Source organism: Indicator indicator, chromosome 12, assembly GCF_027791375.1.
Source record: "Indicator indicator isolate 239-I01 chromosome 12, UM_Iind_1.1, whole genome shotgun sequence".
In the NCBI taxonomy this organism is placed as follows: domain Eukaryota; kingdom Metazoa; phylum Chordata; class Aves; order Piciformes; family Indicatoridae; genus Indicator; species Indicator indicator.
In genome coordinates this window covers 6,683,507-6,755,595 of record NC_072021.1, presented here as the reverse complement: position 1 = coordinate 6,755,595, position 72,089 = coordinate 6,683,507, and the positions used below count along the sequence as shown (strand labels likewise).

The 72,089-nt window shown below is 40.8% G+C and overlaps 1 protein-coding gene across 1 annotated transcript; it reads left to right on the top strand.

The window, feature by feature from the left end:
- Positions 1–15,309: 15,309 nt before the first annotated feature.
- On the top strand, positions 15,310–70,775 carry SLC26A7 (solute carrier family 26 member 7). The gene is made up of 18 exons (XM_054385401.1): positions 15,310–15,499; positions 28,006–28,116; positions 31,222–31,394; positions 33,650–33,814; positions 39,872–40,024; positions 41,323–41,405; positions 44,276–44,423; positions 45,903–46,016; positions 50,136–50,213; positions 51,697–51,792; positions 58,541–58,647; positions 59,678–59,744; positions 62,621–62,758; positions 64,458–64,506; positions 67,196–67,296; positions 68,372–68,426; positions 68,516–68,619; positions 70,740–70,775. Exons 1-18 carry the CDS (start codon positions 15,310–15,312, stop codon positions 70,773–70,775), a joined length of 1,968 nt encoding a protein of 655 aa, XP_054241376.1.
- The last annotated feature ends 1,314 nt before the right edge of the window (positions 70,776–72,089 follow it).

Here is a 72,089-nt window from a genome sequence, read left to right as displayed (position 1 = left end):
CATTGAAGGAGTGGGTGTGCAGAAAGAGACAGAACTAGTGTAACCTTGCTTCATTTTGATCTCCAAAGTTTGCTCAGTTAGCTGGAGCAGCTGAAAACATCCAGGGAGTGAGTAAAAAATAAAGCAATGTGGACACTGAAGGGTTCAATGCATAAGTGCATTTTCTGGCCCTCCTTTATTTATTGGTGTGGATATTTTCAGTGAATTCCTATCCCTGTGAGTCCTGTATCACAACACAAATAATAAATTAGCTTGTTCTTCCTAATTTAAAAAGAATCCAAGTCACTTTTGTGCTCTCAGACAACTTCTGTTTGCTGCGGCAACATTGCTGTCTACTCTTTGCTCAGTGTTGCATATGACACAGCAGATAAGTGGTCTCTGTCCTAAGGATTTAAATATTAGTCTTGAAGACAAAATCAGAGTTTTGGTTGTGCCCTTGTGAAGCCTTTCAGCCTTCTAGATGGTTTGAAAAAAAGCCTAGGACTCTACAGGGTATTTGACAGAATAAAAGTTCAGCAGGATTTGTGATACAGATTTGTGGAAAGTGATTTTGAAATACTGGTGTTACATGCTTCAGGAAAAAAAGCCTCTTATTTTTCAGGACAAAAAACCCAAAACAAACAAAACCCCCCAAATAAGCTGAAATGTACACCTGCTGCCCGCAGGGATGGTGCTGTACTTCAGCCCAGCATGGTCATGGACTGACTGCTGTTGCTGTGCCACAGAGCAAGCAAGCAATGCTTTCAGTAGGTCAATCAGATTGCTCTCTTTGGTATTGTTTACCATAATTGTTAATTAGTTTCCTAGGATTGTACTTCATTTGTGGTCAAAATAAAATGTACACCAGATGGAGAGAAAATGAGTTCCAAAGTAGGAATCTATCTGTACATGTAATTATTATTTGTAACTCTGTAATGGTGGTGGGTTTGGCTGTTAAAACTCCAGCCACAGAGAGATCAAGCAGATGACATTGCTAAAACATTATTCAGGGGTTTATTGAGTAAAACACAAGCAATTGATAAGTGAATGCTTTTTGACTGACTTTGCCATGTTTTGCAATTTGATATTGTGACTAGTGTTTTTGTTTAGAGAGACTGAATTAATCCAAGTTTATCCCTCTTGTTCTGGTAACTAGGCTGTCTGTACAAATTGTCCCAAGATGTGTATTAAAGCAAGATTTTTTAAATTTTTTTTTTTTTTTCATTCCCTCACTCCAATGAAATCCGGTTACAATTTCAGTTTTGGCAAAATTAACTCAAAGTAATTAGTGTTGGAAACCACAGATCTGTTCTATATATGCCTTTTTAATGCACTGTTCTGCCTACTGTCTATCTTAGAAACGTTGCAAATTTCTGAATGAAAGATTCATTTGAGGAAAGTAATTCCAAACTGGGAAAGTGCAAAACTGGTCTGTGGTAGAAAAAAAAAAAAATCAGTTAATAATTGCATCAGCACGTTATGAGCATATGGGACGGGTTTTAATGGGGTGAAAGGGGCATGTCTGTACGGAGTATGAGAGTCAGAATGGAGAGATCTTGCACAGGAGGAGGAAAATGAAATGTAAACCAGTGGAAGAGAAAGCAAAATCAGCACGAGCTAAAAAGTCTAAATTTGAAAAGTAGCGATAGAAAAGGAACTGTGAGGGGGAAAGGCACAAGAAAATGCTTTGTGTTATTTATGAAAATCAGACACTAACCAAAAAGCAACTGCTGAGCACCTGAGTCAGCGAACTACCCAGCCATACGCTCAAGTGCATTTTTATCTAACAAAGCAGTCCACAGTCAATTAAGCAATCACTGGGGGCAGGAGAAGTCTTTCCATAACTCCTGTGAGAATTTCATTGCTTAGATTTTTTTGGTTGGTTTGAATTCGGCAAGATGTAAGGCTGTGTACTCCCATTGCTCATGGGGTTGCAGGAAATGAGGCTGAGAAAAGGGTAACAAAAGATTTTTCAAATGTATATGTAACATTTTAAATTCCTATAGATGAAAAGCTCAGCCTTCCTGATTACTTTCTAAAATGTAGTTAAAAAAATACAAATTTAATTGATTGATGGTCTTCTGGTTTGGCAATGCATCTTAAAAACACAGGTTTTAAAGTGTTTAGGAGAGAGCAGTGGCCTGGAACAGGCTCAGTTGTCTCTGTTCCCTCACCATCTCAAGGGAGGATGACAGTTTCCTAGGATTTAGAGCTGTCTAGGGCAGATATTGCTTATTTTGGAAAATAAGTGGAGTTCTGTAGCAGCTGTCCAGTTGCAGTGGTATATTTCTCTTGCCCTGATGAGCACGTTGCAAACAGACTTTACAAACATCTCAAAAGCATGATTTAATTAAAGTGTGCATGGTTCAGTGATGATAATGAATTCACCATTTCTCGTTAGTGAGCCATAGTCTTCTTCCTTTCTGCTCCCTCAAGCAAGGTGTACATTGCAAGCATCTTGTACCATCTTCATCAGCTGTTCTTCACCCTCCATTCTCCTACTCATAGAGAAAATGAGACCTTGCTGTGTTGTGCAATGTAGGTCATGTCCCTAGAACCCCAGGAAAGGGGTCATGTTTCAAAGCTGTAAGGCCTTTACTGAGACTACCTAATTTGCTGCTATCTGATGTTAAATTGTCTGATCTGGGTAATAGCCAACACTTAAGAAAGCAGCAAAACAACAGCCCTCATCAATGAGGTCATTAGCAATCACATAAAGGAAAACAGAAGTATATCTTAATTAGCATGTGAAGCAGAGGTAGAAAGACAATACATTGCTCAAGATCACCTAGAAGAGATTTTCCTGCACTAATTATAGGCCAGTAACAATTAGGGCCAAAATGTCTGAATGATAGGCTGTGTCAGTCTGATTGATGGAATGATTTCCTTACATCATCAGTTGTATACAATGTGCAAGGAACTGCATTTGGCTGGGTTGTTGTCTCAATTATTCTGTATTTTTAATACAAAATTAAAGGGACTGTGGCTTGGGAATCAGGGAATATGGATCTACGTAGTTGGAAATTTGAATGAAGTATATGGAGTCAAATGACTTTGAGCAACCTCCTATTCTTTTATTTTTTTTATTTTAAATTTTTAAGTATTTCTTTCAATGGCTTCTTAAGGACTTGGCATGCGAGTCCCTGTGTTCTGAGTTACGGAACTTTGGGTTGTTTTTTTTCTCTGCTGCTTTGGATGACAGTGCTGGAGAAGGAGCAACAAGTTGCCTGATTTCAGAGAACTTGGTAATTATACAGGGGGATTTAATTTGACTTATTTCTAAACTGTTGGAATTTGGAACTGAAATATTATTTTTTTTTCCACAAGCTGTGGACACGTGTACAAGGTAGTTCTAAATATTTTCTTTCAGACTTATTTTTGTGTGTGTTTAGGGTTTTTTTGTATGTGTGTATTTAGTACACTAAACCCCAAGCAAGGATGAGACTTTTTATTGCAATAAACAGGTAGCTCAGTGCAACTTCTTGATGTGTCAGTTTTCTGAAGTCACTCTTCTTTTTTAGCAGTAAAGTTGTTTAAAAAACCAATGTTCTTCCCCTCTCTGTCTTTCAGGCTTGTTTCTAGAAGCAGTAAAAGCTGATGTTACAATTCAGGTTACTATTAGCAGAAAAAATTTTGTCTTTTTATTAACTTCTTAACCATGAGGGTAGCAGTGTGTACAATACATTGGATTTTCATGTGTGCTTGCTGAACATTATTAAGTAGGTTTGGCAAATAACAATTTTTGGGATGGGAAAAACACTGAAGTCTTTCTGGGTTCATGTTTGAAAAGTGACCATTTTTTAAATTTATTATGGACTGAACATTTTGTGTGGGAAACTCTTCATGTGACACGTGCAGAATGCAAGGTAGTAGTCTCATGAAATACCTTTTCAGATACTTCAAATTAAAGTTACAAAACAAAAGATGAAGTGAAATTTTTAATGCTTTAGATCAGGTTTTTCAAGAAATACTTTAGCTGTCTCAAAAACATGGAATTTCCTTGGCTGTGGCCCTGGAATTCCAGCAGTTTGCCATCTCTGAGGGCAGCATGATCCCAGCTATTGAAATGTTAAGCTTTAATTAATATAATTCATAGTTTGTTATTGTTGTTGTTTTTTTTTTTTTTTTAATGTTGTATGTTGTAAAATTCATTTCTACTGTGATTTATATTAGGACAGGCTACAGATCTAGATTAAGATGCTGCCTTGTAAATCCACTGTTCACTTAGGTTCCTCAGTGAGGTGATTAAGTGTCCAGCTGGCAGAAATTAAGCCAATGAGTTAAGTGTGGACACTCCAAAAGTGCAGGTTTTTCTCAATGACTCTTGCATGGAATGATCTGTCTCTGTACAATATCTAGCAACAGCACAGTGCACCAGAACAGTGAGCAGAAACAAGGCATTTGGAGGCATTTACACAGAGGAAAGAGAGTGTGGTAAGATTATAATGGGATGCAAAAGAAGAGGTTTTATCTGCTACAGGGATGATTAAGTGTGTGATGGTTTGAAACTGTCTTTTTAATTTTTCCTTGCAAAGTTCAGAACAGAGAAAGTGAAAGAGTATAAATAAGTCACTATTGGGTGTAAGAAAGCAAAATAGTGATTGTTCTAAACACTTCCATTGGATAGATAGAAATGTTTAAGAACTATTACCCAAAACAAAGTGGGCACTCTGCACATTCTGCATTCTGCAGTGGGGGCAGTTGCTGGGCTGTCTGGCTGCTGTTTTCTTCTTCTCTTCTGGCTGAAGATAACACGTACTGACCTTGGCAGCTAAGTTAACAACTTTCTGCTTAACTAACTCTGCTTCTCTGTCCAGGGGGGTCTGGGGGGAAGCTCCTGGGGGAGAGAGGCCCCTTTGGGAGGGTCCCCTTTGGGGGGAAGCAAAGGGAGGTCGGTTGTGCTTTTCTGTTGATTGCATATATTTGTAAATGTTGTGAACTTTGTATATTTGCACATATTCATTGCATTTCATCGTAGATTTTAGACTCTGCTTGTAAATACAGCCTTCATTTGCTTCCAGACTGGGCTAGCCTGGTTATTGTTGGTGGGGGGGGAATTTCAGCTCACACCGACACACTTTTTATTTTTGGCGCTCCAACTCGGGGCTCGATTGCTTGTTTGATTTATTTCTGCTCAGATTAGGAAGCAAAATGAAGCTGTTTTGGATTTTGAGTCATTCTATTTCATCTATTATCGGTGCAATTGTCTACAGATGGGCTGTTTCCTGCATGATAGACAAGATTGTGAGATATGTGGCATATAAGTCTTTTCTTTGGGTTAAGAACAAGTTACTGAATGTTGGTGAATTCTGTTGTGGTCTTATTGGGCTAAGAAGCTATGGTAACTCAACTATGGATGTGCTAGCAGACACATGTAAGTTTGTTAGTCCTCTTACAACCACAGAGGATCTTTGACCGTGGTACCTTAGATATCTTGTGCTAATCTTAATTTTGTTGCTTCTTGGAATAATCATATGGCTACTGATAGCACTGTGTCAAGAAAGACATAAGGCTACTTGCTCTTCCAACTCTGCTGTGAATGTGAAAACCAAGCCAGTAAATTTGGTGGCCACTGTAAGCAGAAAGCGTAAAGGAGCTGCAGGAGGAGATGCAGATGCTGCAGGAGATGGTGCAGATGGAGATGAGGGTCCTTCTACTCAGGGTCCCTCTGTTAAGAAAGATCCTTCTGGTGAGGAAGAGAGGGTTAGCCTTAAAACTCTGGCAGACCTCTTGAGACCCCACATGGATGATGGAGATGTAGGTCAGGATGTAGACCCTGGTAGATTAGCAACTGCTGGCAGAGCCTCTGAACTCAAGGAAATTCAACGGAGGATTACAATAGGATTATGGGGACAGCGACCTCAGGATGATGATGATGATGATGATGATGATGATGAGGATGACATACAGTCAGCTAATGCACCCAGACAGGAAATTAGACATGTGAGGAAGGATTACATCAGAGGAGATAATGAGCCAGTCCTGTCTTGGCTAGCCAGGTGTTTTGATATGGGAGCCCCAGCATTGGTGGTAGGCGACAAGTCGGCCTCTCAGTTGGGGATGCTCTCAAAGGATACAGGCATAGACAGGCACCTAGGCAAGTGCATTGGTAAAGTTTCTCTGTGGGCACGCCTCCTACTGGCAGTCTCGCTGAGGTACCCCAGCAGAGATGATTTACCATGGAACCCTAAGCCTTGGACCACAATAGCTGAGGGAATCAAGCGTCTGAGAGAGTTTGCTGTGAGAGAAGTAATGTATGGAGATCATAAGACTCTGAATCCTGATGAAATTCCTGTTGGAACAGGCCTTGCCAAAAAGCTCATTAAGCTTGCTCCTCCTAATTATGCTACTATTCTGGCAAGCAGGATTGTGGCAAGAAATTATGGTGGAGTGCCTCCCACTGTTGGCCATTTCACTGACCAAATGAGGCAATTGGAGGATAGTCTTGCACGTACTTCTTTGGTTTCAGCCATTGAAACTTTGTCTGGAGAAATAAAGAATTGCATGAAAGAGCTGAAGGAGGAACTTAAAACCTCCATATCCAACTTGATGAAGGGGGATGATTCTGATTCCTCTTCCTCCAGATGGATACAAGTTTCAGCTGTTAGGAACAGACGTGCTCCAAGAAGGCCATTCCAGAATAGGTCAAACCAAAACAGACAGCAGAGGCAATCACGTGGCAGTATCTGGATAACTCTGCGTGATCAGTTTGGTGAGAACATGAACAGATGGGATGGTCAACCAACTTCTGATCTTTTCAAGAGGTTACGGGAGCTGCAGAGGGGCAGATCCCGAGGTAGCAATACCAGGAGGGTAGCTGTCGCTTCCTCAGTTTCCCAGAACAACTCTGATAGCTCCAACAGTGATCCTAATTCTGGTGCTGGACGTTGTGCCAGCTGTACATGTGGAGGTAATCCCCACAATTAGGGGTGCCCTGCCTTCCGCCAGGGGGAGGTAAGGGATAATGGAGATAACAGAATCTATTGGGATGTGTACATCCAGTGGCCTGGCACTTCAAAATTTCAGAAGTACAGGGCCTTGGTTGACACAGGAGCTCAGTGCACCATATTACCATCAAATTATCAAGGGGGAGAATCTATAACTATTCAGGGAGTCACTGGTGGATCTCAAGAGTTGTTTAAGATAGAGGTTGATATAAGCTTAACTGGGAAGCAGTGGAAGAAACATACTATTGTAACAGGTCCTAATGCACCTTGTATTTTGGGAATTGATTTTCTGAGAGAAGGGCGTTTTAAAGACCTTAAGGGTTACAAATGGGCTTTTGGAATAGCAACTGTAGAAATTGATGGAGAAAAATTGAAGTTGTCCATTAGACCTGAGCTTTCAGATGAATCTGCAGTTGTGGGACAACATGAGATAGAGGATGTAAAGCTGCCGGTTGCTTCTCAAACTGTGCATCACAGACAATACAGAACCAACCGTGACTCTTTGGTGCCCATTCAAAACTTGATTCGTCAGTTGGAGAGTCAGAAGGTCATCAGCAAAACTCATTCACCTTTCAACAGTCCAATCTGGCCTGTGAGAAAGCAGAATGGAGAGTGGCGTCTGACAGTTGATTTCCGTGCCTTGAATGAAGTAACTCCACCCATGAGTGCAGCTGTACCAGACATGATGGAACTCCAATATGAGCTGGAATCCAAGCAGGCCAAATGGTATGCTACCATAGACATTGCTAATGCTTTCTTCTCTATTCCCATAGCAGAGGAATGCAGGCCTCAGTTTGCTTTCACCTGGAGAGGCATTCAGGACACATTCAATCGTTTGCCCCAGGGGTGGATTCACAGTTCAACCATCTGCCATGCAGTGATCCATGATGCTTTGGAGAAAGGTGGAGCTCCAGAACACATTCAGTTCATCGATGACATCATCGTCTGGGGTGAGACTGCTGAAGAAGTCTTCGAGAAAGGTAACAAAATCCTTGACATTCTCTTGCAAGCTGGTTTCGCTATCAAGCGAGACAAGGTGAAAGGACCTGCCAGAGAAATCCAGTTTCTGGGAGTGACGGTGGCAAGATGGTCGCCGTCACATCCCAATGGATGTGATAAACAGAGTCTCCACCATGGCAAATCCCATCAACAAGAAAGAAACTCTGCGTTTCTTAGGCATAGTGGGATTTTGGAGACTGCACATTCCTGGATACAGTCAGATTGTGAAACCTCTATATGATGTGACTCGAAAGAGAAACAGTTTCCAATGGGGTCCTGAGCAACAAGCAGCCTTTGACCAGATCAAGCGAGAGGTAGTCCAAGCAATGGGTCTGGGACCTGTCCGAACTGGTCCAGACATTAAGAACATTCTGTACACAGCCGTGAGTGACAATGGTCCAACCTGGTGCTTATGGCAAAGAGCTCCAGGGGAGACACGAGGACGTCCTCTTGGTTTCTGGGGTCGTGGCTACAGAGGCTCAGAGGCAAACTACACTCCAACAGAGAAAGAGATTTTAGCTGCTTATGAAGGAGTGAAAGCTGCTTCTGAAGTGATTGGAACTGAGTCACAACTTCTTCTAGCTCCTAGATTGCCAGTTCTGAATTGGATGTTCAAAGGCAAAGGTTCTTCACCACATCATGCAACAGATGCTACCTGGTCTAAGTGGATGGCTCTGATAACACAGAGAGCTCGAATGGGAAATCTCGAAAGGCCTGGTTTGGTGGAGGTGATCACAAACTGGCCAGAAGGCACAAGCTGTGCAAAACCTCCAGAGGAGAGAGTAGCTCGTGCTGAGGAAGCTCCTCCTTACAGTGATCTGTCTGATGATGACAAGAGATATGCTTTGTTCACAGACGGTTCCTGTCGTCTTGTTGGGAACAAGCGGAGATGGAAATCTGCAGTGTGGAGCCCAACGCGCAGAGTTGCAGAAGCGAGAGATGGAGAAGGAGAATCCAGTCAATTCGCAGAGGTAAAAGCTGTCCAGCTAGCTCTTAACATAGCTGAACGTGAGAGATGGCCAAAGCTTTATCTCTACACTGACTCGTGGATGGTAGCCAATGCCTTGTGGGGTTGGCTGAAAGACTGGAAGAAGAATGGCTGGCAGAGAAAAGGAAAGCCAATCTGGGCTGCAGATCTGTGGCAAGACATTGCTGCTCGCATTGAGAGAATCCCAGTGAAAGTGAGACACATCGATGCTCACATTCCTAAGAGCAAAGCTACTGAGGAACAACAACACAACCATCAGGCAGATCTAGCTGCAAGAGTTTCCCAGGTGGACACAAACTCTGATCCTGATCCTGATCTTGACTGGAAACACCGAGGTGAGCTGTTCTTAGCTCGGTGGGCCCATGACTCGTCAGGACATCAAGGCAGAGATGCAACCTACCGATGGGCTCGTGACAGATCCATTGACATTTCCATGGATGCTATCACACAAGTCATCCATGACTGTGACATTTGTGCTGCTATTAAGCAGGCAAAGCGGATCAAGCCCTTGTGGTACGGTGACCGATGGTCCAAGTACAAGTATGGTGAAGCCTGGCAGATTGACTACATCACTCTACCTCGTTCTCCATCTGGTAAGCAGTATGTGCTGACTATGGTAGAGGCGAGCACTGGATGGCTGGAAACTTATCCAGTTCCTCATGCAACTGCACGTAACACCATTCTTGGCCTGGAGAGACAAATCCTGTGGAGACACGGAACTCCAGAGAGGATTGAGTCAGACAACGGAACTCATTTCAAGAACAATCTTGTAAAAAACTGGGCCAAAGAGCACGGCATCGAGTGGATATTCCACATTCCCTACTATGCACCAGCTGCAGGGAAGATCGAACGCTACAACGGTTTGCTGAAAACCACTCTCAAAGCCATGGGGGGTGGATCTTTGAAAAACTGGGAGAAACATTTAGCACAAGCAACCTGGTTGGTGAATAGTAGAGGTTCAGTGAATCGAGCTGGACCTGCCCAATCAGATTTGTTGCGAAAGGAGGAAGGTGATAGAGTTCCTGTTATCAGAGAAAAGAATCTGTTAGGCAAAACTGTTTGGGTATTTTCTCCTTCAGGAGAGGCCAAACCTGTCCGAGGGGTGGTTTCTGCTGAAGGTCCTGGTCACACCTATTGGGTGATGCAAGAAAATGGTGAAATTCAGTGTATTCCACAAAGAAATCTAACTTTGGCTGAGAGAGGTTAAATTCAGAGTGTTGCGCAGATACAACATCGTGCCCGAGAGGAGAGTCCATGAGATCTACGGTGCACGAACCCTGAGAGCCCTGAGTCACCTGAGAGTCCCTGTTCCTTCCTTCGCTCCATCTGCAAGGAAACAAATTGTTTGCTGTTTTTCCTGTGATTTGACTCTTTTGAGTCATCTACATCTGAGATAGCCAGAATGGACTATGGTCTTTATTCACCTAGTGTTGTAGATATTATTTTAGATTAGATAAATGGTAGTAGCAGCCAATGGAATTGTTTAAAAGGGGTGGACTGTGATGGTTTGAAACTGTCTTTTTAATTTTTCCTTGCAAAGTTCAGAACAGAGAAAGTGAAAGAATGTAAATAAGTCACTATTGGGTGTAAGAAAGCAAAATAACGATTGTTCTAAACACTTCCATTGGATAGATAGAAATGTTTAAGAACTATTACCCAAAACAAAGTAGGCACTCTGCACATTCTGCGTTCGGCAGTGGGGGCAGTTGCTGGGCTGTCTGGCTGCTGTTTCTTCTTCTCTTCTGGCCGAAGATAACACGTACTGACCTTGGCAGCTAAGTTAACAACTTTCTGCTTAACTAACTCTGCTTCTCTGTCCAGGGGGGTCTGGGGGGAAGCTCCTGGGAGAGGGAGGCCCCTTTGGGAGGGTCCCCTTGGGGGGAAGCAAAGGGAAATTGGTTGTGCTTTTTCTGTTGATTGCATATATTTGTAAATGTTGTGAATTTTGTATATTTGTACATATTCATTGCATTTCATTGTAGATTTTAGACTCTGCTTGTAAATACAGCCTTCATTTGCTTCCAGACTGGGCTAGCCTGGTTATTGTCTGTGGGGGGGGGGAATTTCAGCTCACACCTACACAAAGTGGCTTGAACATTTCTATGAAGAAAGACTGAGAGAACTGGGACTGGTTAGTCTGGAGAAGAGAAGGCTGGGAGAGGATCTTATTAATGTCTATAAGTATCTGAGGGGTGGGTGTCAAGAGGAATGGGACAGGCTCTTTTCAGTGGCACCTGGTAATAGGACAAGGAATAATGGATACAAGCTAGAACACAGGAGGTTCCACTTCAACATGAGGAGAAAATTCTTCACTGTGAGGGTTATGGAGCCCTGGAACAGGCTTGCCCGGAGAGGTTGTGGAGTTTCCTTCTCTGAATACTTTCAAAACCAACCTGGACATGTTCCTGTGTGGCCTGCCATAGGGGACCCTGCTTTGGCAGGGCTGTTGGACCCAATGATCTCTGGAGGTCCCTTCCAACCCCTAACATTCTGTGATTCTGTGCTGGAGGGTCTGGAGGCAAGGCATCAGTGATTATTAAGACAGCAATATCTTCCCTCTGTAAGAGCCTCAGGACAGAAACCATTGAAGGCAGGCTGTGTAAACTGGGATAAGCTTTGAGTTAATATCCATTTCTCTGCCATAAGATGATGTAACACTTGAGAGAATGTGGAAAACTTTCTGTGTCCCCACAGTATTTTATGTAGTGTATAGGGTTTTTTTTGTAAAGAAATGGTAACCCAGAAGATACGATTCTGGGAACCTATTCCAGCATTGCCCCTTGTGCTGTCATTGGGCATTGCCGAGCAGAGCCTGGCATCCTCTTGGCACTCACCCTTCACATCTTTATAAACATGAATGAGGTCACCCCTTAGTCTCCTCTTCTGAGCTGAAGAGCCCCAGCTCCCTCAGTCTGTCCTGGTAAGGAAGATGTTCCACTCCCTTCATCATTTTTGTGGCTCTGCGCTGGCAGTGTCAGACCTAAACAGGGGTCTTGGACCCGCAAGAACCTAAGGGAAGTGCCAAGTGCAGCCACTCGATGTCAGTGTTGCCTCACGCAGTGCTGTGCAGCACAGCTTCATTAAGGGAGCTGCAAAGCCCAGGGTTGGAGAGGAGAGAACAAAGTCAGGGCTGACTGCTGTGCTGTCAGGATGCTCGCCATTCTTTTGTGACAATTCCGATTGGTGAAAGAGGTGTTAGTGTCACCATCCTGGCTCCTAAGGGTCCTGTATGGTGAAGGGATGGAGATTTTAGCTTAATCTGGTTTGTGAAGGGTAGGAATCAGATTTTCTTCATCTTAGGTCCCCATCTGAGGATCCAATTATTGAAATCAGGAGTACTCTTAGTGTGAGTTATTACTGATAACAAATGCTTTGCATCCAGCTGTGGAAAATACATCATCAAGCTTCAGAGTTTGTGAATTGTGTCTGGTTGTGATGCAGCAGAATTTCAGAAGGGGAAGCTCCTTAAATGTCCTTAAAATTATGGTAGTTACCTTTTTTATCATTGTACATATGGTCCCTACTAGAATCATACCTTTGTGTATTCCCTAGGAAAAAACCCACCAAACCAAACTATCTAAGCACTTGAAAACAGGCTTTACATACATAAGAACGTTAAGGGAGCTGGCTGCAAAAAACATGAGCTTACAAGAGCATGTGTGTGTGTGAACACACTAATTAAAATGTACTGAAAGGTTCCTCATGCTTATCCTTTGGTGGTCCAGAAAATTAAGTTTTATACCCCCACTTCAGGAAAGGAGAGAGTCTGATAGCTCAGGTGTAGTTTGAATTAGCACAAGTCTTCATAGTCTGAGAGCTGCTGATGATTAGGTTTAAAGGCTGATGAAAGCCACCTGATGGGGAAATGTTTAAACGTGGTCTGTGTGTCATACAAGGTGTTGATGTGTTTTAGGAAAGTTGGTTTTGATGTTTCTTTAAGACTCAAATGTTGGCCTTCTGTGCTGTGAGGTCCAGGCTTGCTGTCATGCCCTACCTGTACATCTGTTTTCCCTTACAACTTTTGCTTTGTGTCATTGCAAACTAAGAGTAAATTATTCATTTCAATGTCCGTGTTTTTTCAAGATCACTGATGAGGTTATCAGCTTCAGATTTAAATATAATGCAATTTTTTTTTCATCAAAGTAATTGCTGGAGCAAAGCAGAACCTCTCCCCAAATTCCATGTTGGCATGGACATCCCAAAGACTTTGGATGTGCAGTTCTGTCTGCGTCTAACGGGGCTTGTTTTCAAGTGCTAGCTGTAAAACGTTTCCACACACTCATGGAGAGCAACCATCCCTTGTTATTGGTGAGGGACAAAAGTCTGTTGGTGTAGCTAATCCTAAGAGCTCAGATACTGATCTGCATTTGATGTACACTGCCCAGATTTACTGAGTCTGCAAATATGGGGTGGGAAAATCTCAATTGCAGGCTTCAGCGTTTTGATGTGAAAAGTTTGAAGGATGGGAGAGTGTGTTCTTGTATGATTTATCTTTTTTTTTCCTGTTTCAGAATATTCAAAGCTTCTAGTGCACTGTAATTTATTTATTTACTTAAAGGAGACCAGTCTCTTTTACACAAGTATCCATATGTGGTATATTTTTGTGCATACATATGTATGTGAGAATGTATTGTAATATTTTTTTTCCCTAGCACATGCTATGACAGTTAAAAGTACTGAATGTTTCATCAAAACTTGCAGCTGAATAAATCTTTTTGTAGCTGGAGGGATTCCTGTCCACTTCTGATCACTGAAAGCAGGGAAAGGTCTGCCTTGTGAAAGACTTGGCATCCACAAAAGCCTTGATTATGGAGTCCTTGAACTGTACTTTCAAGCTAAAAGCAGGGACACACACACAGAGACAAAAGCCAAAACACAAACCCCACATTAAAAAGAAAAAAGCAATAAGGAATTGATGCTTAGAGGTTTATTCCAGTGAATAAAGTAAAATAAACCTGTCCTGTGTTTCTTCTGTTCTTTAAAAAGTGTACATGGTTAAAGGATGGGCAGAGCAAAGAATATTTGTGCCTGGCACAGCTAAAAGGGAGGGTCTGTCTTAAGCAGTCTTTTCCTGCCTTTTAATTTTTTTTTAATTTTGTTTTTTTGCACTTCCAAAGGACACAAAATTCACCACCACCTAATGTCACTCAGTAGAATGAACTCTGGTGCATTTGCCCTTGTGTTTTTCTTCATGTTGCACTTGGATACAAAGTCTAATTTTTCTAAAGCTGTTTTGGATGGGTGGTGCTTCAGTTTTGATCATCTTAATCTAAACCACAAAATGTATATTAATTTATATAAATAAAGTGGAAATATTTTTTTAAATGTATATATTTTTGTTGCCTACTGCCACATAGTGATTGGGAGGGCTCTTCACCCATATGATAGGTCTTAGATTTTAACTTAAATTCCTTTCCCATGCTGAGATACCAACAATTTAGAGGAAAGCCCCTGTGTCCTTGCTCCATATCAGATCAGGCATTTAAAGGTCTTTTCATGTGAAGCTCTTTCATGCTCTTATGACTGTGTGTGAGCACGTTGTATCATGCTCAAGGAACATGATGTTATTACAAGATCAAAAGTTACTTGCTGAACTGTTTTCTTTGAGAGAGCCTTTGCTGGGTGGACTACCAGGAGCAGAAAGCAGTAGATTTGAAGAAGGATCACCACCAGTGCTCTTGACATGTAGAGCTGACAGCTTGCAGTCCTTCACTGCATTTGACTACATTACACTAGAGTCTTAGAAGATCTATGTATGTTTTCAGCAGGACTTATTGCTACCTGATGTTCTTCATTTTCTATTTAAATAAGCTTTTCTGCTGTGGTTTAGGAGACAAAACTTCGATTGAGTAAAACAAATTTGCTAGCAAGGGGGCTGCTGAGGACTTAATGCCTCTGACTGCAGCCAGAAAAGCTGCCCCCAGGAGAGGCAAGGCTGCTCTCCTGGGCTTGGCAAGGAGATGCCTGCTCTGCTGGGCACTTCCCGCTTATGTTAGCATAACCCAGCCTATATCTCACACACCCCCAGTAATACCTCATTTTGCCACTGGACTGAGGCCAAAAGCACAAGCATGACAGGGAATATAAAGCAGGAGGTTACTGGAAAGAATCACAAATGAACGTGAGACTAGAGCAAATTCTTGCAAAGAGCAGAAAATGTGAGCTTTGCTGGTAAGGGTTCTTGTGTTTCATGGAACTGTTTATACGATCGGAGCCTTTAATAAGTGCTTTTATTGAGTAGAGTTAGAGAGCAGCTGCAGAAGTCTTCAGTACTTCTGTTAATTATTCTTTTTCTCTGTAGTTTTGGAACTGCAAAATCTCAGAAGAAAACTGCAGACTGACACAGATCAGGGGGATTCCTCAACCATGCACTCTTCTGAAAGAGAGGTGGGAAAGATGACAGGAGCAAAAAGGAAAAGAAATGCAGTCTGGAGGAAGATCCAGGCTGTCCGCTTTAAAGATATCAAAGCCTGGTGTCTGGGAAGGCTGCCCATCGTGAAGTGGCTGCCCATCTACAACTGGAAGGACAATCTGGTTCCTGATACAGCTTCTGGGATGATGCTAGCCATTCAACAGGTGACTCAAGGTATGGCTAACTCAGTTCAGATTGATCTTTTGGAATCTGGTCTTTTTTTCTCGTTCTTCCCCTCCTCCCCCCCCCGCCCCTTCCTCCCTTTCTTAATATTATCCTAAAGCTTTGCTTAAAACAAAGGCATGTTTATGTAGCTAATTAAAATATTTACATGTAGTCTAAATAAAAATATAAGGAAAAAATTTGGTAGTCTGAACTCTTCTGTGTATATAGTAGATGGGCAAATGTAGATAGAGGAAGAATTATTTCACTGTGAGGGTGACAAAACAGTGGAACAGGCTGCCCAGGGTTGTGGAGTCTCCCTCTCTGGAGATATTCAAGACCCACCTGGATGTGTTCCTGTGTGATCTGGTATAGGCAATCCTGCTCTGGCAGGTGGGGTTGACTGGATGATCTCTCAGGGTCCCTTCCAGCCCCTAACATTCTGTGATTCTGTGAGATGCTCTTGCAGCTAATTTCTGTGAGGTGATTTTTACTATTTATCTCATTCCTCTGACAATATTTCAAAAATTTAATATAGGAGAGAAGAGAGCAGTGACTCTGCCCAATGTTTTACCAGTTAAGTGACCACCTTTCTCTGTGCTTCATATGGAAAACAAAATACATCTACATAACTGCATGGTCAGAGATGCTGGTTTGGAAGAAGCATTGCCATTATGTCAGTACCTGTGGAAGCCTAGAGCACAGCAGGAAAAATGAAAAGCTTTCTGTGCAGAAAGGGTTCTCCTCTCACAGCCATGGAGAGGATCTTCCTGCATCTGTGGCTTGTGTGCTTCTAGGTTGATTTAGTGCTATATGACATTGTCTACTACTGTCTATTTTCAAGCAGCAGTACAAAGTAGGGGTGGAGCTATTCCCAATTTGGCAGCATTAAAAAAAAAAAAAAAAGCAAAAAAAGGTAACAACTCCCCAAAACAAAAGCCTGCAGAAACCTAAAGTCCCAATGATCTGGGTTTGTAAAGTGATTGCTAATGGGAAATAAATGCTTTTGTCATTTTTAAATGTTTCTTTCATAGTATGACCTTCTTTTGGCAATGTTTTAAATTTGTCTTGGGCAAATCACAACTTTTTACCTGCCTTAGATGGTCTTTAACTCCTTCCCTTAAGTAAAATATATGTAATACTTCACAGCCATTATCTATATTGGCTATGCTTAACTATAATTCATGATGTTAAATTATAAGCACTGCTTTAACTGAATTATGCTGGAGGTGGAAGCCACTGATTTGTGTAGATATTTGTACTTTTAAAGTAATTAGGAGCATGTACACTGGCATGATTTCACTTTAAAAACCTTAATGCCAGAACACTGCAAAGTATCTGATTTCAGCAGTATGTGTGTATAGAACAACTGTAATTAAAATGCTGCTAACAACAGTCTGTTGAAAGTCATCAAAAATGTGAAGTTAACCAGCAGGTCTGCACTGCTGGTAGATTTAGCCAGGTTTTTCCTGTTTCAGTCTTGTAACAAGAAGCAATTAAATGTACCAGGTCTCTGTAAGAAGATCCAGTGGAGACAGAAAATATTTGTTTTGGTTTTCTAAATTATTATTAAGCACACTAGAAATAATTTTATCCTTTTTGTATGCTATTTAAAACCAAATACATTAAAACTGCTCCCTCCTGCTATCCTGTTTTTCCCCTCTCTCTCTCCTCACTGCTTCTCAAGATATCAGAATGATTTTAGGGGATGGAAAAGGAGGCGAGTTAGACTCATCAAAATATTTGATCATGTTTGTGATGCTTTAACTTGAATGCAACATATTTATTTTGACCCTGCTTGCACCAGCTCTTTTCCCATTACAGGACTACCTCTAAAGTTTTGTCAGAGAGAGTTATGCAAGAGAATAGCATCATAGAATCACAGAATGGTTTGGGTTGGAAGGGACTTCCCAGGGTCACCTAGTCCAACCCCTTCTGCAGTCAGCAGGGACATCCTTCACTAGATCAGGTTGCCCAGAGCCTCATTGAGCCTCTCCTTCAATACTTCCAGGGATGGGGTCTCAACTACCTCCCTGGGCAACCTGTTCCAGTGTTCTACTACCTTCATGGTAAAGAACTTGTTCCTAAAAGTAAACACTTCTGTATTTTATGTAGCATGAATGGAAAACACCCCAAAATTGTGTCTGTTTCTTTCCATCCACAATATAAATCAACAGATTTTGTAGTAAAATGAAAGGCAGAAATTCTAGCAACAGTAGGAAAAAACTTAGTAAGGCAGTAATAACTGAGATGCAGAGCACAGCATCATTTAGTGCTGCAGCAACATGTTGAAGTCAAGTCAGTTATATGGAAATAAACTTGAGCTATGGAAGTATATGGAAAAATCTGCATTGATGTGCAACATTCTTCTGTGTGATGAAAGCTGCATACTCCAGGTAGAGATTGGTCCAGTAGCTTGAGAATAATTAAGAAAGATCATCCAGCTGAGCTGGTTTTCACTGGTTTTCACTATTTCCCAGAATCACAATGATAGAGAGATCATCTAGTCCAACCCCCCTGCCAGAGCAGGTCCATCTAGAGCAGGTCGCTCTAGGTGGGGTTTGAATGAGATGGAGATTCCACCACCATTCTAGGCAGCCTATTCCACCCTCCAAGTAAAAAGTTCCTCCTCATGTTTAGATGGAACTTCCTTCTAGTTTGTGCCTCTTGTCCTACTGTGGGATTCCTTACTCATCTGGCATTTGCTGTGCTCAGATTCTTCAGGTTGGCACCTGCTCTGTTCTGGTGTAGGGTGTCCATGGTCCAGCTTCTGGTCTAACTTTTGGATGACATATCTGGCTTCACTTGGTAAAGTAAGGGAAAAAAAGAGGAAAATCACTGTGCTTAGTGATTCACCATAGTGAATGAAACAAAGGTAATGCTTGTAACTGCTCCTCACAGCACTTTTGGAAGTTGTTTCTGGAGAATTCCTGTGCAATAGCAGGTTTTGGTGTATGCTTGTAAGTGAGAGGAGGAAAAAAAGAGCCAGTTAATAGAAATACCAGGAATAGGTCTATGAAAATAATGTTTGCTTGTAAAAAGTCTTTTATAAAGGTATAGAATGGTTCAGAAGAGCTGTTCTAATGCCATCTTTTATGTTAGATAAAGATTTAAAGAGATGCTACCATTCATCTTCTGATTTTCAGGATCAAAATTGCTAGTTTCTAGCTGTGATGTAAACCTTCAAGCTCCTCTAAGAGACCTTCAGATCAGTTACTCGAGACCTCTGAGCTCATACATCAGTTTAGATTTAAATATCTTCCATCATGACGTACATAAACTGGGATCTATGTCCTGTGGTGACAGAGTGTAGGAAAGGTGTAGAAGGCAGGTGTGCTACCTGAGCATTTGGTTGTCTTTACTTCTATGTACAGTGTGGAAGAATTGGATCTTTAGAAAGCAAGGTGTCCCCTTGCCTGACCCTGAGCTGAGGTAAAACCCTGTGCTTCTGTTACCCTCACCACTCTACCCAGTGAGGCAGCTGCCTTCTGAACAGATATTTCCTTCCCGGGAAGCTTTGAACTGAGGTGTATCTATTGATAAGTCAAAACAGATGAGTGGGCTTTTTCCACCTAAAATACTGCCACTGGATCTCTGGATTTGATCTTTAGCTAAGTTGCTGGTGTTTGCCTGCATCCATAAACATGATGCTGCTTGTTTTGAGATAAACATCTGTCCATGTGCTATACTGCATGTACTCAAAAGTTGTCCACGTGGAAGCATGAGGGTATAAGATCCCAAACTTCCACAATTTATCAGGTTTGGGTCTATAGCAGTGTTTGGAATCTTCTAAAAAATGCATCTTCTTGAAGTTAGCTAGCACATGGTTATACTCCATATAGAATTTCTTTATTGCTGCCTTTCCTGTGACCTACCATGAACAAGAAATGCTTTGGCTCAAGCAGGTTTGGGTGGGCTGTTTTTTCCTGGGGCTGGAGAGCCCTTGAGACATATTTCCTTCTAACAGTGAAATATGTAGATGGCATCTGATGAAACTCCTGCCAACTTCTTTCTTCAGCCTGCAAGCCCAATCAAAACTCACTGAGGATTGGTACATTTTGTATATTTTAATTAAAGTTAATTTAATGTTGAGCTGGATTTATTGCTGAACGAATAATGCCTTAACAGCAACTGGAGACCTTGCCATTCAAAAATGAACTCTGCTGCTTCATGCATCCCAGAACTGGTGCCCAGTGTTTTGGAAGGCATGATGCCAGAACTCTATATTTTTTATTTTTTACTTTTTAGTTTTATTTTTTTTTAACTTTTCATGGGGGAACCCCAGCTGTGTCTTCCTAAGGGTGATGGTTGCTATTTTTTCTTTCATTTTTTTCTTTTTTTTCTCTTTTTTTTCTTTTTTCTTCCCTCTTCCCCCCTTCCCCCTTCCCCCCTTCCCCCTTCCCCCCTTTCCCCTTCCCCCTTCCCCCTTCCCATCCTTTCCCCTTCCCCTCCTTTCCCCTTTCCCCTTTCCCCTTTCCCCTTTGCCCTTTGCCCTTTCCCCTTCCCTTCCCTTCCCCCTCTCCCCGCTCTCTCCCTCTCCCCCTCTCTCCCTTCCTTCCATTTGAGCAGTCTAACGGGAGTTAATAATTTTATCCAGGAGTGATCCGTCTTGTAAATACACACCTGGCATACAAATCGCACGTGTGGATGAAATTGAATAAACACATTTGGAAACACAGCCAGAAAAATCTCTTGGAGAATGCATTGGAGATCCATGTAGTTCAGAAGTGATTTATGGAAGAGGGTGTCCAGCTGAACTCTGTTATAATTCTCCCACACAAAGAATAATGATGTAAGCTGATCATGAAATGTAACATGTTAGCAAGTCTATGTGAGGCAATGGTTCATATTTATAAGCTTTCCAGCAGAGGAAAAAAACACTGGTGCTGCTGTGCATACAATATTTCATTTCTAATGCCTATAAAAATTCCTTCAAGGGAATTCAGCCTCTAAACGACCTCTGAGTCCTCTGGAGCCTTAATGTCCAGGTACACTTGTCTTAGCATGACCAGATGTCTGCACAGATGTCTGATCCCTGCCTCTGGGGGATGCCTGAGCACCATGGACAGAGACTGTCCAACCCAGGAGATGTGAGTTCCCTGAAGGAAGAAGAAGAAATGTCATCACCTATAATATTCCAGGTCAGAGAGATCAGGAAAACTCTTGCCCACCAGTTTATCAAAACAAATTCTCTTCTCATGGATTTCCAAAACTCCAGTTCATCTTGGTTAAGGCCTTCTTTAGTCATTGTTGGTCTTTGTTTTCCACAAGATTGATGCTTCTCAGAAGAGTACCTCATAGTTACCTTCTTGCCAGAAACTTCTTATTGGTTTCAGTCTCCATTTATTCCTACTGAGAGGCAGAGGAGTTTCCCTAGAATTCACTTTCAACATATCTCTTCAATTTTATCTTGGAAATGGCCAGATTCTTCAGGTATTATGGCTGATCTGTGTATGACAGTTCATAGAATTCTATGCCTGATAGTCTGTAAATTCTCTGTGGTGTTCAGATATCATGGCAAAGTCACCCTAAAGAGGTCTAAACATTTAATGTCTGGTCATCTGCCAAGAGTCATCTCTTCCTAGGAGTTCCATGAAAAAAGAATGCTATTCTTTTGTTTGGTTCATTTTTTTTTTTAACTCTGTTCTTTTTAGGGACAGAAGGGTTGAGCAACCTCCAACAGATAATTCATGAATGTGTCACACAGTTCTCTTGTTTCTTCTACCATAATACTTGCATATCCTTTCTTTTGGACATCAAAATACAAGTGCCAGTACCTGGAGATCTGGAAAATGGCAGAATAGAGCTGTGCTTTCTCAAAGATACCTTCAACAGAGTTGTCAGATGGTACTGGGAGAGCTCCATTTCAGCTGTTGTGAGATACCGTGAATTCAGGTCCTGTGACTTACACATCAGAGATGTTTATTTCTCATTAAACTGAAGGAGACAGTTGCTTGGGAAGGAAATGCACTGAGGCATCCTTCAATAAAGAGAGAACTGTTGCTAACTCAACATTGTGGGGCTTCTGACAGATTATGGTCTGGTCTTCAGAATCACTTCTTCCATCTTGCTTTTGCATTCTTCATTTGCCTGAAGGTTTGAATGACAGAAGACATAAGGAACAGTTTTAAGCTCTTGGTACTTTGTTTTTAAATAAGTCAAACAGGAGATATAGCCCACAAGTGTAGCCCCAGCAAATGGTGCCATTAGGAAACACAACTACCTGAAGGGAGGTTGGGGGAAGGAGGGGGCAGCCTCTTCTCCCTGGTGACAAGCAACAGGACTAAAGGAAATGGTTTCAAGCTGCACCAGGGGAGGTTTAGGCTGGATATTAGGAAATATTTCTTCACTGAAAGGGTTCTAAACATTGGAGTGGTTTGCCCAAGGCAGTGCTGGAGTCACTCACTCTGAAGGTGTTTAAGCAGCATGTGGACCTGGTGCTTAGGGACGTGGTCTAGGGTTCAGTGCTGAGTTGAGGGTTAGAAACAGAGAACCTGCAAGCATGAGGTGTATGTCTGAAGCACTGAGAGAACCAATACCGAGCGTTCTTGGAGGTAACTTACATTGCTTCCAAAGAATCAGTGTTGAAGAATCTTCCAGAACTGTAGGTTTGTATAGAAAAATTTTAATGAAATATAGTATTGAAAATGTTTTCTGTTTGGGTTGTTTGTTTTTTCTCTTCAGTAATAGTTAACTATCATGGAACTACAAATTAAAGCCTGTCATACGAATCATTAGGGGTCTGATTTGTTGGTTCTCCAAGAAGGTTTGATAGAAGACTCGTTAAGTATGTGCTAATTCTACATTTAGGGCATCTACAGGACATCCTTTTCTTACTACATAATTCTGGAGAAAATCTCTTTTTTTTTCCTGAAGCCTCAAGAGAGTGACCACAACTGCAAATAGCATTTTGAGTGGATTAAGATATATTAGTGTCATTCTGGGTTCCCTAGGCTTGGGATCTGACCACCTTGATATAGTCACATTTAAAAAGAAAATGTTGCAATAACAAAACAATTATTTTATATCTTTATATTTATTTATGTATTTATATTTATTGATATAAACTCCCAAACCAACTTTTGAATGTGTAGCTTTTCATAGTAAGTAGTAAACCATACATGCTTTGTGTGGTGGTTTGAAGGCTATGCCTTTAATTTTTCTTCACAAAGTTTGAGCAGAAAGGTGAAAGAATGTAAATAAATCACTATTGGGTGTAACAAAGAGAAATAATGATTATTCTAAACTATTCCATTGGAGGGAATGGTCCCTGAAGAGTCAGTTCCCTAAACAAAGATTGGAGAGTTCTCTCAGCAATACTAAGAGAGTGCTTTCTGCTCCTCTCTTCTGGCTTCTGCTTTGGCATTTGACCTCTGGGGCCAGGGGGCTTGGTTGTGTTTTTCTGTTAATTGTACATATTTGTGAATGTTGTGAATAGTGTATATTTGTACATACTCATTGCATTTCATTCTAGATTGTAGCTTTGCTTGTTAAGTACAGCCTCATTCACTTCTAAACTGAGTTAGCCTGGTTATTGTCAGTGTGGGAGGCAGTTTTCTTAACCCACCACATTTTGAAACTCCTCACATTAGTTGTAGACTAGTTTCTACTTTGCCTGCTGCTTCACTTAAACTTCTGGTTTGTATATCAGATGTCCAAAAGGCATGGTATAGCTTTCCTCAGAACATATGTATGCATCATGAGCAGATTTCCAGATGCAGAAAATCGTTAACTAGTTGACCATACTCTGATGATTCATAACTCTTTCTATGGAAAATAGTTTCTTATTGCTATAGGTTTGGCATTACCCTAATTAGCAGAAACTATCAACTTAAACTGAGACCACTCCCCAGTGTTTCTACTTGTATCAGCCTCGTTGTTTTGTAGTTACCTGCATTTGACATTTACCAACAGTGGTGCAATATCTCTTGTTTTTCACTGTGGCATGCCAGAGGGTTGTTGCGCATCTGGTGCTAGTCAGAAAAGATGATTTTCAATGTAACTGTGCCCCAAATGTTGTCTGATGATAAGGAGGCAGTTAAGACAAAGAACCACAATATTAATGTATTGTTACCTGAACCCACTCTTCATTCCTTGTTTGCATTTCTTTCTGTGGAATTTATATTCTTATTTGAAAATCTTAATGGCACTGCCATGGAGGCTTCTCTGTATTATCAGTGAAGATTATCTGGGATCCTTATTTTATGATGCACTTCTTTTGAGTGTTATTACTGTTTGGAATGAAAAAATCCCCAAATGTTTCCAGACTTTTGACTAGATCTTGAGCATATGTAATGCGTTGAAGCGAAGTTTAATATGAAAATGAACGAAATGAGCTGAAAGTTGCTACTGATTCTATCTTTAAAAATATTTGAACAATTAGAACATTATATAGCTGCTGAAGAAGCCTTAATTCTTTACTAATTCTGTTTTATAATGGCTCTCTGGTTGTGCACAGGATAGACATCCTTTAGTGATGGGGTCAAAAAGGTGACAAACAGAGCCAAGACTGGAGTCAAAAGCTGGTAATTTTAGCTCTGTCCTGACTGTCATGACCTCACCATGAAGAAAAAAAGAAAAAAAAAGAGATCCTAGAAACTTAATGCAAAAAGACTGTGAGAACTCTATGCATGAAAGGGAAAATACAAGGGCTGGATTTATGTTTAGATTATTTTCCTCTGAACAAGAGATATTTCTCAGCAAGTCTGTGGATAAAGCAAATATCCTGTAGGATGCTGGGGGGGTTGCAGGGCAGGGCAACCCCTTTCCCACAGCAGATTTCTGTTGGCCAGTTCTTCTGACCATAGGGTTTCATTCAGCCCTGGGGTACACCTCAGCCCTGCTCAGAGAGCTGAACTGAAAAGTTGATGGAGTGTGCATGATCTAGGGCTGGGTTCATCTTCTTGTGCTCTGCCCGCAGCATATGTGGTTTATGGCAGATCAGACACAGTCTGGCTGTAATTGTCAGATGTTTCAGATTCAGAAGGTCTTAGGAAACATGGAGTAAACACATGAAGAGAAGCAAGAATTGGCTTTTACAGCCAGATGGTGACAGAACATTTTGTGGTAGCAGAACCCTTGTTTTCCTTGTAAATGTTGAGAGGAAAGAACAACATATACTGTCCTGAATCCTGGGGTGATGGGAAATACTGAGCAGTAAAAGAGCTATTTTAGCATGGCCTTTGGTTTATTACTATACCCTTCAGTTTTGTTTTGTACAACTTGTAAGCTAACGTCCTCTTGAACTGAGTGCTAGGGTAACTTCAGGTGAAAACCTGTTACACGCGAAGCGTGTGGGTTTGACAAGGAAAACTTCAAGGCTCAAAATATGAAGCACAAACTGAAAGATGGTCTGAACATTATCTGGTTTCTGCAAAATGAACTTGTATTTCACAACATGTCTTTCAAAAGTGTTAATCTTTCCAAGCAAGGAGGGAGGTTTGTGTTTCCACTGTTACAACTGAGGGATCCCAGTATAGGTCCCAACCTATACTGAGTGACCTGTTGGAGAGCAGCGCAGAGAAGAGAGGCCTTGGGGTCATGGTTAGATAGAAAGAAGACCATGTGCCAGCAATGTGCCCTTGTGGCCAAGGCCAAAGGTATCCTGGGGTGTATTAGAAGGGCTGTGATTAGTAGGTTGAGAGAGGTTCTCCTCCCCCCTCTACTCAGCCCTGGTGAGGCCACATCTGGAATATTGTGTCCAGTTCTGGGCCCCTCAGTTCAAGAAAGACCTCCAGTACAGAGCCACAAAGATGATTAGGGGAGTGGAACATCACCTTTCTGAGGAAAAGCTGAGGGAGCTGGGGCTCTTGATCTTGGAGAGGAGGAGACTGAGGGATGACTTTGTTCATGTTTATAAAGATGTGAGCAGCGAGTGCCAGGACAGAGCCAGGCTCTACTCAGTGATGACTAATGACAGGACAAGGTGCAATGGGTGCAAGCTGTAGCTCTCACTATGGAGGTGACAAAACACTGGAACAGGCTGCCCAGAGAGATTGTGGAAGTGTCCTCTGGAGACTTTAAAAATCTGCCTGGACATGTTCCTGTGTGACCTACTCTAGGTGATCCTGCCCTGGCAGGGAGATTGGACTCAATGATCTTTCAAGGTCCCTTCCCACCCCTAGTGTTCTGTGATTCTGTGATTCCAAACATCAGAAAAGATGCAAGGAGGAGAGCAGGTAAAGGATCCCACCAAGGGGACTTCCTCATCCATGTGTAGCTGTTCTGCAGTGTGTGAGCAGGAGTTTTTGGAATTGGTAATGTTTTTGGATGGAAATGTTCTGTATTTGTTATACTGTTGTTCAGTATTAGAGAAATCCTTTCATTTAATGAGGGAATTTAATCTTGGGAATTTTGCAGATCATCTTAACCAGGAGTTGTTGTCTTCTTCCCAACAGTGCTTGTAAAGTACACACCTGGCTTAGCACTCAGTGCTGAATCTTGAGTATTCAAGATTCAAGACCTCACACAGAGAGGTCACTTCATTTCAGTTATGTTGTTCTAATCATGGTGTAGCTGAAGTTGCACAGATTTTGCTGGTTTCTTTACTGTTCAGAGTATAATAAATTAGCTTTGCATAATGCCTTTTTTTTTTCTTTTACTAAAACTGGAATATCTGTAAGATAGGTATTCTAGTAACAAATTATAAAGCTTTTTGTTTGTGTTTTATTTATGAAATAGCTATAATGGAAAGCTTTCAGTGGTGAATAAGCCTTAAAAATATTTTTCTCCTTTTTTTTTTTTTTGCCCCATGCTTACTTTTGTCTGGATAGGGTCATGCAGTTTTCTTGTGTGTCGCTTTTATTCTCCTCAGACACACCCTTCTGTGTTGCTTTTGGTCACAATCTTCTTTTGCATCTATTGGGAATGTAGATGGGAACACGGATGTAGAAATAAAATTTCAAAGAACTTTCTGGTTCAGTATGATGGTGTGCTAGGGGTAAAAAGCAGAAGTGATGATCAGTAGATAAGCTACTTAAAAAGCAAAAGTGAAATGAAGTCTATTATGACTTAAAAAAAGGCACCAAAGTTATAAGCCAGACATGTTTCAAGGTCTCTTCTCTCCGAGTTGTAATCTGTGTAAGATCCATCTCAGCAAAATCTTCACTTTCTAAGAACAAGATTTTCCTAAGAATAAGGTTTTCTAAGGAGAAGTGAACTGCTAGGCCTTGTCTATTTTACAGGGACCTTGACACTTCCTGCCTTTTGCCACTTTATTGCCTCCCCCAGGCATGTGCTTTCAGTGCCAATCTCAGATACAGATTCAAGAAGAGAGGTCTTGAGTCAAAATGTTAAGAACTGCCACTGAAAGCTTATAATCAAAGATACTCTTTGGCACCCTCCATGTTACTAAACCCCCATACACCAATGTTTCAGGTAAAAAAGTGTTTCTGGAGCAGTCTGGAAAGTTTCCTTAGAACAATTTATCCTATGTATTGAATTTTCTTTAGAGATTTCAGCTGTAAACAGAAGGTAGATTCATTTCACAGATCTGAATGACCTCTGGCACAGACCATGCATGGCCATGCACACACACACACAACCCAGCTTAGACTGGTCATGGTGGACTTGAGAAAGGCACCTTGTGTGTTGCCCAAGCCAGTTCTGTCTTCCCTACTACGTGACAAGGTATTCACATGATTTGTGGAGCGATTTTGCCAGATAATTTCTGCTACTTTAAGTTTCTAGGAGTAAAAGCTGTGAAATGCCAGGAGAGGCTGCTGGTCGGAAGCATAGTGTGGGGAGTTTCTCTTGCAGCTGACTTGTTTGCTGTCTTGAAAGCTGAACAGTGGCCAAAGCTGCTTCTTTGAAGGAATGTCTCTGCTAAAAGATGATTTCTTGGTATACTCTGAGAGTTTCTAAGGAATAGATGGGTGCTGTCCCCTTTAGCTAAGCAATGAAGGTAACTAACAGGTCTGTAAAGTTAAATCCTAACCAACCCAGTTCATTCTCCCTCCCAACATGGAAATCAAATATTTTCCATTTCTGGACTGACAGCTTCACATAACAAAAACAATATGTTAATATCTAAAGGATTAAACTCCCTAGACAATAAACTCTTTAGTTTGAGAAATCAGAAGAAAGCAGACTGAAGGGGCTCCATCCAAACCAAAATTATAGGTTTTGAACGGCTTGTAAGAAATAACCATCTGACTGCCTGGAGTCTTGGCAGTTTCCAACCCATCTTTGTGAGGATGATCTATTAAAAAGAAGTTTGGAACCTCTGAGGGAGATGACCTGAAAATATGGGAGCTGGTGCCACAGATTGTATCTGTGACCCATTTGTTTTGCTGGTAAATAAGACTCAGGAGAAAGTGTGAGGACTCTGATACCAAACAGTAGATGAAAAAACCTTTCACAGTCCTTTCTGGCCCTCATTGCACAGTAGCTGACGTATGGTGAACAAAGGTAGGTTTTTACCTGCTCTTAATAAAATTGTAGATGTTTCCCCTTAAATAAATGAATGTATAGCAGGTTTATCTTAACAGAATGAAGTCATTCCATTTATCTTCCTCTAGGGCTGGCCTTTGCAATTCTGTCTTCAGTCCACCCAGTTTTTGGCTTATATGGCTCTTTCTTCCCTGCCATTGTCTATGCCATGTTTGGAATGGGACGTCACGTTGCGACAGGTAAAGGGCTATTTGCTGAAAACATGCTCAAAACAAAGGAAATGCAAACTGAACATTGTTGTTGTTATAAGATCAATGGAGTGAAAATGATCTAAGACTATAAACAGTAAAGTCTCATACTTTATCCTTATGCTGGAATACTGTTCAGAGAATGATTTGCTGAGTCCCACAGCTCCATAACCGAGTTCCTGCATAGTCCTTGGTGTGGAAACCTGTTCCTTTCATAGGTGTCTCTTTCAGAATTTAATCTTAAGGAAAAAAGGAAACAAACCAACATTTAAAAAAATAAATTTGTGTAGTATGCTGTTGATCCTTTCATTAGCTTCCTGCACTCACCCCATCCGCTCCAGTGAAGGAGTGACGATGTGCAGGCTGAACTGGAGCTGTCCTACCTGCCTCAGATCCATGAATGCTCCATAATTCCTCACATACACTGTTGACAGTCTCTTCTACCAGCATTTTCTGTAAGATCAGAAGAGCTCTCCATAGGTGCACAGGCTATACAAGTGTCCTTTGCTAGTCAAGTCAGTTGTGTTACTATGAAATGGAAAATTCATCAATGGCCCAGTTCTGCCATCTTTCACTGACCAGACATGTCTCTTCTGTGAAATAGCTGATCTATTTTAAAAGACATAAGCAAGTAACCCTGACACCTTTTCCTTGACTGTTTTTGGAATAATTGGGCTTGAGACATCCCCTGAGGCAGTTTCATCTGTCACAATACCACAGCTAGCCCTTACAGTTGGATGTAAACTGTTTTCAAATTCAGCTTTATGTAAACTTTTTTTAAAATTAAAATGTAGAGAAGAGGTTTAAAAGAAAAAAAAGATCAATTTGAAAAGCAAAATACCTACAACTATCCTGAATGTTGTTTGAAAAAAAAAACAAAACACCCAAACATTCTAGGTCCAGGTAAAATGTGCATCATGATTCAAAAAAGAAAATGTGATTTGAGAAAACTCTTCATGCTCCAGCAGCAGAATTAAGGGCACTGTCACAGGGAAGAGTTTGGCACTTGAAAAATGGAGAGCTTGAGCAAATGAGCAGGAAAGCTGTGAAATGTGGGAGGTCAAATATAGGCAGGATATTTAGAAGGCTAAAAAAATAAAAGGAATGTGATGATTACCATGAAGAGGATAAGGAACTGGTGGGACACCTTTCTGACAAAGGTGTAATTGGGATGCTGTGTGACCAGGCCATAGGACTGTCAAATTATCACTGTGATTTCATCTGTCAGAAGGAAGGGATCTTGGGAACTGCAGACTTCTCTTGCACCCTGTTATTGCAGACTATAATAAAATAAAATGATCACTAGATGATATATATAATTAGATTCTGTTGCAGAGGAGTTACTATGACTGCTGCAAAGGAAAATCCTGCCTCACTGACCTCCTAAGTAATGTATGAGTGTCAGTAAATACTTGGATAAAGGAAATACTTTGAATCTAAGATATCAGAACGGTCAAACAGTTACTGATAAGGTTCCACACCAAAGGTGACTAAAGAAACTAAGCTGCCCTTGTGACAGAAGTTCTTTTATTAATTATTAGCAAGTTAATGCATGAGAAGCAAAAGACAGGACTCATTAGTAATTTTTCAAGGTGGAGGTGTCCATGGTAAATTCCTGAAGAGTTCATGCTGGGAGGTTTACTCTGTGAAAGCCAAGGTGAAAGTAGAACTGTCCTGCAATAGTAGACACAAGGAGAGCTTATTGAATCTGGTGAGAGATCAGTTTAAAAGATTTTTAAAGTATAGACTAAAGCAAATACTACAGCAGATGGTGAACTTCTGGAGCCTGCTCCCAGATAAAAACACAGAGAGAAAATACATGCAGGTTCAAACAGGTATTTGACAAATTCATGAATGCTACTCAACAACCAGAATCTAAAAGGGCCAGCATGTGCTTCCCTAGCACACCAGCTATAGATGCTGGAGGGTTATGAGGGCAATGGCCTGCAGAAAGTGGCCATGCTTGTGTGCTTTCCCTGGATAAGACCAATGCCACAGCTGGAGACAGAGTACTGGGCAAGATGGACCATTGGTCTGACACAGTAGGGCATTTCTTAGAGATCTGCATGACGTGCTTCTGCTTTTTAATACTGAGTTATCATTCCTATTTATCTATGTCTCATTAAACTTGCTTTACCCCCCCTCTGCAAATAAAAATCTTTCTTTCATAAGCTGCCTTCATTTATTAGAGTTCAGATTGTTGAGTTTTTGAACACACACAGCTGCTAACTTAATGGGCTAGGTATCACAGTATCACAGTACATCAGAGGCTGGAAGGGACCTCCAGAGATCATCAGGCCCAATCCCCCTGCCAAAGCAGGATCACCCAAGGTAGTCTGCACAGCAATGCATCCAGGTGGGGTTTGAAAGTCTCCAGAGAAGGAGACTATGTATGGTTCCAGAGAAGGTACTATGTATGCAGCATGAATTTGGGACATTTGGGATCTCCAGACAAAAAGGTGTTTCACGACACCCAGGGTGAGCTAAAAGCATTTCTGATAACTTGAAATCATTGTGAATTGTTGTGTTGGAACCTCATTTGTTAACAAATGCAAACAGACATGCTCATGATGGAATGTGTGTCACATAACACAAGTTTACCTTAGAAATTGTTCTTACTGTGAGGGGCACGGTGCCCCAAATGGCTCTTTCACTCAGAATGGCCAAGTTTTCAAAAACAGATCAAGAGTCATGAGGGACTTTATAGGATGTTGGGTAGTGATAGGACTATGGTGAATGGAACAAAACTGGAAGTGGGTAGATTCAGATTGGATGTTAGGAAGAAAGTCTTCACCATGAGGGTGGTGAGACACTGGAACAGGATGCCCAGGGAGGTGGTTGGGGCCCCATCCCTGGAGATATTCAACGTGAGGCTCAGCAGGACTCTGGGCAACCTGATCTAGAAGCCTCATCCCTGTAAGGTTTCAAGGCCAGGCTGAGTGGGGCTCTGAGCAACCTGATCTAGTTTGAGGTGTCCCTGCCCATGGCAGCAGGGGTAGAACTGGATGATCTTTGAGGTCCCTTCGAGTCCTGGCAGTTCTGTGATTCAGGCACAGAAATATGGTGAGTAATGTGTGGCTTTTTTGTTTTTTATAGGGACCTTTGCTTTGACTTCTTTAATATCTGCCAACGCAGTTGAGCGTCTTGTTCCCTCAGGCAGCATGAATTGCACCATGAACAATAACTCCACAGTGCTGGGCCTCTCGGAGTTTGAAATGCAGAGGATTGGAGTTGCAGCAGCAGTTTCATTTCTAGGAGGAATCATTCAGGTCAGAGGCAAACACACATTCTTTATGCTACTGGTGCACTGCATTGGTGGCAGTTATGACTTTTGTAGTTCTCTTTTTTTTCCTCCCACTTCTCTGAAAAAAAACCTGACCGTGGCTCTGGTCTGATGTTCAGGGATGATGGAATGAATGTGTTTTAGGAATTTACTGCTCTTTTGTTAAGATGTGGTAATTGTCTGTATACATGCTCCTAGGGTGTTGCAATATAGAGTAAAATCACATTCAAACCACCCTAATATAATAGTCAGTTGTTGTTGGTGCTCCCATTTATTCTTCAGAAACAGGACATGAATCAGCTCCTGGTAAGCACTGACATATTCCTGGGGTTTTCTATTGCTCTTGGCTCAGAGAGAAATACTATACAATATTCAATAATTAAAACCAGTAGGGAATGCATTATTAAATTCTCTTCAGATTTCACACACCCACCATTAAAGTGAAATAAATTAGTAAAACAGATGTCTACAAATGATTCTCCAAAGCTTATTCAAATGATCAGAGGTCTTTTAAATTTCTTTTCTTTTCCTGTTCTGACCACAAGCACTGAGTTCCTTTATCCATTGCCAGTTCCTTAGGTCTTCAAAGAAGGTTTTCCTCTTTCCTTGTAAATATTAAAAAGGAAGAAATGTTCCAGCACTCAGCATTGCAACACCTCCTGGGTCCTGTCCTCCTGAAAGAAACCCAGGCTGCTGAGCTTGGTGCATTGAATTCCTCTGCCATGCAGAGGATGAGCCAGGAAGTCCAGAGGGGGTCTCCAGAGGGGGTCTCCGTGCACTTAGCAGGAGCTGGGCCCTGTGCCCAAGTCAGTCAGTATGAAACGTCAAGAAGTATGGTGATTTCTGTGGCATTTTTTTCATATTTTTGTTGGTTATAGAGTTATGACTGGATAGCAGCATGAGGGAAACCCCACAGACAGCATATGGAGTAGAACTGATACTGCTTGTGCATGGCTGCTGCTTCTGCTGTCTCTTTGCATCCGTGTGTGCAGCACCACACTGTGCAGGGTGCTGGAAACAGCAGTGTCTTCTGAGCATGCACAGAGCTCTTCATGCAGGAGTGCTGTGCTCACAGCCTGACAACCTATGATGCTGTCCCCAGAAAGCTTGGAGTGTTAAAGGTCAAAATGCCTCAAGTGATCTAACTTCAAAATGCAGTGCAGGTATTTCTTGCTTAGCAGCTGCAGAATCCACTTAAGGGGTGTAAATCCACTGGACCTCTTACTCTTTCAAAAAATTCTGCTTTTTTATATACCTTGAGCTGCACCATCTGATTTATCTCAGCCTATGTCCTATTTAAGCCTGATCGGAATGAGAAGAACCAGAAAATTCTCTGCCTGCCTCTTCAGATCAGGTTTGGTAGGGAACTGTGCCATGTGCACGGGCTCCTCTCTCAGGTGAGTAATGTCATTTGCATTAGAGTCATGCTAATGCAGTAGGTGCTTGTGGTGCTCTAACCACTAACTTTAATGGTTAGAGGCCAGATTGAAATCTCCAGATTGAAATTTCCTAGAAGAGTGTCTTAAAGCTACTGATCCGCAATTGATTCAAGTGAAAGGCTGGATCAAGGCTGTGATTAAACTTTGCCATCCTTCTGAGTGCTGTTAAGCACAGGAATCCATGTTTCTCATCACAGTCCCAGCCTCCTGGCTAACACTAGCTGCAATTCCCAGATAAGGTGGCAGGGCACATCTTGCTGGTAATGGAGAGCTAAATTAATGATCTGCTTCTACTTACCAAGCTAAATTAAAACTGATAAAGAAACTGGAATAGAGGAGGTACTCTGGGAGAAGAAGAACAAATACAATGTATTTGGGGGCAGCTGTTTTCTGTTGAAGTCATCCTGGATAGCAGTGGAGCAGGAGCAAGCCTTAGCACCAACCTTACCTTTGGACCTGCTTTAGTTAATGTTGCTGTGCTGTGCTGATGTCCTTATAGAGTTTATCATGCTCATGCATTTGAGCTGGAGAGAATGCTAGGCATTGCATGAAGATAACTTCTATGAGTCCACTTTTGTCACTGAACTAATGTTAGAGTCTCACAAACTAGTGATGTGAGATAATGCAGGTAAAAGCTTCAGTGGGCTCCATTTTCAGCTACAGCTGATCTTCAAAGGGCTTTTCCTTTTTATCTTGTCCTCATCTATCTTACAGTTTATTCGAAGGACCCTGGATCATTGTCCTATCAGCAGGAAGCTGCATTTTTATGAGAATTTCTGATAATCATGCCTTTGCCTTTCAGGTAGCGATGTTTGTGCTGCAGCTGGGCAGCGCCACTTTCTTGCTAACAGAACCAGTGATAAGTGCAATGACAACAGGAGCAGCTACACATGTCGTGACTTCACAAGTGAAGTATCTGCTGGGAATGAAAATGCCCTACATATCAGGGCCACTGGGATTCTTTCATGTGAGTCTAGTCAGTGAGATGAGTTATTCCATTAGCTAACGTTTTCTTACTTAGTTACAACTATGATAAATTCATTATATATGCCTGTGAATGAACAGGGGGTGGGATACCCAAACTTTCATCTTCCTAGGTCTGTTTGTAAGAACAAATTCATAGAATCATAGAATGACTCAGGTTGGAAGGGACCTTGGAGATCATCTGCTCCAACCTCCCCGCCATGGGCAGGAACACCTCTCAACTAGATTTGGCTGCTCAAGGCCTCTTCCATCCTGGCCTTGAACACCCCCAGAGAGGAGGCATCCACAACCTCCCCAGGCAACCTATTCCAGAGCCTCACCACCTTCATACTGAAGAACTTCTTCCTAAGTTCCAGTCTAAACCTACTGCTAATTTCTTCTAATGTTTCATCAAGTTTTCCTAATTTCCTAATTCCAGCAGTGTGTTTATGCAGCCCAGAAGGCAAATTGTATTCTGGGCAGCATCAGTGTGGCCAGCAAGTCAAGAGAGGTGATTCTTCCCCTTTATGCTGCTTCTTGTGAAACCCCACATCAAATACTGTGTCCAGTTCTGGTGTCTGCAGCATAAGAAGGAAACAGAACTGTTGGAGTGAGTCCAGAGGAGGCCACAAGGACAATCCAAGGGCTGGAGCCCCTCTGCTGTGAGGACAGGCTGAGGGAGCTGAGGGTGTTCAGCTTGGAGAAGAGCAGACTCCAGGGGGACCTTAGAGGTGCCCTCTAATAACTGAAGGCACTCTATAGGAAGGCTGGAGAGTAACTTTTCATAAGGCTGTCTAGCAGTAGGCAAGGGGGAATGGTTTTAAGCTGAGGAAGAGTAGGTTTAGACTGGATCTTAGAAAGAAGTTCTTCAGTGTGAGGGTGGTGAGACTCTGGAATAGGTTGCCCAGGGAGGTTGTGGATGCCTCCTCCCTGGGGGTGTTCAAGTCCAGGCTGGATGAGGCCTTGAGCAGCTGAGTCTAGTTGAGGGGTTGGAGTTGATGGTCTGTAAGGTGCCTTCCAGCCTGAGCCATTCTATGGAAAGGAAAATGTCCCATGATTTGAGGACCTCCTGTGCAAACGTTACCCTGCATCTGTTACTTACTGCTTGATGACACGCTATTACTCTGCCATGAACACGGGAAGTGTGTACAGCTCTGAGGTAAGTTCTAGGAAATGCACTCAGCCTTTCAGACACTGTCATGGTTGCTCCCTTTGGAAAGCAGATATTGTGGCCTGAAACTTTAAAGGGCAAAGCTGTAGAATCCTACTGCACAAAAGATAGGAGAACATATTCTTGATGGTATTCCAGCAAACCCTGAGTTTAGGTATTGTGAACTTAATGGCAGAAGCATTAATACAATACAATAATACCTATCAAAATGGTATTTTGCTTGTAACAAATCTTTAGTTACTTGCTGAGGTGATATTTACATTCAGCTGCTAGCAATCAATTCATTGATCACCAGAAGAAGTGAGGCTTCATCTAATTAGACACTCAGTTAGAACACTTATTTTTAAAGTACTGACTATATTTTCTTGCACTGCTCTGCAATTTATTTTCTCCTACTAATTTCTGGAAATTTGTTAATGTGAGCTCTGTAATAAGAAGATGTTGCTTTCAGAATGTTAGTTCATTGTATTTTATAAGTTTGATAACATTTTGTATGGAGAATCCATTCCCCTTTTTATAGGGAAAATTTATTAATGAGAAGTTATTAACAAGAATTTACTAATGAGAATTAGGGGCATGTAAGTAAACAAAAGTAATTTTAAAATTTAAGACTAAATGAAAGCAATCTTGTAGGGACATCACTAAAAGTGTCATATTCATTTTTATGAGTAGTGAGTTGGCCTGCAAGACTCCACTCCAAAACACCTCCCACTCACAAAGCTGATTGCTTTGCCTCAGGCAGCCTTTTGGGTTGGAAAAGCAAAAATAAGAACGTTTAATAAAGTGTGATAGGAGAGTTGAAAGTAAAAGCAAGCCAGAGAAATGGATTCTTTATAGCAAGTGAGATCATGTCAAAATGAACTTTGCATATGGAGAACAAATCTACTACACTGGCATGGAGCCTCCAGGATTTTTCTATTCACACATAGCTTATGTAATTTTCCCTGTATATGATTTGTACCTCTGCAACTGGGCTGTACATTGCAACATCATTTGATGTTTTGCAAATGGGAAAAGCAAGATGAAGAATAAAAATGAAGGCAGATTACATGTGGGATCTAATTTTTACAAGGCACAAGAAAAGCACTGAGTTTTACTTAGTGTCTGAAATCAGTATATTTGCCCCTTATCCACCTCTTGTCATATTTATCCTTCCACAAATTTCTTAGAAATGTAGCACTGCAAAATGAACTGCAACCTAACAAACTTTGCAAAATGGGATCTTTTATGGTTGTGTTGCAAGCTCCTTGCAAAATCCTTGTGGTTGTGCTACGATTAGCTGAAAAAACCCTTCATGTTCCCACTGTCAGATATTTTTTCCCCCTTTATTTATTTTTTTCCACATCCAGTGTGTTCCTTTTACAGTTCACAGTAGTTGCCTCTATTTTTCCCCCCCTAGTGTGATGTATTTGTCTAACAAACCTCAGAATGAAGGTACAGGCTGGAGCACAGGAGTTCCACCTCAACATGAGGAGATGCTTCTGTATGGTGAAGGTGACAGAGCCCCAGAGCAGGCTGCCCAGAGAGATTGTGGAGTCTTTTTCTCTGAAGACTTTCAAACCCCTCCTGGATGTGTTCCTGTGTGACCCATCTTAGGTGATGCTGCTTTGGTAGGAAGGTTGGACTCAATGGTCTGTGGAGGTCCCTTCCAACCCCTAACATTCTGTGGTACATGTTTTGAAAATGGAATGAGGTCTTCTGCTCCTAAACTCTATTAAGTGTTTTAACTCATATGTTTCTTCATTGCTTTTGTTTACTTCGGCCTCTATACTAATTTTTAGAACTAATATTTTGGGATTTTCATGTATATATTAAAAAAAACCCAACAAGCAAACCCAAATAAGAGAACTCAGAGGATTTCAGTAATACATCAGAATACACATTCCTTGTAGAATAGAAACCATTACAGTGGTCCTTCTTACCCTGTGGAATATGTGAAAATAGAGTGGAACTCAAAGCCATTCATTCCCCATGAGGATAGGGACATTCAGTGTCTGCCCATGTATATGTGCAAAATTGGAATATTGCTTTTTTCACTTATGTGCAAATTTGCATAACTTGCCAAAAAGTTCACTGATTACTCACAATATTGCCAGATTGTTTCCATTAAAAACCTTTACAGAAAGCTAGCAAGAAAAGTAAAAAACCAGAGGCAAAGAGCTCAGTTTACTATACTATGGCTATGTTTTTATATTTTGTTAATTATATAATGGCACTGAAAAAATTACTTTGCACACTGCAATATCAAACTAATTTCTAATTTATTTCAGTAAGTGCATCATCAAATTATGTGAAATACTGAATTTGCAATGAAGTTTGTGATGAAAACACTTTAAATATTTCTTTGGCATCAGATGCCAGCTGTTACAAGCTTGAGCTGCAGGTGCTTACATTTAGGATCCACACTTTCACCTCATGTGGACAGTGACTGGGCTGTAAAGGGTGAACTGCAGAGTACAGAAACTTCTTTTTCAGTTAAATTGTAAAGACAAGCACAAATTCTAAAAGCTTGTGCATATTTCTTCATAATCCTTCATTAAGATTATCTTAATTAATCTTCTGTCTCACTTTGTCTAGGAAAATTAAATTAACTCCCATAAAAAATGAAGTTAAATCCCATCAGAGGGACAGCTAAAGGTGACCCTTCAATAGACCCTCTTCATTTCAAAGCAAGCACACACCTTTGACTTGGCAGTTAGGAATCAATCTTTTTCTTTCCTTGCCACTTCACCTTGGACCTTGCTCAGCCTTTGGTGAGTTTGTGGGCACAGTTTGTACTATAGTTTTCCAGGTTGCCTCCTTTTGTCTTAATTAATCACACTTCCTGCTTGGGCACAGAGCCCAGTCTTGTGCTCTCTTGAAAATGCATTCTTGGCAAATGATGGGTACAGAGACTGGTCCCAAGCCACTCAAGATGCAATCCACACATTTTCCCATGACAGTGAAGCAATATGTGGTTCAAAACTGTGGTTTGATTACCATTCCTCAGGTTTATGACATATAGATAATATTATTTAAAAAGCTGATTTAAAATGTTTTCTGGAGTTCTGAGAAATGTTTTTGTTGGGTTATGCAGTGCCCCCTTAATTGAAAGTCCAAGGGTTGCATTTCCTCTTTATGAGGAAAATTACATTTTGCCTCTCTCTCTTTTTTTTCTCTCTGCCACCATTTCGAGAGGGGGTTTTATTGTTGTTTATTATTTGGCTTTTGTTCCCCTTAAAGACTATGAAAATATTCCTAGAAATTATGAAAGAGATAAAATCAGAAAGTTATTTTAAATTATTGTATCTTCAAAATAAACAGAATCTTTTCAAAGAGTGACAGAACCAACGTGGTGAAAAAATATTTTCTCATCATATTGGCCACCTTTTTGCTAGAAGAGGGTTCAATCCTAAGATATTTTTTTTCCTAGTAATTTTTCCTGTCCAATATAAATATACATACTTAAGCCCCAAACTGTCAAACCTTGTTAATATTATACATCTATTTCACAATAGGTCCTCTGGGGTGGAAAATTATTAATCTTTATTTTGATAGAACTGCAAGTGTCACTTTTCATTTATTTTAATGATCTTAGATGTTGCTAGAGAAAACACTCAGAAAAATAATATATTATTATTTCAAGCCTCAGTGGCTTGATTCTACTACTGCTTAATGTTGTGGTTTAAGAAGTTACTTGTGGTTCAGTCTAAATCTGTATCATAGATTTTAGCTTCTGCTCTCTGGTTTACATTTTAGGCTACACGATAGTTCCACGGATATAAATGCAGAATTCAAAGGATTGAGCCTAACTTGTTTGGGTGTTTTTTTACCCCTGCAGGTTCAGTAAGCATGTGTAGTATATCTATTTCTGCGCCTCTCTGTTCCTTCAGGCAATAGACTGCTGCTCTTCTTCATGAAGCCTGAAAATAACTTTTGATAGGGGTCTGATTATTTGTTTATTGGGACAGAAGTTCCCTCAACTTACTTTGCCCTTTCTAACCATTTCAGTAAACCTGTACATGTTTTCATTACTTTCTGTTAATCTGTTATGGTACTGATTTGTGCCTTATTTTCTGGACCCTCAAATTCAGAGTAGAACTGAACTCACAACTCACTGTGCCACGTGTGCTGGTGTGTAGGTAACTGAAGAGGGTGCTTCGCTGTTGCTTCTCTTCCCACTCAGCCACTACTGCATTTTTCCTTCCCTTTTTGTTCTTCCTCCTTTTCTTTCCCTCTCCTTTCTGTCTTCTCAATGTTTTTTTTTTCCCCAAGTAACTTTATCTATTAGAGTTGATTGATCCTATGAGCCATAGCCACTGAAAATGACTCATTGTGCATGGAAGATCCAGCATTTTTAGTGCAACATTCATGTATCTCACTGTGTTTATTGTGGCTAAGTAAGAAAAGGATATACATTAAATTTACTGGAATTTTCTTTCTTTTTTTCTTCCAGTAGAAATTTGCATACATGAAAATATTTTCTGCCTTTTTTTTTTTTTTTTTTCTCTTTCAAAAGTCCATATTAGCAGTAAATTGATTGGTTGGAAGGAAAAAAGCAGGATCACTTAGGACAGGTCATACAGGAGCATGTCCAGTTGGGTCTTGAAGATCTCCAGAGAAAGAGATCACAAGCTCTCTGGGCATCCTGCACCAGAAGGAACATCAAGGAGCATCAAGGTGCTCCTTATCCCCTCTAAAGCCACCCAAACCTCCACCCCTCACACCTCACCCCAGGCTACCTGATGTGGTGAACTGTTTGGCGCATTTGTGATGCTTCAAGGGTTCAATTTGTGAAGTGGATCTTTAAGTGAGCCTTTAAGCTCCCCACTGTCTGAAGTTATGTAGAATATGCCTCAGCATATGACTCCAAATGGTATTTTTTAAATCTGTGATTGTTATTTGCTGTAGATTTATGCCTACGTGTTTGAGAATATCAGATCAGTTCAGCTGGAGGCTTTACTTCTCTCCTTGCTGAGCATCGTGGTGCTTGTGCTTGTTAAAGAACTGAATGAGAAGTTCCAGAGAAACATTAAAATTGTTCTTCCCATTGACTTGCTTTTGGTAAGTACAAAAATCCAAGACCAGTCTTTCTGCTTCCAAAGCTTTTGGTGGTGGAAATAATCTGCTGAAGCTTACTGTGTTGTCTATAGTTACCCCTCCAACACCTGACACATTAAATAGAGAGCAAATTGTCATGGCTGCATGTGAAATGTCAGAACAGGAAACAGTTTGGCTAAATAATGAAGAAAGAAGGGACATATGTTCCCAGTTTGTATAATATTTTCATGTGTTTCCTACTTTTTACATAATCACAAGAAGACGAAGCCTAGAATCTTAAGAGTATAAGAAGTCTGAAACAGAAAATGAAAATGAACTGGCACATTGTAGCTCCAGGGTAGTGGTGGCTTAGATGTTGCTTATGATTTATCTACAACAAAGTTAAATAGCTCTGCTATTGCTTTCACACTTTTCCTTTCACATGGCTTAGGCTAAATTGAAATCAACTACTGCATTGTAAAGCCCTACTACAAGGACTAAACAGTAATCAAATAATCAATAGCAGGTCAGAAAGTTTCTGCCTTTTCTCTAGATCTATAAGGTAAAATTTAAATAACAAAGGGCAGGTTTTTTTGCAGAGTGGATTATCACAATTACTCTTCTTTTGCTTTGTTATTTACAAAAGAATAATTTTTCTTGGGAAAAATGTTAGAAAAGGAGGTAGTGTGGTTCTGGTCCCTGCTCTAGGATCTGCTTCTGTGGTAGCTTTTAAACAGTGCTGGATACCAGCAAAATGAGGCTCATGGATTGGAACCTGTGCCAAGTCTATTGGTATTAGTGTGTTCGTCTCACAAAAATTATGGGAAATGAGTTTAAACCTCTTCAGGGCCAAAATGTCTACTTCTTCAGCAAGATTTTTACCTGCTGGAACATCAAAATAAGAGGCAGCTACATCTTCTCCTGTGTTTTGTGCTGAAGTCAGTGCTCCCATTGGATGTGCTTGGAGAACATCAGCTGAGTTATTTTAACCTGTTCATGGAGTATGGTGCATGGTGTTTGGGTGTTGATTGGCAAGATTCCTGAGGCTCTACAGAGAATGCCATTAACATAAAACATACAAACTCCACCACAGTCCTTCTTCAGTTATCCTTTCTAAATTCATTATTATGTGCATTATTAGTTTCTTTTAACTTTCTTCCACATTAGCAAAGGTTTTCATGATAATGTTTGTCAGTCTTACTGCATTGACCCAAGTGTACATACATGAACCCTTCATGTGCTTAGCTATGACACTAATAGGGACCATGTGAGAAGCTAAGAGCAATAGAAGCTTAACATCTTTTTCTGTGTTGAATCGACAGATAATTGCTACATCCATTGCTTGCTGCTATGCTGATATGGAATACGTCTATGGACTAGAAGTTGTGGGACATATTCCTGAAGGGTAATGTGGGTTTTATTAGCTTGTGGTTTTTAAAGATGTTTACTTCTGAGAACACTCTCTGAAGAGGTCAAAGTAGTTTTCTGAAATAAGAAATGGCAAAAATGATTATATTAATTTCCATCCTTCTCTGATACTCTCATAAACCAATGCTGTGTTAACCAGGCATGTCTGTAGCGAGCTCACCATAAAAATGCAGACTTTCTTGTACATTGTCATAACTTTTTAATTGCTTTATGGAATAAAAAGTAGGTACTAAGTACCTGGTGGTGGCTGATAGGTGTGTGACAGGAGGACAGATCAACAGATCACAGAATCACAGAATCAGTAAGGTTGGAAAAGACCTCAAGGATCATCAAGTCCAACCTGTCACCCAAGACCTCATGACCACCAAACCACGTCACCAAGTGCCATGTCCAGTCCCCTCTTGAACACCTCCAGGGATGGTGACTCTACCACCTCCCTGGGCAGCCCATTCCAATGGCTAACAACTCTCTCCATGAAGAACTTTCTCCTCACCTCCAGCCTAAACCTCCCCCTACACATCTTGAGACTGTGTCCTCTTGTCCTGTCCCTGCTTGCCTGGGAGAAGAGATCAACCCTCTCCTGGCTACAACCTCCCTTCAGGTAGTTGTAGACAGCAACGAGGTCTCCCCTGAGCCTCCTCTTCTCCAGGCTAAACACCCCCAGCTCCCTCAGCCTCTCCTCATAGGGCTTGTGTTCAAGGCCTCTCCCCATCCTCGTTGCCCTTCTCTGGACACGTTCAAGTGTCTCAATGTCCTTCTTAAATTGAGGAGCCCAGAACTGGACACAGCACTCGAGGTGTGGCCTAACCAGTGCTGGGCACAGGGCAGAATGACCTCCCTGCTCCTGCTGGTCACCTTGATGCAGGCCAGGATGTCATTGACCTTCTTGGCCACCTGGGCACACTGCTGGCTCATGTTCAGCTCCTGTCAACCAGTACCCCCAGGTCTCTTTCCACCTGGCTGCTCTCCAACCACTCTGTCCCCAGCCTGTAGCACTGCATGAGGTTGGTGTGGCCAAAGTGGAGCACCCAGCACTTGGACTTGTTGAATGCCATCCTGTTGGACTCTGCCCATCTGTCCAGCCAGTCAAGATCCCTCTGCAGAGCCCTTCTACCCTCCAACTGATCAACACCTGCTCCCAGCTTGGTGTTGTCTGCAAACTTATTAATGGTGGACTCTATCTCCTCATCCAGATCATCAATAAAGATATTGAACAGGATGGGGCCCAGCACTGATCCCTGGGGGACACCACTAGTAACAGGCTGCCAGCTGGCAGTGGCACCATTCACCACCACTCTCTGGGCTCAGCCCTCCAGCCAGTTCCTAACCCAGCACAGAGTGCTGCTGTCCAAGCCACAGGCTGACAGCTTGGCCAGGAGTTTGCTGTGGGGGATGGTGTCAAAGGCCTTGCTGAAGTCCAGGCAGACTACATCCACAGCCTTTCCCACGTCCACCAGGCTGGTCACCTGGTCATAGAAGGAGATCAGGTTGGTGAGGCAGGACCTGCCCTTCCTAAATCCATGTTGGTTGGGCCTGATTCCTTGGCCATCCTTCAGGTGTGCAGTGATTGCCCCCAAGACAATCTGCTCCATGATTTTCCCTGGCACTGAGGTCAGGCTGACAGGCCTGATGGACCTGATGGAGTGAGTGCAGAGGAGGGACATGAAAATGATCAGGGGGCTGGAGGACCTCTCCAGAGAAGGCTCTGGGGAGACTTAATAGTGGTTTTCCAATACTTGAAAGGGGCTTGTAAAGAGGCTGGAGAGACTGTTTACAAAGGCCTGTAGTGGTAAGACAAGGAGCAATGGTTTGAAATTGGAGAAGAGTAGATTTAGGCTGGAAGTCAGGAGGAAGTTCTTTACCATGAGCGTGGTGGAACATTGGAGCAGGTTGCCCAGAGAGGTAGTTGAGGCCCCATCCTTGAAAATATTCAAAGTCAGGCTTCACCGGGCTCTAGGCAACCTGATCTAATGGAGGATGTCCTTGCTCACTGCAGGGGGCTGGACTAGCTAACCTTTCAAAGTCCCTTCCAATCCGATGCATCTATGATTTTATGATTCTTTGGCAGAGCACTCCACAACCTGCTTTTTGAGGGCTGCCTTGGGTTATTCTAGCAGAAACAACTTGCAGTGAGATAAGGTTTGTAGATTACTGCATCTGATTCTTCTTCACTCTCTTACATAGCAGTTTTAGAAACTGTGGTTTCTGAGGAAGTGTAAAGGATTTAGATATGCTTAATCTAGAGAGCAGCCATCTGACTACAGATAGTGATTCAGTTTTCTCCATGACCTTGAAAAGAAGGAAAAAATAGAATCAGTATAATTAGCTGGAAAAAGAAATCAGATATCAGACAGACTGTTCAAATTCTAGGGGTTGGTTAGGAATAGCATAGCTGTTGGGTAATTTCTTCTTTAGAAACTGCAGAGTTTCCCTAAATTTCATAAATGCAAACCCAAGACAACATGAGTGCATGTATGGCAGCTTGCACTGACAGAAACAAAATAAGAGAAGCTGCTGAGAAGGAAAATGGGTTTTATGTACTTATGGCATGCAATTACATACTATGTGTCAGATTAAAACAGGGCTAAGTGTGCCCTTTCAATAGGTGTTATGAATAGTTAGGTTGTATTCCTGAAGATTTAATCAGGAGCTCATTATCTGTTTAACATCTCATGAAAAGATTCTATACTACTGAAAAACAGAAGGAGAGCCTGGATCATCCCAATGCATTTTTAGGCATTCAAGTATTGCATAAATTAGCTATGTCTGCAGCTTGTTTCTTGTCTGTTGCCATGAACTGCAGGTGTATCAAAGCTGTGCAAAAAGGACTGTCTTCATTTTTTGTAGGTTGCCATCACCAAAAGTACCACCCATGAATGTCCTGCCTGAAGTAGTCACAGAAGCTTTTGGAGTAGCTCTAGTTGGTTATGTCGCATCACTAGCTCTTGCCCAAGGCTCTGCTAAGAAGTTTAAATACACTGTGGATGACAACCAGGTAAAGCTCTTTAGCTCTTTCTCCTTGCTGTCAGTAAACCTTGAATTCCCCTCACCGCTTTGGAAATATATTATGGAGGAATTCCCAAAAGGAAAGGGAAAGTTCCACATGGCATCCTGCCACCTGTCAGTGATTACAGTAAACCCCATGGCATAAATGGCATAATATGGAATGAAGCACAGTTGGTTTTACAGCTGATGGTCTCTTTGAACACCCAGTCTAGACAGGTCAGTCTTGCTATGCCAGTTCATGCCCTTTTATATCAGTAGAAATTATGACGTGAATGTTCTTGTCTACCAGGCCTTTAAACATCAGAATTTATGCACTGGGCTGTGGATTTCTGTGGTTGCTTCAGACCCATGTTTTCTAAGGAGCAGGGGAAAAATGCTTTGAACTTAATACAGGTCAGACTTCAGGGTGATACTCTGCATTGCCTTGAAGGCTCTAAATGGAGCACAGCAACCTCTGTGTCTTCCTGCAGTTGTGGAAATCTTGTAGGCTACACATCTTAATTACTGAGCTGTTAGAAACTACGTGTATGTCTGCATCAAATAATGGAGTACAAGAGCAAAACCTCCACAACAGCAAAGACTACAATGGCAGTGGGATGGTGTAGCTGTACTACATTCAGGGGACAGGCAAAGGGCTCTCCATGGAGGCATGTGGGTGTGTGAGACTGTCTGGGGAGCTCTAAAGTGGTGCTGTCCTTGCTGAGAAGACAAACTTATGATCAGGTGTTGCCCTGGCTAGTTACAACACCATTTGTGTCCTAATCACTTCCAGTAGCACTGAGATCTTTCCCTGCACATTGCCCTCAGCAGATGAATGAGTTCCTTAGAATCTGGAGAAGAAGGCTGGTGCTGTGTAGCCAAGTTGGGGCACTTCACTGTTCAGCTTAGGCTGATGGAGTCTTCTCCATTCTATAAATCTTCATTCAGACACATGTGCATTTTGATTGTGAATAGGCACCAAGCACATTTGTAATGAAAGGCAGCCTGTAGATAGCATTGCTACCATACTTCACTTTCACTAAAGCATGCTCCCAAAGAAAAGGAACCAGTGGCTGTCTTTTTCCAGTAGAGTTATAAGCCAGAAACAACCTGGACGTTATCCAGATCCCACTACTTCAGACTCTGGCTTGTTAAAAAGCAGATGTGGATCAAGATGTAAATATTTTGGCTGAACTTCATCTTCAAAACTTAGCAATAGCATTTATTCTGTGAACAAAATGTGCCTCCTGCTTTTGATGAATCTGGTTCAGCAGCTCTATCATGCAAATTAGTTGTGAATCGTGGGAAGATATATTATGCTGAGAGATCTTTTTTCATGTATATGTGTTTGTTTTTTTTTTCTCCTCAAAACTATGGCCATCCTTTGTCATTGCTAATATTTACCTAGAGGACTCCATTGTTGGCAAAGAAGCATTAAAATGACAGAACAATAAGAAAAAACCCTCTATTCTATTTAACAACTTTGCAGGAATTTTTGGCTCATGGCCTCAGCAACGTGATTCCTTCATTTTTCTTTTGCATACCAAGTGCTGCAGCGATGGGAAGGACAACACTTTTATACAGTACTGGTGCCAGAACACAGGTAATGGGCTCCAGGGGAGCAGGTAGGAGAATGAAGGCTGTGGTAATACTCACTGGAACCTCTCTCCTCGTCAATGACTCTGTCCTGTCGTTTTTATCCATCTGCATGGAATTGCATCTGATCAATAACTGTCTTACTAGAAAAGTTAATGGTTCTATTCATGCATTTTTACCTGTTTCATTCAGTCTCTAAAGCCTGTGGTAATAAGGAATTTGTGAGTTTTGTTTTCACGCTGCAGGAAACTACGCACAAAGCCTCAGTTCCATGAGAACCTGTCAGCAGCGTAGCCAAAGTGCCCTCTAATGGTGTTGAAGGGATTTAACCTTAAGGCTCAAGTGAAGCTTGGGGGAAAAAAGTCAGATTTAATTTAGTGCTTCTGTCTGATTTTCAAAAGAAAGGGAAAGTAGCCTTAAGAGCTACTTGTTAGAAAAAACCCAAAGCCACAAAGCAGTCTCCCCAGCTTCTATATTGTGACAGCATGTACTCATCCTGTCCTCTCAGTATACTCTGAGCCCACAGAAATGGCACTCAGATTATTGAGGATTTTTTTTGGCTATTTCCTTCTGCTGGAAATTAAACCCACAAATTTTTACTGCAATAGCTCAGAAGAGAGGGATCTGCAATGGATGAAAATGAAAATTGTGACCTTGTGGGGTGGCTTGGTATCCAAATTGTTGCTTGTGAACGAGAATGGTAACAAGCTGCTCATCTGTGACCTTTGAGTGTGATGGCACCACAAAGGCCATCAGACCTGGGGCAGCCCCATAAGCACTGCCCCTCCCTCCTTCCTCTGAAACTCAAGAGTCCATCAGTGGCATGCTGCCACAGAAATTTTACATCCTTTGGAATTCATTGCTGTTGTCTTTGTGCTCCTGCCTGTGCAAAGGAATTCATGGCAAGGAGGTATGGCAGAGGTACAGCTGACAGGGCTAAGTACAGTCTGTGGGTACTGTTTCATCCTAACCATATTTTTGCAATTATTTCTCATGCAGACACCACAATGCTGAGAAATTGTACAGGGCTTTATTTCAAAACTCCACATGTTAATTACTTGTTAATTTGCCCACACAATATTCTGAGCTTGATTAATCATGAGTGATTTATCCAATAATAATCTTTAAAAGCATTTCTATGCAAATAGTTTAGCTGTGGCTTTGCTATTAGCAACTTCATATCATCATGACATATTCAATGTCATGCCATATGCCCTCATCCTCACAGACAGCCTCTTCTGTTACCTGCTCACATATTCATTGTACAATTTGCAGTTGTGCTGCAGCAGGGCTTTTACAAGGGAGCTTTAACGTAGCCTGAAGACCTATAACCTGAAGGCACAGAGGTTAGCTGAGCACTTTGGCTCTGGTACACGCAGGCAAAGGCCCTTACAGACTATTCAATATGTGAAATGGGAAAAGAAACCACCACACTTTGATCTCAAAGTAGGAAGTTCATGGTAAAATTAGCAAACATCTTCTTGGTTTTGCCCATCGCTGTCATAGCATGGCAGAGAGAGCACATTAATAAACATAACATTCTTTCTTGCCTTCACATAGCCACTTAATCTTCTACTTTTGGGGCTATCTAGGCAGAGTGAAGAGAAAGGAATATCACAAATAAATGATGGTCAGATTACAGGCCAAAAGAAGGGTCAGTATACTTTGGCATACACCATGTAAGAAATGCAGAGATCTTTTCAGGGGCTCAGAACACCCCATTTTTCTCCAACGGCTATACCTGGGTTTCAGTGTCTTTTATTCCTTAGGAATATCTTCTCCCGAGAGAAGAAAGAAGTGAGGGGCTGTATCCTTTAAACAGAATCAACACTTGTTAAAAAAAATCTTTTGGGGAAGGCAGAAAGAGGGAGAAGTTCTCTGTGACTTTACCAGCAGACTTTGTGTTCCCTTTTCTGTAAACACTCTGTCTATCTTTCTTGATGGTATTTTTAAGTACACCATGGCTTTAATTTTCTAGTGTTTTAACAACTTGTCTGGTTTTGTTTTTAACAACTTGTCTCTTAAAACGAAGCCTAATTATTTTAGTAAAGAAACATATTATCAATATAAAAATAAAGTGATCATCTGTCTACTTATCATCAAAAACCTTCTGGAAATCTGGATTGCATCTTAATGAGGCCAGAAGTACTCTAGTTTGTGAGCAGTCAGAATGAAGGAGGAGACTTCAATTTTACTATAGTTTTCCATTAGATTAATACCACAGAATACTGTGAAGAAACGTATAATTCTTAGATCATATATTTGTCTGCATGCATGTCACATGCATTAATCCTAATTTTTAATATATATTTTAAAAAAATTCCTATGTTTTCTAAAGGCCACTGACACTAACCCCAAAACATTGGTGGTTTCTGGCTTAACACAATAGTTTCCTATTGGTGTTGATCCCAGTCAAAGAAGTTAGAAATCTTGTGCCAAAATGATGACACATATAATTTTCAGTCAGTGCTGTGACAGATCTGCTCTTTAGTGCAACATAGGGTGCAGGGCTTCAGAATGACAGTGGGTGCTGTGAAACTTCTGGAATGAGATACTGCACATACCCCTTCCTCCTAATAACCAAGTGTGGAAGTGATGCTGTTGTCTGTGTCTGTGCTGTCAGCAAGGTCGAGCACAGATGCTGAGATCTTTTACTCTGTTTTCCCTGTAGTTGACTGAAGGTAATGACCAGAGATTCATACTGAAATCACAGAATCACAGAACTGTCAGGGTTGGAAGGGACCTCAAGGATCATCCAGTTCCAACCCCCCTGCCATGGGCAGGGACACCTCACACTAGATCCAGTTGCTCACAGCCACATCCAGCCTGGCTGCAAAAACCTCCAGGGATGAGGCTCCCACCACCTCCCTGGGTAACCTGTTCCAGTGTCTCACCACCCTCATGGGGAAGAACTGATGTGTGTCTGCAATCCATAGATACATTAATCTAGCATCTTCAGATAAAATCTTCAAAATCCTTGACTTTTTCTACAATATTTGCCTATTCACAGATTGTAAGGCAGAAAACAAAACAAAACAAACCAACCAAACAAGAAACCCCCAACAAAATCAACATACCATTATTGCCACCAGTTTTAGTGAATTTTTAATGAAACTTTCGAACAATGATAATTCTGATGATGTAAACAGCTGCCAAAATTAGCAGTCAGTGACAAAGATGAGCTCATGGCTAATATCTCACATGTGAAAAGATATGAACTCTCTCAACAGCGTCTAAATATCTGATGAAGAGCAGTGGAGAAGAAGGAGCCAGGCTCTTCTCAGTGGTGCCCAATGAAAGGATAAGACACAATGGGACCAAAATGAAACACAGGAAATTCCATTTAAACTTTAAAAAATGAAACACAGGAAATTCCATTTAAACTTTAATCACTGAGGGTGATTAAACATTGGCAGAGAATGTCCAGAAATGTTGTGGAATCTCTATCCTTGGAGATACTCAGAACTTGACTGAGTGTGGCTCTGAGAAGCTCTTGAGTCCTCAATACAGGAAGGACATGGACCTGATGGAGAGGATCCAGAGGAGGGCCAGGAAAATGATCTGAGGGATCCCTGGCTGAGGGAGCCAGGGGTCTTCAGTCTGGAGAAGAGGAGGCTCTGGGGAGACCTAATCGCTGCCTTCCAGTACTTGAAGAGGACCTACAAGAAGGCTGCAGAGGGACTGTTTACAATGGCCTGCAGGAGCAGGATGAGGGGCAATGGTTTGAAATGAGAGCAGATTTCAACTGGATGTTAAGAAAAAAAAAAAAATCTCTTTACAATGAGGGTGGTTAAGAACTGGAACAGGTTGCCCAAGGAGGTGGTTGAGGCCCCATCACTGGAGATATTCAAGGTGAGGCTCAACAGGACTCTGAGCAACCTGATCTAGTTGAGGATGTCCCTGCTGACTGCAGGGGGGTTGGACTGGATGACCTTTAGAGAGCCCTTCCAACCTGTGTGATTCTATGAATCTATGATTCTATGAACTTGCCCTACTTGACCCTGATTGTGTTAGGTTGGACTAGATGCTCTCCACAGATCCCTTTCGGCCTCAACCATGCTGTATTTATTTTAATTTTTTTTTTCTTTTAGACTTAATGATCTGTTTTTCATGTTTGTTGTTTTAGGTGGCTTGCCTTATCTCTTGTGTGTTAATTCTTGTGGTGATCTATGCAGCTGGACCTCTGCTGTACTGGCTGCCTATGGTATGGTACTTAACATTCGTTCTTAAAGGTTGTTTCAGACATTTTCAAATGACCTGGTTTCTTCCAGGGAAAGATAAGTGCCATCTTTAAAGCAACTCTGCTAAATTCCAGTGGGAGAAAGAGTGGTAGAAGCACAACAAATCTTAAACTCAAAAATAAAGAGGTGACAACACATTACAGAGAGATTCTACACATATAGTGTTGCAGGGATATGACATTCAGGCTATCACATAAGTAGGTAAGAAAGCATTTCTCTTCTACTTACCTTTGGCACATAGTTTGTGAAAAATATACATCCAGATTGATGTGGATTTGTAAATTGACAAAAGTGTGCCAGAAATTAATGAAGATCCGCAATTTTCCTCTAGTGGTGGTCATACACATGGTAGTGTATGACTTTGATTTTCAGATGATTTCAGATAGTGATCAAAGCTTAGTGACAGAAAGGTTATGAAATATTCTTATATCTCTGTCATGAAATACATCTACACTACGAGCCTGTAAAACAATCTTAGTTGCGAAAAGATGATGAAATATTCTTGTATCTCAGTCTTGGAATACATCTTCTACACTAAGAATCCACAAAGCAATGTGGTATTACAAATTAATAGTTAATTTTAACTATAGGCATGTCAAAGATACAAAACAAAGCTCCAAAATCATCTATAATTCTGCCACGTTTGCACAAGAAATTTTAACCCAACTGTTACTGAAATTTACTTTGTGCTATTCTTTACATAGTGTCACATGAAGGTTCTCACTTTTCAAACACATTTCCTTTTATAGCTTCTTTTCACCATACAAAGTAAGGACATTTGAAGAGGGGTACACAATATGTCCTTTTCTTACTGTACTGCATGCCTCCCTTAATTTTTTTATATAGATCACATGTACATTTTTGTCTGTTTCCCTCCCCCCCTATTTTAAATAAAACCATTTTCATATGTTGCTTTCTTGATATTTTATTTCTTCTCTGCTATACTTCTGTAATCCCCCCCTACCTACACACTGCAAGTGGATTGCTTTGTACTACATCTTCTTTGGCTCCAGATGATTATTTTTTTCACTTATCTCCTTCCTGTTTATAATTTGGAGAATAAGACATTGTTTTGTTTGCTCAATGTTAATGTATTTTATGCTCTAGGTGGTGAAGAATGGGAGTAAAAATGCTTCACTGTGCAGAAACTGAGTTCTGATTTGCTTCTGAGTCCCCAGGATAATAGCAGTAGTTGGTCTGGGAAGTCCTGAAGATTCTATTGTTTTCCTCACAATTAGGCATCCTATAAAGTGCCTTCAGGACAACCAAACCAAACCAAACTGGTTTGATACTGTCATGTTTGTGTTACAAAAACACCTGTGCTTATCCCATTTTTGAGACACTAACTTCAGAAGTTGTTAACTTAATTATAATATTGACTGCTAAACTGCAGAAAGCATTTGTGTTCACTGCCAGTTCTGCAACTTGTCTTTGATGTCTTTTCAGTGTGTGCTAGCAAGCATTATTGTTGTGGGCTTGAAGGGGATGCTAATGCAGTTCCGTGACTTAAAAAAGTATTGGAATGTGGATAAAATAGACTGGGTAAGTGAAACTTACTCTAAGGAGGTTTTCCTGAGACTCTCTAACAAATACCTGCTAAACAAATTTTAAAAGTTCTGTGTAGAAGAGATATGTGCAAAATTAGGGGGGTTGTGTATCATAGAACAGCTTAGGCTGAAAGGGATGTCAGAGGTCATCTGCTCCAACCTCTCCACTATGGGCAGAGACACACAGACACAGCTAGACTCAGCTGCTCAAGGCCTCATCCAACCTGGCCTTGAACATCCCCAGGGAGGAGGCAGCCTGTCTATTTCAGGGTTTCAGCACCCTCATACTGAAGAACTTCTTCCTAAGATCCAGTCTAAACCTACTGTTCCTCAGCTCAAAACCATTCCTCCTTGTCCTATGGCTAGACACCCTTACGAAACGTAGCTCTCCAGCCTTCCTGTAGGATCCTTTCATATAGTGTGCTGGTTTTAGTGTTATGCCTTTAAAATTTTTCACAGATCTTGAGCAGAAAGTAGTAAACTGAGCTAGTCTGGTAAAGTTAATGTTGGGGGGGAATTTCCAACCCACCACATATAGGTTCACCCCCAGAGACTTCCCTTCTGCAGGCTGACCAATCCCAGCTCCCTCAGCCTAGTCTCATAGTAGAGGTGCTCCAGCCCTTGGATCATCTTTGTGGCCTCCTCTGGACTAACTCCAACAGCTCTGTGTCTTTCTTATGCTGGGGACACCAGAACTGGAGCAGCATTTGAGGTGAGGTCTCACAAGAGCAGAGCAAATGGTCAGAATGCCCTGTCTTGCCCTGCTGGCCATAAGCGGCACAAGTGCACTGCCAGCTTATGTTGTGCTTCTCATCAATCAATACACTCAGTATAACAGCATCTCTAATGTCAATCGTATTTAAAAAATGGAATTTTAGCAAATTACAAAGAATCAAACCTAATTTAATGGTGAAATTCTGGCTACAGCCAGAGCAGGGTGATCTGAGCAGATGTGTGTCTGATTGAGTATGCCTGCTCTAGCTGGGTAGTGTGTCTTGCTAGTGTAGTGTTATGGAAGAGACTGGTTTCTTTGTCCTCTGGGAACATGGAATGGACAAAGAGAACTGCTAAGCCTAGAGATGCAGAAAGATGCATGCCAAATGTGCTGTGGATAAATGGCTTTAACTCCTTTCAAATACTGCCAAGAGAATATTGTTTGATAGTAATGAAAGATTCTGCAGGAGGAATACAGCAGAAAAAGCAGATAAATGGGAAAAGACCTAGTATGAAAATTTAGTTTAATGCAAAGACTAAACAGCCTGACATCCATTTGCACAGAATTCTTACCAGGTGTTAAAGACGAGTCCATGTTTAGTAAGACTCCTAGATTTCTCTTCTGAGGGAGTATTGAATGTGCTGCCCAGTTAGTGGAACTAAAGCCTCTGACCACTTAGATAAATACATGGAATTTGGAATTTCTGTTTATGCAGTTCCAATGAACAAATATTCAGAAGGGTGTTTTGGCCATATCTCTCTTCTCTGTGGTTACTGCCTTTCATATTGGACTTTGCTGAACTTTCCAGTGACAGTATTCCACAGCAGCAATGGTAAGTCTAGACTAAATAAAACATTGAGTTGAGGTTTTTAAATACAGTACTGGATTTCAGTATGGAAAGAGAGCTGAGGAAACCACATCAGGTTTGGCATTGTGGTATTTTTCACATTTCCTGACAGAAGATTAGTGTTACTGTTTTTGTATCATCCAGAAGAAAACCCTTTATCTTTCATTAAACCTTATGTTCCTCAGGCAGCAAAAAACCTCTTGTTACTGCATTTTGTCTTCAGCTTAACCCATAGTGCCAGTGACAGAGGTGGTGGATGGTTTGGGTCAAGAATTATTCTGGGGACAGTGGATTTAAGCACAGCGGTAGTTAAGGGAGAGAGATACAGCTTCCCTATCAGCACATGGAGATAATGAATAGTTAAGTTGTTCAGTAGGATATTCTGGACTCTCACTAGACTTGCTGCATCTCCACAGATAGACTAACCTGACTGTTTTTTTGCTTTTAAGATTCTGGCAGAAAAAGGTGGGTGCATAGTCAGTTACTGCACCTCTGACATCTGCCATTATTTCTAGGAAGTTATAGAAAGGGGGGGGTGTGTGTGTATTTTTTTTTTGACATGCTTGAACAATGATTTATCTTCAAGTAGTTGTACTATCAGTCCTCACCCTGACAGGGTAAATCATTTTACTTTAAATATAATCTAAAGGAAGGCCATAAGGGTTAATTTTACATTGCTGCCTGGTCTGAGGAGACCCATGAAGCTCAGTTATTTGAATAACTACACTGGTGTTGACTTTGGCCTGAAAAATTCACCTCAGAAAACTGTCAGTACCTTGGGGATGAATCAGTTCTATTACCCAGGTTATCCAAAGTGTTCTGAAGACAGAAACTCTAACAAAACATTTGGAAACAATTAGCAGCTATCATTTCTGGAACTGACTCTTTGAAGGGTGTGTGTCATGGAGCATAGAAGTCAGGTTTGTTAGAAATCTGGCAAACAAAAGTGCATGGAAATGCAATATTATGTTTTTTTTTCACCTTGCTCCTTCACACTTCCTTAAGCTTCCCATTGAACACAAATAGGATGAGTAATACTTATTTGTTGATTAGTTCTTTATAAAACATAATCTTTAAATCCATAAATGTAAAAGTTATAGCTTGAAAGGCAGAGCTCAGGAATTGGATGGTGATTCTTATGAGTCCATTTCATCTCATGATATTCTGTGATTCCATGAAATCTCTCCTTTCACCCATGGATTGCTTTTTCTTCCTGATATAATATTTAGGAGCAGCTGAGTTCAAAGGAGCTGCTAGGATGACAGACCCAAGTAGCTAATACCAGGTATTATCAGCTGAGTATAATTACATATGTGTTTGTTCTGATTTTCTTTCACTTTATTTTTACCAATCATCACAAATGACCTGTTTTTACATCCTACCTCTCAAATCACATTCAATTTCTTTCCAGCTAGAACACCACAGCCCTTATTCCAATTAGCCATTTCCTGCCATTCACAGCATTCGTATGAGCCTGAAAGGTCTCTTGATTCAGTGAAGGTCTTCTGCCAATGCTTACAGCTGCTTGGATTATTTGAACAATTTCAGATTAGTAATTTCTCTGTTCCATTATAGATGTTCTATGCATATATATGTTCTGTGCATAACAGCATTTGCCTTTCCTCTGCTGTTTTCATTTTTTGGCTGTTTCCAACGTGTTGATTCCTGTGTTATCTGTGTTTTCTACATTAACCAGAAAATCATTTGTCTTGAATTCTTGCTTCTTTTTCTGGGAACTACCAGGGAATTTGATCTGGAGTTGGTCTGTAGGTGTAGCTCACTTTTCAGGTCCTCAGATCGAAAGCTGATTTCTATATCCTTCTTGCAAGCCTAATTTCTTTATAGTCTCTTTCTACAGGTCACTTGAGTTGTGTTAGGGGATGATTCATCTCTTCCTCAAGTAGACACCACCATAATCAGGTAGGAGTTAGACAGACCACATCCTAAATTCCCTTCACTCTTCTAAACAGATGTCCATGATTATGGGGGAATCTAGACAGCATGTCCAGCTGCAGACATCTGTGCTGTGGACAGCTAGTGCCAAGTGAAATGCCCCTGATCATTTCAGACAACATCTGATCATCGCTTTAGTTTCCAATGAAAAAGGAAGTTTGTGATCTGTTTTCAAAGTGGTACAGAAACATTTAGTATCACAGCACCTTAGTCCTGTGTTGTTCAGCCATTGCCTCAGGGGATATTCTCCCTCTTTATATGCTTTTTTTCCTACCAAGTTCCCATTTCAGATGCCCCTCAATGGTGTATGTGTAGGCTCTATGAAATTAAAAGGTGTAGATGGAAAGGCACTGTCCACAGATGTTTGGAGGCAGCTGCTCTGTGCACACAGTCACTGTATCTCTCAGTGCTTCCAACGCTTTCTCATATATGCAGGATTCAACATAAATCCAGTTTCTGCTTGTTTATTTCCTCCATCTTTAGAATTTATTTTTTTAAATTAACACAGTGGAAGCCTCCTTTGAAGGTGAATTTTGTTTTGACTCATGAGAATAATGCCTGCTTATACCACACTATTGCTAAGACTGGAAGAATGATTAGTTTCTGTCTCCTGGAGTATATAAGAGCCATCCTGCAGTAAGCTGCCAAGAAATCTGTGATATTTTTATGACTTCTTTGCTGAACCTTCTGACAACCCATGGATTGAAAAATCTGTCTATCAGATCGACATAACCCCTTTTTACAAGTCTGATGCCACCCTACCTACAAAGGCACTGACGCCAGGCCAATGCAGCACACTGAAGGGGTGATTGACAAATGAGAAGATGATTGCTTGGCCTCAGGTTCTACAGAAATGGCAGTCTCTGGTTACAGTTAAGATACAAGATCCTAGGCTGCTAAGGAGGCAAACAGCCAGCTTTCTCAGGGCTCAGCAATATTTCAACATTTTTGGCTTTGATTCTTCCTGTGCAGAATTTGTTTTGGGCTGTCTATGCTTTCTGTTTTCTTCCGGGAAAAAAGTTTTGCAGGTCTTGCAGCAGCACTTGAATTGGATGTGGTGAGGCTCAGGTCTGCAGCTGAGGCAGACTTCTTGGTCTCAGGTGTCGCCAAGGGTTCAGCCTTATCAGGATGGGCTAATTCTTGATCCTGCCTGAATGTCATGTTTGTAGCACTTCCATTAGCCTTTTCACGTCCAGCAAGCTCCTGTTATAAATATATATTGGATTTGCAAATCTTAGAATTACTTTCTCACTGGTTAATCAGAACTCAATATTTGTTGCCTGTAAAGGTATTCTTTGCAAATATATACACACCAATTTGTATAAAATGTCATTTAAAAAGGTCACTGGAAGTTGAGCACTATTTCAAAGAATGAACTACCTCTTTACCTGCTGTGCTGTTGAAGAGACTGCAAAATCTTTTGCAGTGGTTTAGAATTCTGAAGATAAAGAAGGAAAAAGTAGAGTCATGCAACCCCCCACCCTCTGTGAAGCACAGAGGAGTAGGGTATGAGTTACATATTTATAATTCATAAAATAACAGTTCTGAAATCTGCCCAAGCAAAATTCCTGTGGTTGGGCTGAAAGTATTCTATTGTCTTTGGCTTTTCTGAGCTAAGTAAAAGCACCAGAAAGAATAATTTTGACACTGATTGTGCCATTGTAATGTGATCTCTTCCTCTGTGAACACTGAGAAGGAGAACTGCAATTGTTGACACGGGCACCAGTGGAGATCAGCATGTCCAGAGGACTGAAAATACTTTCCATTCTTCTTTAACACTTTTAGTTTAAAGATCAGGTGGCAGTCTTTGCTTAAGGCTCCCTCTAGGAAAGAAATATGTACTGACATTGAGTTGCTGTAAGAAATCAAGTAAGTTGTACTTTTCTCTTTTTAATTCTAAAATCTGGATCTCTGGGCAGCCTGATCTAATGGAAGATGTCCCTGCTCACTGCAGGGAGGTTGGATTAAATGACCTTTGGAGGACCCTTCCAACCCGAGCCATTCTATGATTCTACATCTCTCAACCGTGCACATTGTAGTAGTATGAAAATATAAATAATTGTTTCTGTTTAGAAAATAAAGAAGAAAAAAAATTAAAAATTTAAAATATTTTAAATTGACTTTTTTTAAAGTGACTTTTTTTCTTTATATTTTAAATTGTATTTAAAATTAGTCCAAAGTTTTATTAATGAAATATTGAAAGATGAAGAAGCAATCTGAAATCTCACCATTTCCATATGAAGAAATTCATTCCTCAGTAATTTTTGTTTGTTTTAGAGTTGGCTTGGTCAGCTATACTCTGATAAGTGCCATTTTTAATTAACCTCCTTGTAAATTATCATTCCCACTTAAGCAACTAGTGAGAGAAGAACTCTCTGTGTATGACATCTAGGAAAAGATGATTTTGAATGTGTGCAGTGAAGAAGATGGTGACAACTTGGAATGTGAAAAATAAAGTGTTACAAAACAACTGAGTTCAATCTGCATTATGCTGTTAGTACAACCACCCTAAGGGTCTCTGAAAGAAACCTCTGTGAGCAGTGAGATGAGTAGTGCCATGTCATGTGTGCCATGGGCCCCTCACTATAGAAAGGACATTTTGGTGCTGGAGCATGTCCAGAGAAGGGCAATGAGGCTCATGAAAGGCCTGGAGCTCATGGCCTATGAGGAGCAGCTGAGGGAGCTGGGGGTGTTCAGTCTGGAGGAGGCTGAGGGCAGACCTCATTTCTCTCTACGGTTACCTGAAGGGAGGTTGGAACAAGGAGGGAGTAGCTTCTTCTTGATGACAAGTGACAGGACCAGAGGAAATGGTTCCAAACTGGTTCAGGCTGGATATTAGGAAATGTTTCTTCATTGGAAGGGTTCTCTAACATTGGAATGGCCTGTCCAGGGCAGTGCTGGTGTCACCATCCCTGGGGGTGTTTAAGCAGCATGTGGTGCTTAAGGGAGATGGTTTAGTGTTGACCCTTCAGTGCTGAGTCAAAGGTTGGACTGGATGAGCTTGGAGGTCTCTTCCAACCAGATACATTCTGTGATTCTCTGACTATGGGGCAGCCTTATTTTTAACTGCTCATTAAGTTGTCAATATTTGCCAGTTCAAAGATGCAAATGTTCACATCTGAGAAGTGATCTTCATTTTTAAAATCTGTATTTCTGATTCATAAAATGCACATTGTTACAAAGCAAAACAAAGTAATTACCTGGTTTTTCATTCTTCCCTCCCTAAAGAGCATATGGGTCAGCACCTATGTGATCACAATATGCTTTGCTGCTAACGTGGGCCTGCTGTATGGCGTTGTCTGCACTGTGGTCATCCTCACTTTCCGCTTTCCCAGGTGAGGAACAATTTACTGTGGCACATCCTCATGTGTTCTTTCTGGCATATTGCTTCACATAGACATGCAGCATCCTAAATTTAACAGTGAAGCTTCAGGTTGCAGAAGATTACAAGGTAAGACAATAGCAAAGGAAAAGTCCCAACTGTGCATTGACTGTAGGCTTAGGATCTCTAGGATTAGGATCTCTAAAATATTTCATCCTTTGGCATTATTTTGTGATTTCTCTTAGCATTACACATCTGAGTGGTCCATTAAGTGAATGTAGCATCAGATCAACATAAAGATAAATTTTATTTTTTTTCAATTAAATACCTCTTTTCTCATTAAGGATAAAGTATATCTGGTAAGCCTTAGTAACTAAGCACCTTTATAAACTCCTAGATACTGTATTGTGCAGGAGGTGAGAGTTGGCATTTACATGGATAATGTACATTAATGGAACAGAACTGCACAACTAAGATGGAATAGTGGAGATTTAGCCTGGAGATTAGGAAGAAATTCTTTGCAGTGAGGGTGGTGAGACACTGGAACAGGTTGCCCAGGGAGGTTGTGGACGCCCCCTCCTGGAGGTGTTCAAGGCCAGGTTGGATGAGGCCTTGAGCAACCTGGGCTGGTGGGAGGTGTCCCTGCCCATGGCAGGGGGGTTGGAACTAGTTGATCTTTAATGTCCATTGCAACCCAAACCATTCTATGATTCTTTTTTGAAGTTGCAGATTATATATTAGCTACTTGACTTGAGTACAGCTCTCTGACCAGATATAAACCACTAATGAAACATAAAATTAATATTTGGTTTACCAGAAATTTCCCTCATTCATATTTTCAAAGTGATATTGTGGTTTTTAAATCTGATTTTTACTCTTTAACTGGATCATTATCACAAAAAATAAGCTCTGTAGGCATGATTGAATATACAGAATGCCTCGTTGCAACTTCTATACAGCAATTTTGTGGTGTGTATCTCCCTGTTCCTGTTCCAGACTACTGATGATTTGCCTTACAGATTTTCTCTGTGTATTGTTTACAGAGCAAAGACACTAAATCTGAAAGATGTAAAGGAAGTGGAATGTAAATACAAAACAGAGGACAATTGTGTAAGTTAAATTATCATTTTTGGTGTGTGCTACACTATTTCAGACTTGTTTACTTTCTTACTTCCTGTAGTTAACTACTGGGTTGTAATCAGTGAGTTGGAGGAGTATGTTTATGATGTGACCATTTGAAATCCAAAGCCAGCTTGATGTAGTAAATGCAAAACTAGCCTGGGCATCAGAAACTGGAAACTGTTCCTGGTTCTGATGCTGATCTGCAAAATTAAATTAGGCATGTCCTCTTAGATCTTCCAGTGTTAGTTTATTTGTTACTTTTAGTTTAGGAATTTTCTTTGTAAAACTTCCTAAGTCTAAGAGAATCTCTTGGCAGCAAGGGCCATCTGAGCAGGCAATAGTTGTCTCCATATTCATATCAGATTTTCTCATTTCCTGGAAGCCCATTGATGTCCCCATCACCCACAATCTCTTTTCTCACCCCTTTTCTGCCACCAGCCCCTTGTGTTTGAGGTGTGTGGCTGGGAGAGGAGGAACAGCAGCATGAGGTTCTCAGACTGCTTCACACATTATACCACCCTGTGCTCAAACAAGGGCTCCCTCACCTAAGAAACAGATGGAAGAATCTCACCCAAAGACTATGCTTTAAAAACCTGACTTCTTGCAAATTTAAACCTGCCAGTCAGAGATTTTCAGTTATTTTTATTGCAGTTATCATAGAAGTTGCTTGCTGTGAGGTCTGTGGTAAGAAGAGTAAAGAAGCAGAGAGGTGAACTCCCTACCAGTCAGCAGCCAAGAGAGGTGCAGAACCATGTGGCCTTCAGCACAGAATCCTAGCTCCAGAACATCCTGCCTTCTCCACTCTTCCAGTTTCTACCATGTCCACTTCCCTTTCCTAGTGCTTATGAAGGGTCTCATGTACCAAATGGCAATGTGCTCAGCAGTTATTACCTCACTATTAAGATGCTCTTCTCTGAAGAATTAATTTTGTTCTGGCAAACGTTTTCATCAGAGCTGTCTTGGGCTGAAAATCAGAACTTGGCTCAGGGGCATTTTGCTGCTTTGGCATGCTGAACCATGCTGGAATGTGCAAGGTACGGGAGAATGAGAAGGACTCTGAAATGTGAGTTCAAAACACTGTCGTTGAGGCTGGCCCAGTTGTGAATTACTATATCACTTCTTATTCTTCAGAAAAATGCTGGGGTAACTTTGTCATGGATGGGTAACCAACATTTGGCCTGTCTTTCTTTCCCTCCTCCCCCCCCATCAGTTCATAAAATATTTTGTGCAAATCTTGATGCATATTGTTTTCTTTCCCCAGCTAATTGTTCTGCTGCTTTTTTTTCCCCCCTGAATCAGTAAGATTAATACCAGTCACCAAGTAATAACAAACTAGTGTGTGCAGACAGTGGGGGAAATAACATTTTGTTAAGAAAGCAGATTGCTCAAGAGCTCATTACACAAAACAAAGAAGGAAAATATTTTTTAGGTTTTGAAAAATGCCTTTAATTGAATTTGGAGTCACTGGGTTGCAGCAGGCATTTAGGGTAATTTTTAATGTATGAATGTTAGACTGATCCAAGTTCCCCTGGTACAAAACAGCTTAGACATAAATAACAGGACTTTTAAATATGGAAATATGCAAACTTAATGATCTACCCTGCCATTAAGGTCTGTGGATTTATAGGAGTTATTTCATCAATAGGAGAAAAGACATTTTAATGTGGAAAAAATCAAGAGGGTATTTAGAAGCTTATATGAAACAAATTGCATCACAGGCACTCTCCACACTGAACTATCACTCAAGCACAGAGAGTGCTGTGCAGAGTGCAAGGGACAATTGCTGCTGTCATTCTAAGTGACAGCAGGAATAGGCCCCCTGAGAAAGTTTTCTTTCTTTCTTAACAAGGACATGCCAAAGAGGAAGTCCATTTGTCTCAGAGGAGTTCATATTAAGAAAGGAGCTAGAACTAAACCAGAGTCAGGAATAAGTGAGACCAGTTTGGCACAGTTGTCCTTGCTCATCCTGGGCAAAAGATTATGACTAGGTCTGTCATTGGCTTGCTTTGGCCCTTACTATTTGAGCCTTTCAAGCTTTACACCTCACATTTTTTGGGATCTTATTAGCTTATTGATCGTCATAGACTTTGATCCTTGCACATCAGTCTTCCTTTTCTTAGTTTTCATCTTCCAGTTTGCCAGTTCTGGCATGGCACCAAAGTGCCCACTTGTCTCCACATCGAGCTGTGTGTGTAGTATCTTTTGTATGGGAATCTGTGGGGTGTTGAAGTGTTTCTTCATTAAGCATTAATGGCCCTTATTTCAGAGCTTTTGTTGATGTAATCCCAGCCATTTTAACTGCTAGTTAGGCTTTGCCTCTTCTCTGCCCAAGGTATGTTGGTGATGTGCTGCTTACCACAATCACATTCACAGGTAAACTGCAAAAAGTCCCCATCTGTAATTTGGGATTCATTGCCTCAGTTTGGGATATCTGGAATGTTTCTTTTGTCTGTATGATGGTCACTGTGGTGGTGTCTGAGACATCATCTGGTTCCCAGAAGTCTGAATAGCAGTTTGCAACAAGGAGGTAGTTTGTGTGTTTTGTGGTGAAGATTTCCATCCCTGGGTGCTTGGAGGTCTGGTGAGAAAGCTGCATCTCTTCAATGCAATCCCACACTGGAGTGTCTGTGGCAGCTTCACTTACTTGGGTTTCGTTGTGACCTGGTTGCATCTCTGTGACATATGTTAGGAAGAAGAGAAGCTTTTTGAACTGTATTATCTTGTGAATTCTTGGTTTTCACTCGTAACCCATCATCACAAGATTGATTTACAGGCACTTTCAGGATTTTTAAAGAAACGAGTTTGGTTTTTAGTCTCCAAACCCCAGACAACCTTTTCAGCATTGTGTTTATTTTGTTCCACAGGAATCATTAAAACAGATAAAGATAATTTCAGTCAACAACCCATTAGTCTTTCTGAATGCCAGGAAATTTCACACTGACCTGATAAAGATAATCCAAAAGGATAGCAGGAGCAGCCAGCCCTGTGAAGACATGAACAAGGTAGGATGTGCTATATTGCTTCAGTAATCATGGTGACAGTGTTGGAGACCATCCCTTGGAGAATGCAGTCAGATTCTGAGACAGGCATAAAAAGGCAATATTGTAAGTGATTAATTTGGACTAGAATAAAGTTAATCCTCATCTTAATTAGATTCAATATGGATTATTTGCTTATTGTTACTTAAAAACCCATCTCTAGTAGTTCTGTATATGCTCCTGTAAGAGACAGTAAGTCATTGACCCAAAACTCTTCTCAATTTCTGCTAGAACCAGAATAACATCAGCTGTTGCAAGGTTGTGATTTTGACAAGATAATGACTAGCCACAAGCTAGTTGAATAAAATGTGATATTTTTTTTTCCCTGGACATGAGTCCACAAGAGATGGACACTTAATTTCTGTTTCTAACTCTAAACAATTCCAGGAGAATCAGGAAGAAGGTACAAACTGCCTGAAGGTAGTGTTCCTTTTTCATTTTCTGCACTGATTTTATTGGAAAAATAAACAGTATATAAATGATGTATAAGTCAGATTTGAAGAAAATCTCCATAAGTATAGTATTTAAGTTTATCTACACATAACTATGGCAACCTCCTAATGTTATGATTTTTTTCTATCATTGCAATGAAGACATTCAGTACCACTTCAGTGTGGACATATTTTCATCCAGTTTGGCAAATTGGGCAGTGGAAATTGAGCTTTTTCTTTGATAGGTTGTTAAAACACTGCTCAGCAAAGTGTGTCTGCTACTTCTGCTATCTCCTGCTGAAGAGCTGTGCTACCTGCACCTCCTCTGATGGTAGCCTCAGCTCGTTGCTCAGAAATTCAGCTCAGAAATTTTGCTGCTTTTTTGTTCCTCTTGGTTCTGCTAGGCTAACTGATTTGGATATTAGCATGACAACAAATGCCTAAGCAGAGAGAAATTACTTAGGATTTGCATGGAATTAATTTCTGAATTAATTTAAGAAGTATAATAAGTTAATTTATAAGTTATCTAGGAAGTAGATTTTATCCTTTGTCTCTTCTGTAAGGTACCTGGCAGCATAGCTGCCTGAAATACTGTGGTGTAATTATTTTTTTTTCTTGTGGAATAAATTTCTTTCTCTAGCATGGGATAATGGGAGAAAAGAAATCACACTTTGAATTTTGTTTCTGTGATGTATTACTGGTTTTAACTCATATTTCTGCTGATAACTTAACATTCATATTGAAATCATTATTAAAACAAATCTTCAGATACAGGGAATTAATAAATTCACGTGTCAAAAATGTTGTCACTGAACTATTTGTGTAGCAGATGAGGTTGAAGCAAGTACAAAATGAATCAAAAGTTACTCTTACAAAATCACTGGCCAGAATTTATCTTTACAAGGTAATTTTCCCTCTTTTTGAGCACTTCTTAATCAGTCCTTGCTTCCCCAACAGCATTGTTTTCATAATATATTTGCTAGTGGATACAGACTTGACAGAGGTTGAGTCATCTAAACAGAAAAAAGAAGTATCAGTTTGGTGTACCTTTAGAAGAATACAGACAAACATACTCCGCAAATATATATCCAGCAGAGTGTTGCAGGATTTGGGAGAGAAGAGGTTGACTTTGAGAAACTGAATTCTTATATATTGCACTGATTTTTTCCCTAGTTATTATATATTAGCCTATTTTTCCTTGGTATTTTAATAACCTGTTGCTTTTATTTCAGTGTGAGCACAACACATTACTCTGTTCATTTTCCAATGGAGGTTGCCAGGGTGAGTTGATTATCTATAAATGATGTAAGTTATATGAGAACCAAGATGTGCAAGTGGCTCCACATTTTTTTCTTTATTTCTAGGTGAATTGACGTTTTCTGGAAACGAATACTTTCAGTTACAGCAAACATTCAGTGAAGCACAAGTGCTAAGCAGTGTCCAACTCTGCTAGTCTTGGCCCAATGGTTCCTGTTTTAATTCAGATCTTGACTGACTTTTTAAGATATCAAAAGCAGGGAAGCCATGAAAACACCTTTTCTGCAGGAGTCTGCTGATTTCTGTGTGCATACTGGGTCAAGTGTGCAGTAGTGGGAACTGCTTCCCATGTTACTGCCTGGATTGGTCTTCAAACAAAGACCTAAGAGGCTGTTTTGCTAAGCTCTGGTGTAGGTGGGACCTGAATGTTAGTATGCAAAAGTTAATATAGGATAATATTAAAGCCATGTTAAATCTTTAAAGCCACTTAGGAGAAAATCTCAGAAAATATCAGCTGAATTATCAGTGACATGGTGGCCACTGATACTGTACAATATATCAATAATGTGCAGAATAAAGAAAAAAAAAGCCCCAAAGCCTAAGGGTTTGCTTTCAATTAAGGATTAAACTGGATAATTCCACTCTTCCCACATTGTATAACACTTAAATCAAACTAGAGCACACACATTCCTATGGGAGGTCTGTGGCAACCTTTTGCAGAAGATACTTTATACAGATGACTTCATCGTGGATGGAATTGGAACACTGTATTTATTTAAAACACTTAAAAGCATTAGAATCTGATTTGGAGGTGGTTGACAGAATGTTTACATTGATTAACTAGACTCATGACATTTTAATGAAATTACAGTGGTCAGTTTACTTGGGGGGGGTGGCAGAGCTTTGCTGCAAAAAATAGCAACATCATGATAAAGGCTACTGAAGACTATGCAGCCTTATACTGTAAAATACAAAGAATGCACAACACCTATGTGTGAGGAGATCTTGCCAGTACATATTTCAATCTTCTTTTAGATTAACCTTTTTTTCCCTCCCATGTTATAAAAGTGACAAAGAACACAAGACCTTTTCCCTGAATCCTTAAATCCTGCCTTGAGGACTTCAGTGCTCTGGTTGTTCCTTCTACCAGCCAGTCTATGGTGACTCTTCATAGGGGCTTTACAATAAAAAACAGAGAGAAAAAATAGAAGCATTCCTATAAAAACAACATATGGGGCTGTAAATTTTTAGGGAGGAGGGGGGTAGGAAGGAGTAGGAAGACATAATCCTTAATCCCTACAACAGTCATCTTGGAAATCACAACGACATACATCTTTGTCAGAATCTTTCCTGTCTCCCTGTGGGGAATACTGGCATGCCATGGGTCTGTGTCAACACCAAGTTAAACAGCTCCTGTTGCCTTTGCCACTGGTTCAGAGAGGGAGCAGGTCTGTGTATACACATCCTTTATCCCACACATCCCCCCTATTTTGAAGCCAGGCAGCCTTTATGGCAATGCAGGATGCCAGCAGGGTGTGAAGGGAGGAGGAGTAAGTACCAGAGAGAAAGCCCAAGTCCTTTTGCTTTGGAAGCAGAGGAAGTGTGTATAAATTATTACTGTGAGCAGCCTAGCAGATCTCATAAACCCTTGCTGGATTTCCCTCACACTATTGTCAGTCAGGAGGTTTCCTTTAAAATTCTTTATTTTCGTTTGGTCTATTTTGTTTGTTTGGTACACATCTTAGTGTACAGTGAACAGTACAGAGACGGCCCATCTCTGGAAGTGCAAGTTCAAAAGGCTCTGGCTCTCACAGTACTGTCAGAAAGGAGTTTAGCAGCATTATAAATCTACCCCTTGGGTAAATTCTAAAACCCCTCAAGAGTTTAGAACCTTTACTTCTGCTCTATCAAAATAATTTAGCTCAACCCATCTTTACATTCAGAATTCCTTCACTTCATTTTTTTTATTTTATTTTAGTTTTGTGTATTATGATAACTAACATTTGCTCCCAAAGCAATGTAAATAAGATGTGCATTATTTTGTGCTTTTCCTTTTATGAAAGCCAGGAATCATTTATCTATGTGTTAGCTCAGGATGCATTTACTATGCTTAGTTTTGTTGGCCTGAGGCAGTAGAATGAGTATATGACCTTCACATGTCTTGCTAATCATTTCTTTTCTCTCCATCATTGACACATGATAGTATATAAAAAAATTAACCAAACAAACCCCAGCACACTAAAACCTTAGGAAAATGAATCACTCCACTTACATATTCTTTTTCCTTATGGGTAGAGGTTAGTTAAGCCACAGCCACAGGCACATCAGAAACGAATGCCATATCAGAACTTCAAAAAGAGATGTATACTCTGTGTATCCCATGTAAACTCTTCCAAACAAGCCAAGATATTATCCTGACTCAATTACAAATGGGAATCCGAAGGAATACTTTAATTCTTGAGACACCATTCCTGTCTAAACCATCTCACTAATAATCACATAATTTATGCTTGTTGCTACCTCATCCCATTGCTTTGAATGTCCTTTGTTTATACTTATAAAATGTGCCATTTGTTGATTTATACCCCAGTACATAGCAATGAAATTTTTCTTGTGAGAGTTTGGGCTTCATTTGTTAATTTATCATGATTCTTATGTGCATTTCTTGACTGTACTGCCTTTAGTTAAAGCTTTTCATTTCTCAAATATGTAGGTGAGTCTTTGCGATCCCATCACAGTGAGCCACATGTTTTGATACTAGACTGCAGCGGACTGAATCTCTTTGACTACACTGGAGTCTCAGTGCTGCTTGAGGTATTCATCATTTCAGACAAATTCTGTGCAGAGAAATATAATTACAGATATGAGTTACTGCAGCAGGCTACTCATCAGCTCACCTATGTGAGTTGGATAAACATATTGCCTGTGGAAAAGATGAATGAAGATTTAGTACTAAACTGCACTATGTTTATATGTAAAATGATATAAAAAAGTAAAGCAGAGATTTTGGGTGCAAATATAAGTACCTGTATGTAATAAGAATATATTTATTTAAAAACAAGCAAAAAAACCCAAAGCCAACAAACAACAAAAAACTGAACCCAACTCAACCAACCAACCAAAAACCCCAACCAACCAACCAAAAACCCCAACCAACCAACCAACCAAAGACCCCAATCAACCAACCAAAGACCTCAACCAACCAACCAACCAAAACCCCCAACCAACCAACCAAAACCCCCAACCAACCAACCAACCAATCAACCAAAAACCCCAACCAACCAACCAAAAACCCCAACCAACCAACCAAGACCCCAATCAACCAACCAAAGACCTCAACCAACCAAAACCCCCAACCAACCAACAAACCAAAAACCAAAACAAAGCCAAACCCCCAAACCCTTCTAGCTTATTGAATATTTAGTCTCTGTGAAGGTGAACACTTGCAAAGAAAGAATAAAGAGCAAGTTACTGCAGGATGTAGCATGATGGTTATGGTGCTTTTCTGAAAGGCTGCTGGTAGTCTTAAAGTTTCCTAGGTCTGATTCCTGTCTTTGTGAACTTGTAGGTAAACACATGAAAGGAGATGGGAAAACATGCAGATAAAGGAGAACTGGGAAAAAATATCTTAAAAAAATAGAGTAAAAAGTGCAAGATTTTAAATCCAATTCAGATTTAGTTCTTAGCAGAGTGGTGCAATACTGAAGGGACAGGAAGCTAGTGTGGGTTTGTGGTATTTGCATTATGGAAGGGCTCACTCTGGTGGCTGCTGGCAGTACCGCTTCAACAGCAGTTTTTCCTCCTGCTCTGAGTATTCTCTTTTTGCCTCTTTTATTCTCTGTTGGTGTTTTAACCAGTACTTTTGGATTTCATCTTTTCACACCTATAGGTTTACAGGGACTGCAAAAGCAGACACATCGATGTGTTGCTAGCACACTGCAAAGGCAAGTATCAGCTGCCAGCAGCACTTGTAACGCGATGGTTTCTGTGTCCCCACTACCTTATCAGTGCTCATGTGTGTGTTTTATTGCAGCCTCCTTGATCAAAGCAATGCAGTATGGTGGGAATCTGGAATCTGAAAATCCTGTCTTCTTTGAATCTATTTCTTCAGCAATTGATGCCATTCAGATTCACAGAGTGAGGCTTACAGCAGGGGTAGGTGCAGTCTGGAGAGCTTCCTGGGTGCTCACAGCAATTTGTTAAAGTCTGGGGAAATCTTATTTGCTTGGCGAACCTTTTGTGCAGAAATCTTTTACCTGTCTATTCTCTACAACTAGTCCTCAGCCCCTGGAGTGCAGCTATCAAGCCTTTCCTGCCAGCACTTTTCCCTGTCATTGTTTTCTCCTTTCACAACAACTTTTTGGTCTTCCATGCTAAATCCAGAGGTGCTGTGTTGTGGTGCATTAATGTGGGTGTATTCTCCACTGGAAAGCATAATGTCATACTAAGACACCTAACACAGATTCTTGGTGAGGCAAATTAACTCATACCCTGTTCTGCATTACTGGAGCTACATTGCTCTGCTCCTCAGCCTGGGGTTCTTAAAGCTCCTTCACACAGCACAGTGACCAAATGCTTCTAGGTCCTTAGCAAGTTTGTTTTGAGCTAATGAGCTTTACCCTGCCCTGCACTGTAGTGTGCTGTGATGGCTCACTGGTGGAAACCGGGGAGAGGAGTTGCAGAAGGTGGAAGAGAGAGCTGGGGGGAGAGAAAAGGCTTGGCTCAGAAATTGAGGCTCGAGCATGCATTGACTCACTCCATAATGTTTGCATTCCTTTTTAAGGGCTCCAGACCTGGGCTTCCCTCATGCACTCTGACAGCCTTTTCCATTCTAATCCCAGTGTGATGTAACTGAGTATGCATTACAAATACTGTGCTTTCTCATGGTTGTATTTATGACTCCAAACACCACCAGAGCTTGGCTCAGAGCCTTCTCCAAGAGACATTAAACTCATCATGTTTTTTCGCTTCAGGGGTGTTTTTTGTTTGGATTTTTTCCAATTTATACTTTGTTACATTAGAGTTGCCTATGGACCAAATCACTTTCCATTGATTTATCCAAATAAAATGGTTTGGCACAGTTGGGCCAGTGTATTGATGAGTAAAACATGCTCTCTTCAGAGAGCTTTTCAACTTTTTTTTTATTTCATTGTTCTGCAAAAAAATAAGTTACTGAAATGGTAAATGCAAGACAATAATAATGGGTATGGCTTATTGTGTATTTTGTCTGGGTCTGATTAGATGACTTAGGGTGATTGTTGTGTTATAAAATATCTGCATTCTTTATAGGCATTAATTAACCTTCCTAACATTTTTTGTGGTTATGTGCTAGCATTTATGGAAATGGGACATACAGAGACCAAGACAAATGTTCAAAGTGAAAAGGGGGACTTAGAGCTCAGAAAGCCACTTTAACGGGAACTGATCCCATGTTTCCACCATAGCTGGAAGACAAGTCACCACTCTGAATGGTGGCTTAGCAGATTATTCTGGAAGGCTTGCACGCAGCCTCCAATTATAAATGTAATTATGAAAAATGTATATATGCTGCTGATGCTTCCTTAAAGTATTTATTGTATGTGATTTGGGTATTTTTATGCTTTCCTTGTGTTTAACACCTGAAGATAAGATGATCAGGAGTAAAAAGGTGAGTTATGGCACTAGCAGCACTGCACTGTAACTTCAGTCTATATACTTTTCCTGTGCCATTTTAAGATGCTGAGCTCAGGAGGCATTTTTAGTGTCTACAGGGAGGAAAAATAGCAGTAGAGGGTGGGATGGGATAGGATAGGATAGGATAGGATAGGATAGGATAGGATAGGATAGGATAGGATAGGATAGGATAGGATAGGATAGGATGGGATAGGATGGGATAGGAAGGAGTTGGAGATTTGTGGCAAGAGGTTTGTTCCAATTTACATTTCAACTTTCCTCCACAGCAGGAAATTTTCTTTCACTGGTGGAAAGGTAGAGGCAAGAGGGTTTTGCGGTTTGTTTTTTTTTTTTTTTTTTCATCTTTGCTGCTCTTATCTACATCCTCCAAGGAAAATGTGTATTTCTCATTTTTATCTTGCTGAGTTGATAAGAAACTCATCTATTGCTTTATGCAGTTCATCCTCATCATAAATCACTTTATTTGATTTGGTGGTCTTTATAATGGTTGCATTTTCAAGCTAGCACTGCTTCATCTGCTGATTTTACATTATATTCTAGGAAAATATTATAACCCTTTTTTTTCCCTGTCTCTCCCATTTTAGAATTACAGCAAGTTCAGTGAACAGAGTGAAGTTTGATATCAACCCATGGAATATGCCTAGTTTCATCTACTCAATCAGAATGAGCTACACCATGGTTTCTCCTTAGCTTTTTTTTTTTTTTCACCAGGGGATGTCATAGATGATCTTTTGTATGCCATATATATTTACTGCATTCAGTAATGACAGACCTGCCATTCAGAAACAAATCATCTTTCAGCTGCCATCAGTCAGAGCATTCATGCAATTGCTCCATAGTGGGTTTATATAATATTTTTATATACATTTAGATCCACACTATTAGAAAGCAGACATGAGGTATTAACTGTGTTTACCAGTGAAGTATATTCTTTTAGCTATCTTCTGTTGTAACATTAGTTGTAAAATGCATGAGTAGTTTTGTGCATGGAATAGTGACACATTATGAGTTCTTATACCCAGTGTGTTAGAAGAGATGCAGGAAGCCATGTGCCAGTGCATACTTGGTTTCTAATGCCTTTATTTGTCCTTTCTTCTGTTCAGGACTGCCATTTGCAATAACAGCATCATCTCACAGCTAATATATTCTTCATTTCTTGTACTTGGCTTTGTATGCTTTTCAGTGCCTGACAAGGTCAGTGGAAGCAGAGAAGGCAGATGTTATGCTGACCAAGTGCACCGGCTTGTCTCCTGCTCTAGTAGTTGTCATGGGTTATTATGGTTTCTTATGTTATCAAAGCCACAGGTATTCTTTAGCTCAGATTGAAGAAAAAAAACCCAACTGATCATATTTCTCCAAAACTTGTTCTTGTTCCCAGCACAGAGTAGTCTGCATTTCCAGTTTGCACTGCAACAATTTTTTTTTTTTTTTTTTTTTTTTGGTGGTGAAATAGTCATCTGTGGAAGCTAAGGATCACAGGATCACAGAAGGTTAGAGGTTGTAAGGGATCTGCAGAGATCATTGAGTCCAACCCCCCCAGCCAAAGCAGTGACAGAAATGCCAGTAGAGAGACATCTAAGGTGTACGCTACATTTCAGCCCCAGTCCTCATGTGCAGTGCTGTGAGCAAGCACACAAATGAGCTGGAGGAATTCAGTTTGAGTATTTGGCTTGTAATGACAGGTTGAGAGCAATCAGATTATTTTGTTCTCTCAGTATCATGTTATGTGGCAACATGTGTGACTTTTTACCTCTTGCCTTTGCTGCCATTCATGAACACTAGCAGTAAAATGTGAGTTTAACAAAAAACAATCAAACCATGGGAAAGGCTGAGGAAGCAGAATTTTCCCTCACTGGCTTTAAAAACATAATGGAAGCTAAAAGGTAAACTTATATAGCACAGACCTAACGGCCAGCTCAATACTAGGGGGAGAA

What these genes read in the sequence shown, in the direction of transcription:
- SLC26A7 (XM_054385401.1), top strand. Translation starts at nt 15,310, where the DNA reads ATGACAGGAGCAAAAAGGAAAAGAAATGCAGTCTGGAGGAAGATCCAG. An exon ending in TTCTAGGAGGAATCATTCAG is followed by an intron (nt 31,395 to 33,649) that starts GTCAGAGGCAAA and finishes TTTGCCTTTCAG; the next exon opens with GTAGCGATGTTTGTGCTGCA. An exon ending in GTACTGGTGCCAGAACACAG is followed by an intron (nt 46,017 to 50,135) that starts GTAATGGGCTCC and finishes TTGTTGTTTTAG; the next exon opens with GTGGCTTGCCTTATCTCTTG.